General features: G+C 46.6%; 2 protein-coding genes across 2 annotated transcripts; one reads left to right on the top strand and one right to left on the bottom strand.

Annotated features, from left to right (window-relative positions):
* The first annotated feature begins 31774 nt into the window (after nucleotides 1-31774).
* LOC144109818 (acetylgalactosaminyl-O-glycosyl-glycoprotein beta-1,3-N-acetylglucosaminyltransferase-like) lies at nucleotides 31775-32263 on the top strand. The gene has a single exon (XM_077642604.1). It carries the CDS (start codon nucleotides 31775-31777, stop codon nucleotides 32261-32263), a length of 489 nt encoding a protein of 162 aa, XP_077498730.1.
* A 23994-nt stretch (nucleotides 32264-56257) lies between these two features.
* LOC144109817 (uncharacterized) lies at nucleotides 56258-57250 on the bottom strand. Its single transcript, XM_077642603.1, has 2 exons — nucleotides 57116-57250; nucleotides 56258-56999 (listed from the first exon to the last, which is right to left on the bottom strand). The coding sequence occupies exons 1-2, from the start codon at nucleotides 57248-57250 to the stop codon at nucleotides 56388-56390; spliced, it is 747 nt and encodes a 248-aa protein (XP_077498729.1). The 3' UTR covers nucleotides 56258-56387.
* Nucleotides 57251-71055: the final 13805 nt, after the last annotated feature.

Raw genomic sequence — 71055 nt, 5'->3', positions numbered from 1 at the left:
TGGCGCTGGTGAAAACCCTGAAGGTTCGCTTACACCCAATAAACATAAATACCCACGAGTGCAGCAGATTTTACAGCCGTCACCGTAGATCAGCTGGTAGAGCACCCGACGCGATATTCGGCGGTCGTGAGTTCGGATCCCACTGGCGGCATGGTTGTTTTCTCCGCTGCTTTGTAATTTTCTTTAAGCGATAGATTAATCTAAGTATTATTATCCCGCTGATCAGCACTACACATAAAAATACGAATAAAAATAAACATTCCCCTATGCACCTTGGTTTCGGTGACTGTTAGCTCCCTTCAAAATTTTGTCAAACGAGCCCCTCATTTCCTTTATCTTGTGCGTGTGTGTGTGTGTGTGTGTGTGCGTATATATAAATATATATATATATATATATATATATATATATATATATATATATATATATATATATATATATATATATATATATATATATATATATATATAAATTCTTCTTGGCACGGTGAGTAGTAGTGACTAAATAGAGACCAATGTTTGAAACAATGTATTTGACGTTTCGGCCTTCATCACAATAACTGAGTGGTAATGGAGGGCGCAGAATATGACAGAGGATGCGCAAAGAACGTACACACATATAATGCACAGAATATTAAAAACATAACACACACGTGACAAAAACGCGATACGTAGGTACGCGAATGTGGGTCACAATGGCTAAACAGGAGGGGTACGTTGCGAAATTTAGGGCGTTAACAATCTTAGCTATAGAATGCGATGATAGATGATTAAACGTGTCATGCTTACAGTCCAAAGATGAAAAACCAGAATTACTGGGCAGCAAAACTTAAGAAGCGAGAAGTTGTACACTCTAAAAACACTAAAAAAAACACACGGTCACTACAAAACACGGTCGCGATAAAGCAGCATAAACGGTAACAGTAATGGCTTTTATTACATCCTGCAAAATATATATATATATATATATATATATATATATATATATATATATATATATATATATATATATATATTGATACGGGAATAAAAGAAGAGGCTTAGAGCGAGCGCGAGCGGCGAGCGCGAGCGGCGAGCGCGCGGCTCTAGCACGAGGGAGATAGAACGAGAAAACTTGGCCGCCGCCGGTCGTGCTTCGCCGGCTCTCCTCCGTACTGCTGCTATATTTCTCTGGGCGGGCCCGTGGCCACCCCGTGGCATCCCACACCGTAACATTTTGGTGGCAGCGGTAGGATCATGCCGCTCACCCGCTCCCAGAGTCAAGCACCCGACGTGCCAGACGACAGGAGTCCACCACCAGCCGATAGCGCCGACGACGCGGCGGCCGGCGCCGCTAGACCTAGGCGCTCGGAGGGGCTCGGCTCTTCGCAGCAGCCGGACGCCGGTGTTGAGCGCCTCCTGGATACAGTCACCCAACGGATGGACGCATGGGAGGCCCGTCTGACTGCCCAGGCTGGGGAGATGGAAGCTCTCCGGCGCGAACTCCGTCGCCTGGTGTCAGCCGAGCCGAGCACAGGTCAGGTGCCTTTGGGCGTCCCCGCCGCCGCTGTTTACGGCTCTGCCGTCGCTGGGCCTGCGGTCGTGGCTGCCAATGGCGTGCTCGGCGCGGGTGCGTCCTCGCCGCAGTGTTCGTTGGACGTTGTGGAATTGCCCACATTTGACGGCACCATCTCGTGGTATGCTTACCGCATCCAGCTGGACGGTATTGCGGCGGCGAGAGGCTGGGACGAGCAAATGAAGGCATGGATGCTCGTTGCAAAACTGAGGGGCCGCGCCACCGAGCTGCTGCAGAACGTGCCGCCCGACCAGCTGGGCTCTTACACTGTTCTGGCGGGCCTCCTCGCCGACCACTATGGTGCCTCAGGTCAACCCCGTGTGCAGTACCACCGCCTGCGAGCCCGCCGTCAAGAGCCCGGGGAGACGTACCAGGACCTCGCCGCCGCCATTGAGCGCCTGGCTCTGCAGTCGCTGCCGGGAGCGCCTCAGAACGCCGTGGCCCTGGTCGGCACCGAGGCGTTTGTCGACGCCATCCGACTCCCCGAGGTGCAGCGCTTGGTCCGCTCTGGCCGTCCTGATTCCGTCCGCGCCGCCATGGCGCTCGCCATCGCGGCGGAATTGACTTTGCTGGCCACGCGGGGGTCGCCACCGTCTGCCGAGCGCAGCGTCCGGGTGCAGGCTCCTCGGTCCGCAGCCCCAACTGCGGCCTCTATCCGACGCCTGCGTAACGCCGTCCGCATGACCTGCTTCCGCTGCGGCCTGCGGGGACACTACGCGAGGGACTGTGCCGGCCCTCCAACGTCGGGAAACAATTTGCGGAACTCCGGGGGCACCGTTCCGCCGAATAAAGTCCGTCCCCACACTCCTTCGTTCTCCGCGTCCCCTCCTTTCGTCGGCTCCGATTACCACTGATGCTCCTTACGTGCTCGTCGACGTCGCCCTGCTTGACCGGCACGTAAAGGCCTTGGTTGACACTGGAGCGGCTGTCAATGTACTGCACAAATCGTTTGTTGCTAACGCGCCCCACCTGCTTCTGCCAGCCGCCAAAACCCGGCTCTTAGCTTTTAACGGCACCCCTGTGGAGCAGGTCGGACGTGTCGTCGTCAACCTGACAGCACTCGGAAATACCATCTCCACCGAGTTTGTTGTCGCAGACAGCCCTATTTGGCCAGTGGTCCTCGGGTGCGGGTGGTGCCAGCAAGCCGGAGTCGTCCTTAATTTTACTAGAACCAAACCACGGGCGAGCCGAACTCTCTGTGGGCCGGGCTGGCTTAGCCGGGTTTCCAGCCTCGGTGTCGCCCTGTGGCAGTCCCTGGTGTCGGCGACCAAGCGTGCCTCAGCATCTCGGCGTGACCTCGCGACGAAGTGGCCGTGTCGAGTCAAGCCGTTCGACGTCACTACCGTGACTGTGGCGTCCGCCGTGACCCTGCCACCGGGTACGGCAACGTGGGTGTATGCCAAGCTTGACAGTCCGGTCACAGCAGACGTGCTGTTCGAACCCATCCGGTGTTCAGCTCCAGCCCGTCAGATGACCTCCCCTCGAAGCCTTCTGCCTGTGCTCAAAGGAGAGGCCCACGTATTTATACTCAACATCAGCAGCGTACCTCTCGCGCTGACTCCCGGCACGCAATTGGGTACAGCCTCAGTTTTGGACCCCGGGTCACCAGTGGCGTCTCTGCAACCTGAAGACCCGCCTCGCCACCCTCCAGCGCCGGCGATCCTATCATGGGAAGAATTTAACTTTGGACCCAGCCTGACCTGCGCGGAGCTCGCCTCTCTGAAGACCTTGCTGCTCGAGCATCGCAGTTGCCTTGCTCTCAGCGCCGGTGAACTCGGATGCACTTCCTGGGCTCAACACCGGATCAACACCGAAAACCGCGGGCCCGTTCATCACCAACCTCGCCGTGTAGCGCCCGCCGAACGGAGAGTCATCCAGCAGCACGTGTGCGACATGCTTGACCAGGGAATCATTGCCCCTTCTTGTAGCCCTTGGTCCTCCCCTGTCGTCCTTGTGCGCAAGAAGGATGGAACACTCCGCTTCTGCGTTGACTATCGGAAGCTAAATGCTATTACTAATTGCGACGTGTACCCGCTGCCTCGCCTCGACGATGCGCTTGACCGCCTGAAGGGGGCCCGTTATTTTTCCACGCTAGATCTGCTCTCGGGCTACTGGCAGGTGCCTGTTCACCCCGATGATGCGGAAAAGACGGCTTTCGTGACTCCCGACGGCCTTTACCAGTTCAACCGTATGCCCTTCGGTCTCTCGAACGCTCCAGCCACCTTCCAGCGTCTCATGGACCGAGTCTTAGGCCATTTGAAGTGGACTATGGCGTTGGTCTACCTGGATGACGTAATTGTCTACGCGGCTACATTTGAAGAACACCAGAGACGCCTCAAACTCGTACTCGAAGCCCTTACCTCTGCTGGGCTTCGCTTAAAACCAAAAAAATGTTTCTTCGGTTTCGCGGAGGTGACATACATGGGTCACGTTGTGAGCCGGCATGGCATCCGTCCCGACCCTGAAAAGCTAAAAGCGCTTACAGCTTACGAAGCTCCCACCACCGCCAAGGAGCTCAAAAGTTTCCTTGGATTTGCTTCGTATTTCCGTCGTTTCATTCCGGACTTTGCCAAGCGCAGCGCTCCATTGACCGCCCTGCTGAAGAAGAATGCACCGTGGAGTTGGACGCAGGCCCAACAGCTCGCGTTTCTTGACGTCAAGCACGCCCTCCTCGAGCCTCCTACATTGGCCCATTACGACGAATCGGCCCCCATCGTCCTCCACACGGATGCCAGCCAAGATGGGCTCGGCGCTGTCCTCCTGCAAGAAGATGAGTCTGGTGACCACAAAGTCCTAGCTTATGCCAGCCGCCAGCTTTCCGACGTTGAGCGCCGCCGCCACTCTTCAGAACTCGAGTGCCTCGCCGTTGTCTGGGCCGTCGAGAAGTTCCGTCCATACCTGTACGGCCGTCACTTCACCATAGTCACGGACAATAGCGCTCTCACTTGGCTGCAGTCCGCCAAACATTTGAATGCCAAGATTGCACGCTGGTCCCTGCAACTTCAAGAGTACAATTTCACAATAGTGCATCGGCGCGGCTCTGCCCATCAAGATGCCGATTTCCTTTCTCGCCACCCTTGTTCCGTGACGGCTTTGACGGACCTGAGGACTGCACAAACGCAAGATCCCGCCATTGCTGCCATAATCCACTCCCTTGGCACCGCCGCCGGCGCAGGCCTCCGCCAACTACGCCGGGTCTATCGAATGAAGGACGACCTCTTGTGTCATGTGAAGCGGCTCCGTGGTCGACCACCCGTCTGGTTGCCAGTTGTGCCGGCAACACTGCGGTCGCAAATCTTGCGTGGCTTACACGACGCTCCCACGGCTGGTCACCTTGGTCGCGGCAAGACCTACGCACGAGTGTCGGAGCGGTTTTGGTGGCCTAATATGTCCAGAGATGTCAAGGAACACGTGGCGTCCTGCCAGACATGCCAGTACAGAAAACCGTCCACAGGTGTAACCAAGCCACCCCCGCAGGCTTTTTCGCCACCAAGTTCACCTTTCGAGCTGGTTGGACTGGATCATTTGGGCCCGTTTCCGAAGACGCGTGCCGGCAACCGGTTTGTTCTGGTTGCGATCGACTACTTCTCCAAGTGTGTCGAAGCACTGCCCGTTCCAGACACGTCGTCCGCTCATGCCGTCGCGTTTGTGGAACAGCATCTCGTTCTTCGGCACGGTGTTCCCCGGCGCCTCATCACGGACCGTGGGAGCTGCTTTATGTCCCATGAATTCGAGCGAGCCCTCCGCTCCTTCGGCATTGCGCATTCCACTACATCCGTCAATCATCCACAGTGCAATGGCCTCGTGGAGCGTGTTAACCGTACCCTCACGGATATACTCGCATCCTACGTCGCTCCGTCCCACACAAACTGGGATCGTTTTGTTTCTGCTGCAGCTTTTGCAGTCAACACTGCAGCGCAAGAAACAACGCATGTGACGCCGTTCTCAGTCGTCTATGGCAGAACGCCCTCCATCCCTCTCGACGCGCAGTTGGGCCTTCCCCATCCCACTGCGTCACCAACTGAATCTGCTCAACGACTTCATTCCGCCCGCCTCGACGCCCAGCGCAACCTCCTCACGGCTCACGCGCGTGTGCAAGCGGCCAACGCGGCAGCACCACCACATTCCCCCTTCCGGCCCGGTGACTTGGTCCTCGTTCGCCGCACCATCCGTGCGACTGGCCGTGCCGCAAAGCTCTTGCCCCGATACCGCGGCCCTTACCGTGTCGTTGCCCGACTCGGCCCCGTGACATACCGCCTCGAAGACCTGCCAGAGCATCGACCATGCGGTGTGCACCACATTTTCCCAGAGCACGTTTCCAACATGAAGCGATATGTCTACGGCGCCTGCGGTGACTCCGACTTAGCTACCGGGTCCTCATCAGTGCCATCGTCGCCTGCTGGCTCCATGCCTTCCCCACGCAATGCAGTCCCATAAACGGATCGCCGCTCAATATGCATAAAACTCCCTGAAGTTAGCCTAACCGGTGTGGGACCTTCTTCGGCGACTGCAGACACCTTCGCCCAGCTCACACACTTCGAATTCAACGAAGAGTGTGACCGTTTCCTATCTGCGAGCCCACATTGCATCGCCCCAGGAAACCCTGCATCAAAGCACGGCCTGACTTCTCCGCCCCCCCCCCCCCCCCCCCGGTGGAAAGGTGATACGGGAATAAAAGAAGAGGCGGAGAGCGAGCGCGAGCGGCGAGCGCGCGGCTCTAGCACGAGGGAGATAGAACGAGAAAACTTGGCCGCCGCCGGTCGTGCTTCGCCGGCTCTGCTCCGTACTGCTGCTATATTTCTCTGGGCGGGCCCGTGGCCACCCCGTGGCATCCCACACCGTAACAATTTATATATATATATATATATATATATATATATATATATATATATATATATATATATATATATATATATATATATATATATATATATATATATATATATATATATATATATATATATATATATATATATATATATATATATATATATATATATATATATATATATATATATATATATATATATATATATAGCTTATGACGCTATCTGCCTCTTCTGTCCGAGCACAAGACAAGAACAAATAAGAAGCATACCCGTGTTGTGATGTTAAAAGATGAACGTAGTGAATTTTTAGCTATATGACGCAGCGACAAGTTAAACATACAGGTTGATTAAACGCAAACGTGTGGTGCGATACACATAAAGAAAAAGCAGGAACAGAATAGCACTAAAAAGAGTTATACAGCTGTACAAGAGTAAGGTACCTTCCCGCCGTAATCTTTCAGTACGCGAAACTAAAGCAATGGAGCAGTTAGCATCCCGTAATGAAATCATCATTAAGCCTGCTGACAAGGGTGTAGCTGAAGATTGTAATGAACAGGAGTGATTATGTCGCAGAGACACACAGGCAGCTAGCAGACAGTTCTTTTTATCGACTTCTTAACTATGTATGACTCCACAAATCAATTCAAAGAAATTCACAAGAATACATTGCTAGACCTTTATAATGATAACCAAATTACAGAAAACGTTTTTCGCACAATCATTCCGGTTAGCCCGGTTGCTGGTAGATTCTACTTGTTACCAAAAATTCATAAAGTAAACATTCCGGGTGAACCCATCGTTTCTGGGGTCGGCACTGTTACGGAAAATCTATCCCGTTACGTACGTCGATAGGCTTATTAATATAATTCCGCCCCCATTTCCGTCCTACACAAAGGACACTATTAACTTCCTGTCAGATATCCTTGATCTTGTCATTCCTCAGTGTTCTTTGCTTGTCACCCTCGACGTCACTTCACTCTATACGAACATTCCGCATGCAGATGGTATCCGGGCAGTTGTGGCCGTCTACAATGAAGCTCGCATTGAAAAGATAGTGGACGGTGGTGCACTGGCCCCTTAATTAAACTGATATTAGAACTTAAGAACTTTGAGTTTAAGACAAAGCATTATGTTCAAATTAGTGGCACTAATATAGGCAGGCGCATTGGCCCTAATTATGCAAACATATTTATGGGTTTATTGGAAACCGAATTTTTGAAAAGCCAGTCATGAGTACCATTTTACTACAGGCGTTACTTTGATGACATATTTCTTATTTGGCCCCATGGTGAAGCCGAGCTGCTTTCATTTATAGCCGATTACAGCAACCTGCATCATTCGATATCGTTTTCCCATACGCACTCTAGATGTAAAGTGAATTTTCTTGACGTCACCGTTTCGCTTCACGAAGACAGCTTGACTACAACGGCGTACCGAAAACCTACTGACCGCCAGCAATATTTGCACTTTGATAGTAGCCATGTCAAACATGTTGAAACGAGCGTCCCCTACAGTCAAACACTGCGGTTCAAACGTATCTGCTCGAAACAATCTGACTTTAAAAGCTACTGCGCCACACTTCGTAGCGCGCTCATTAAACAAAATTACCCCCCTCAGCTGATCGATGACGCCATAGAGCGCGCAGATACACAACACAGTTTGCGTTTATTGGCACCTGTGTGTTTAATTTGCCGCTGCATCATATAGCTAAAATTTCGCTACGTTCATCTTTTTACATCAGAGAACGGGTATGCTTCTTATTTCTTCTTTTCTTGTGCTCGGACAGAACAGGCGGATAGCGTCATAAGCTTTTTTTTTTTTTGTCAGGGTGTAATAAAAGCCAATACTGTTACCGTTTATGCTGCTTTATCGTGACTGTGTGTTTTAGTGACCGTGTGTTTTTTGTGTTTTTAGAGTGTACAACTCCTGGCTGCTTATCTTTTGCTGTCCAGTAATTCTGGTTTCTCATCTTTGCGCTGTAAGCATGAGACGTTTATTCATCTGTCGGCGCATTCTATAACTAAGATGGTTAACGCGCGAAATTTCGCAATGTGCCCCTCCTGTTCACCCATTGTGACCCACATTCGTGTACCTACATATCGCGTTTTAGCCACGTGTGTGTTACGTTTTTATTCTTTTGTGCATTATATGTTGTACGTTCTGATGAAGGACGTTCCACGGCCAGAACATTAAAAACATTGTTTAAAATATTGGTCTCTGTTTAGTCACTATATATATATATATATATATATATATATATATATATATATATATATATATATATATATATATATATATATATATATATATATATATAATATATAAAATTTAAAGTTGAAAACGCTTCATTTAGCCATAGATTTATTTTGAGTCGACGTTTCGGACAGAGCCTGTCCTTTCTCAAGACTGAGGTCACAGGGGTCTTCTTCCTCTTCTTAAGGAGTTGGCACTGGCACACATGTACGACACATGAACAGAAGAAACAAACGGAGGCAAAGAATACTAGAAAAGATACAGATAGAAAGAGAAAAAAGGGGAACAAATAAAAAAGAAAAACGTGTTGTCCCCCGCCGCCCACCCCGAAGCCGCGGGGAGCCGACCCCGGACGAGGAAAAAAAAGGAAAACACGGAGCGGGAGGGGATAATGGCTACCCATCAAGGCAACAGAGCGGCGGCGTGTAAGGTGCACAGGAGCAGACGGTGCACCCCGCGGCTTCGGGGTGGGCGGCGGGGGACAACACGTTTTTCTTTTTTATTTGTTCCCCTTTTTTCCCTTTCTATCTGTATCTTTTCTAGTATTCTTTGCCTCCGTTTGTTTCTTTTTTCATGTGTCGTACATGTGTGCCAGTGCCAACTCCTTAAGAAGAGGAAGAAGACCCCTGTGACCTCAGTCTTGAGAAAGGACAGGCTCTGTCCGAAACGTCGACTCAAAATAAATCTATGGCTAAATGAAGCGTTTTCAACTTTGAATATTTGCCTCTAGCAACCAAATACGTTTATCTTTCTATACTATATATATATATATATATATATATATATATATATATATATATATATATATATATATATATATATATATATATATATATATATATATAAACATACATACATACATACATACATACATACATACATACATACATACATACATACATACATACATACATACATACATACATACATACATACATACATACATAAATACATACATACATACATACATACATACGCGGTGGTCGGCATGCGGTGGTTTTCTGAACCTCGTTGAGTATATTAATGCACGCCGCCGGCTTTTCCTGTAACGGCACTAGTAATGCTTACACATTAACGTTTTTTAGATACCGTTTACATGCATCAATGTTTTGCATGAGTGTTTTGTGTATTCGGAAAGGGGACTGACCGTTATTCAGGCATTCGTTGCTTTTTGTCACCATCCTCGACAGAGTTCCTTTGTATTTCTGTCAAATAAACATTCATATATTAGTTCATTCATTCATGTTATGGTATGCTATGATTACATGTATTGCAATGGTACCGAGTGGCAGCAGTTCAAGGAGCGCAGCGAAGAGGTAGACGAAGCGGAGCGAAGATACTCAGGGACGCCTGTTAGTGTGTCCACCGTGCAGTTCTTCGTCCAGCGCCCACGGAACTGCGCTTCGAGAAAGAGATCACTGCGGCGACACGCATTGGGAGAATGCGAGAGCATTGACGCCTTTTCCATACTCATCGCCTCTCTTCGCTTCAGTTTTGTGACGTCTAAGCGCTTTTCGTCGTTCGCTTCTGTTTTTCAGCATGTTTTCCGTAACTTACAAATTTATTTTTACTGTTATATAAATTAACACTTGTTAAACCTGGCATACTTTTATGAACCTCTTCTTTTTTCGTTTTATACTCTTTCTATGTCCTAGGCTTTTTTGACATCCTCCCACAACATCGACATCCATGATTTTTATTCGCCTCTAATTACTACACATCAACCAATGTTTTTGTTTGATTAATTATCGTTCATTAGTCACATTTCAATCCATCTCAAAGCTTCATCCGGCTTTGTGCGTATTTCTCTACAATTTCGACGTCCACGACTGTTTTGTTGTCCACCGACTATATCGATATGCGCGAATATTTCGACGTCAAATCATCTTTTTCGCCTCTAACTAATTAACTAATTACTGCACATCATCCACACTTGACGCGCATAGACATTTTATCATATTTTCATTCCTTTACTGCTAACTGTTCCTCGAACAATGCAAGCGCTGCCGATATGTGCTTTGCGTCCACTTTCTGTAAGACTCGAAACCGCGAACCCCGTCGCTGTGGCTCAGTGGTTAGCGCGCTCGACTACTGATCCGGAGTTCCCGGGTTCGAACCCGACCGCGGCGGCTGCGTTTTTATGGAGGAAAAACGCTAAGGCGCCCGTGTGCTGTGCGATGTCAGTGCACGTTAAAAATCCCCAGGTGGTCGAAATTATTCCGGAGCCCTCCACTACGGTACCTATTCTTCCTATCTTCTTTCACTCCCTCCTTTATCCCTTCCCTTACGGCGCGGTTCAGGTGTCCAACGATATATGAGACAGATACTGCGCCATTTCCTTTCCCCAAAAACCAATTATTATTATTATTATTAAAGCCAGGTAATGATTTCGCATAAATAAACACCTTTACATTTTGTGTGATACTCGTATATGTATTCGCAATGTATCTTAGTGACTCTCTGTATGGATGTTTTGTGCCGTGTGTTAAAACATTCATTCTATATCTCTGTACAAATTTATGGTTTATGAAAACTGTTTTTGCTATCCGCCCTTTTTACGGACCACGTGAGGTCTGTTCTGCATTATTTTTTGGGTGAAGTGAGAGCGCGTCTTCGACGAACAGAATCGTTTACTCCTGTATGTGTTTTTCGTCGACCGTGTGCCCTTCTTTTCAATTTGTGGGTGTGTTCCCTACGCTCATGTGCGCGACGGTGTGCCAAAAGGGACCAGAGCAGTGCGGGGACAATCCCAATTTATTGAGCGCTGATGGCTGGCCCGGGATCGGGTTTCGACGGCGGCTCACGTGAGGCGACTTGGGCAGCGAAAGGGCCGGGTGCAACTGAAAGCGGGCGGGCCCCCTCTGGCTCTGGGCAAGACGGGGGACCTTCTCGATGGCAAGGAAGAGAGACGTTTGTGTCGTGTCCCGCGTCTGACCACTGTTTGTGTATCCGTACCGTAAAGGTAATAAAGTTTTCATTTTTTGTCTGTTGAAGAATGCGTCTCCGTGTCGTCACTGTTTCCTCAATATTCACCGTCGCACGATTCCGGTCTGTCACCTTTCACAACATGGTGCCAAAACCTGGGAACTGCAATCTCCACGACTTGGAGAACTTCTCAAAGCTGGAACCAGGTTGCGACGCTAACGGCCAAGTGAGTGACGCCACGGTCATCGTTCTACGCAATCTTGGAGAGAGCGAAAGAAAAGAGAACAACGTGTCGACTACAAAATACCAAGCTGGTCAACGAGGCCAAGGCAGCTTTGGGCAGAACATACATCGGAACACTGTGCTTCCTAATTGAAAGACTTGAAGCCAATAATGACGAATTGCTTAAGCTGAACGCCGAATTGGAATATTGCGTTTTTTATTAAGACTTCGCTTCTGAGTTTGAGACGGTTATGCGGTACAAGGACGCAGCCAGGGGCATGCTTGGACAGTTCAAGACGAAAGAAGCTGAACTCCTGAGAGCTCCTCGCATTTTGGCTAGAGAGCCAGAAGAACCACGACGAGGAAGCCAACATGGAGGTGGCGAAGCTGTTCATTGCAACGCAGTCAAGCTGCCCACCGTTCAGCTGCAGACTTGCAACGGGAAGCTTCGACAGTGGCGCGGCTTTTGGTAGCAGTTTAATGAAGCCTTTGATGAGGATGGAAACCTCTCCGAGGGAGAAGAGTTTCATCACTTGAGAAGCTTTCTTAGCGGAGCAGCAGCGTCATGGATAGCCGGATGACAGGCGACAGGGGAGTGGTACGACGATGCTGTAATCATTCGGCCCACGCGCTTTGGCAACACCCGACAGATTATGCAGGAGCGCCTTGCCCATCTGAGATTACTAGCGTCCGTGACATCATTGGACGACGTGCGAGGCCTGCTGAAGCTTGTGGATCACGTTCAACACCCTGTGCGCGGAGTGAATGGATTGTAAGTGAGCTCGACCACTTATTCTACCATGATGATAGACATTCTTTTGAAAACCCTACCAACCGACACCGCCGTTGGCTCTTATAAACGGCTGGCCAACAATCAGGAGTGGTTGCGTTCAGCTACCGACACTCAGAACGGTGAGGGTACATCTGTCACGTGTCCTACAGACGGTCAGCTGCAACAACTTCTGACTTTAGTGACAGTCGAAGTTGAGAGCCGGGAAAAGAGCGGTATTGGCAACAATAGAGACAACAAACGAGTCAGACAAAAAAGCTAAAGGAAATCGGTATCCCTGCTGCCGATGTCGGCTCTACTGCACGCAACCTCACAGTGAAGAGAACAGTGCTTTATTCTGCAGCTCACTTAATAACAACGCTACGGATTGCGACAGTGAATAAAACGGGAAGAAAGACTGCAAAGACTTAAAAGTGACAACCACTGCTTCCGATGCACCTTGAGAAACATCGTACGGAAGACAGCCGCTGCCGACTGAAAAACGCAATGTGTAGCGACAGACATGTACTATGAATGTGCATCCCAAACTGGATGCCGAAGAAACAAGAGGCGACTCTAAGATTGGATATTAACAGCTTGCATGCAAGCAGCCGGAATTTCATCAACAATAAAAGTAATCTGCGCATCCTGCCGGCTTTAGGCTCTTGGAGGATGTAGGCGCAGTTACAGATCGTGGATGGGGGCAGTCACGGCCCTTTCATCCGTGATTGCATCTATAAATTTCTACGCGTGAAAGACAGTGGAAAGACCTCTTTCCGACCAGATACATTTGTGACAGCCACATCAGCAACACAAAAGCGTCGCCTTGTAGGGGTGCCTGTTCGCAGTCAATACGATGACAAGAAACATATTATACAGGCCATTGAGGTACCATTCATCTGCAAAGACATAGTCGAAAACGACTTTGTCAGAGCAATAGAAGAGATAGGACGGCCCATCGCGGACAAGCTTCTTTTCCATAAATGCCAGCGGTTCCCGGAATCGGTCTCGTTACAGCCGCTGAACGCCTGTGGAAATTAATGACGGGCGAAATTCAACGCTCCCAGAAGAACGCTGACTTGGTTGCGCTGGGGTCGGTCTTCGGTTGGATGTTTCAGGATCGGATATCAGTTCATACCTCAGTTGACAATTCAGCCAACTTCTGTGTCCTGGGAGTAAGCACAGTCCTTAAAAGCACTCAAAAGACTTGTGAAATGCTTCTGGGACTTGTAAAGCATTGGTATTATAGATCACACCAGAGGGCCGAATGATGAGCGCAAGCGATTGTTTGTCAGTTTGAAAGAAACACCAATCTGAAGAACAGCCGCTTCGATCTATCCCTTCCTTGGAAAGAAAGAAATGGACATCTTTGTGACAGCCGCTCCAAGGCACTAAAGCGACTGAAGAGCCTAGCGAAAAGGATTCAGCGCACTCCAGAAGTTGGCGCGGTTTATGAAAGTAAAGTGCGCAGTTACATAGATATGAGCTAAGCCGAACGTGTAACACCTGACGACCAAGCCGCCCTTTATGGTCCATTAAATGCCACACTGCGCTGTTTTGCGCAGAGACTCAAGAACGACAAAGCTACGCATAGTCTTTGACGCCTCCTCACATGAGCAAGGATCTTCCTCCCAGAACGAACATTTGGAGAAGAAGCTTTGTCTTTTAGAGATCTGTTCAAGCTGCTGATTCATTTTCCACTTCATCACATGGCTTTGACAGCTGACATTGAAAGGGCATTCTTGCAAATCAGAGGCCGAAAAGAAATTCGAGACTCCCTCCGCTTTCTCTGGTTAAACGGCTTGCCATCAACCGAATAACCTGATCTTGAAACACATGAGTGGCGAATGAAGCATGTGCCGTCTAGCACAAACGCTAACTGTTTCCTGCTAAATGCCGTTATCTAATATCACCTTAAGGCAGCTGAGGAGCAAATGCAGAGAAAAGCTCCGCTTCTGCGGAGACATTCAATGTCGACGACCTTTTTGTTCTGGCAGACACGGAAAAGAATGCGAAGGAGATTTTCGCGCAGGCAAACGATAATATTGGAGCTTGCGGAATGAGTCTCTGAAATTGTTCGTCTAACTCAAATCGCTTGCAAAGCCTATTTGCGTCGGAAAAGGAACTGAATGACTCAATTGGAACAGCAAAAATTTTGAAATCCTGCAAAGGACACGATCACCATGACCATCAAGTCCCTCTCAAGTGTTTCGGAGAGAGAAAACAACTGCAAAACACTTGTTCTACAACCCATCCCCCATATATTTGATCCTCTTGGACTGCTAGTGCCATTTACCAAAGAAGCCAAGGCACTGTTTCAGGAATTTTTGCAACGACACATTGGTAGGGATGATAAATTGCCCAATGACATCGACAGGAAGTGGGAAGGGTGGAAGTGGGGGAAATAGAGCTTTGTTCACTGACCGTACCCCGCGCTGCTCCGGTAGTTCAACCCCAGAGTGTACAGTTGCACATCTGCGACGCCAGTCAGCGAGCGTAGCAGACATGCGCCTACCTACGACTTCAGAACTCCAACGGCAGCGTTTATATGGAACTAACTTTTGAGAAGGCGAGAGTTTCACCCCTGGCCACCTATGAATGACAGTTACGTCCCAACGACGGAGGAAGGTTCGAAAGAAATGAAAGAAGTAAAGGTGTTGCAATTAAGGGCATTTATGCCGATCTTCGACTTTGCTAAAACCGTAGTTTTTTTCACGTTTTACGGATAACTGCATGGGTGCTCGATTCATAAGTGCTTCCAGGAGTCGTTAGGCAAGGTTTCTTCTTGTCAAGCGACGGGAGATAGAGAAGGCCGAAGCATACTGGTTGAAAGCCGTTCAGGTAGACGGATGATACATCCCGTCTTTGCCAAGGGCTCTCATTGAAATCTCAATCAAGCTTACAGAAGTTACAGCTCATTTTGGACCTGAAGGACTGCTACGACTGGGAGGACGGCTGCAATTCTATGACGAGAATGAACAGGTTAAGCATCCACTGCTCCTCCCTCCCAGCCATCCGTTCACAGAGCTCGTTATTTAAGACACTCATTAACGAACATTACACGTCGGCTTTGGAGACACCCTCACAGAAGTGAGATAAAGGTTTTGGGTCTCGCGCGAACTTCAACAAATAAAAAAGGGTGTAAACATCTGTCTCAAAGCCAAAGGTCGCGCGAAGCCGGGAGAAGCTCCCACAGCGCCCTTACCGAAAGAAATAGTTTGCAGTCCTAAACCGCTTTAAGTGGTCGGCATAGACTTCTCGCCCAGCTACTCTTCACTAAGGAGAAGGACACGGTCTCCAAATATTACACTGCTCTCTTCTCTTGCGCAGTTACCAGAGCAGTCGGTCTAGAGCTTGTCTGGAACCTATCATGGGAAGTGTTCCTACTGGGAACTTTCTACGACAACTGCGCAAAGACACGCATCGAATGTAAATTCATCATATAGAGAGATAAGCATGGTGGGGTAGATTCTGGGAAAGGATGGCGAGGAGTGGGAAAGTTTGCCTCCGTAAAATCCTCAGCCAGGCTAGACTCACCTTCCAACAGCTTACCACAGTACTGCAGGAGATGGAAAGGATTGACTCGCGCCCCTAACCTACATTTCTTCATCGCCAGAACACCCCAATATTCTAACTCTGGCGCATTTTCTGACAGGAAAGACACTAACGGCGCTACCTTCTCGATGTCAAGATCGCAGTTTGTCCTCGGAAGCTGTGGCACGAATGTGGATGCTCCGTAAACGAGTAGCTGGAGCAATTTTGGAGGCGACGGCGGAAGGAGTATCTTATGACGCTAAGGTCGGCGCACTCTTCCGACAAACAACAGGCTCGACAGACCTCGGTCGGAGACAGGTCTCATAAGGGAGGAAAGGCTTCGCGACACATATGGAAGATGGGGAAGGCCGTCGAAGTGATCCACGGAAGAGATAACCAAGTCCGAGCGTGTGTTATGAAACAGCACAAGGAATCCACATTGCGAAGGCCGGTACAGCTTCTCTACCTCCTCGAGTTTTGTGTGCAGTGTTGCGACTGCTGGGGCCAGGAGGTTGTTGCGTATTCTTTGTTTTCGGGGGGAGGGGGGGGGTTAAGGAAGAGTGCGTCTTCCACGAAAGGCATCCTTTATTCGTGCCTGTTATACTTTTTGTCTCCCGTGTGCCCTCCTTTGAGCTTGCCCGTGTGTTTCTATGCGCGTGAGCGTGACGGGGCGCCAAAGGAGACGGGTAAATTGCGGAGAAATTCCGTTTTTCGAGCGTAGATCGTTTGCTCAGGATCGAGTTTCGTCGTCGGCGCCCGAGGGGCGAGTTGGGCAGCGAAACGGCCCGGTGCAGAAAAAAAAACAGCAGCCGAGCTCCCTCGGAATATCAGCAAGACAGTGGCCGCTGTTACGTTTGTGTCGTGTGCTCCGTCAGGCCACTCCTTGTTTACCTCAGAAAGAGAAGTCCTGCAGCTTGTGATACCCAAAAAATTGCGTCCAGCTGTCATGTATGTAGCGATGGCGTAGGTAGCAGCGATGGCGTAGAGGTAGAACATCCGCCTCGCGTGCAAGAGGACCGGGGTTCAAATCCTGGTGCCGCGCAATTCTCCACCGGGTTTAAAAAAAAAATGCCGCGTGTCGATGGAATTGCATAACCAGGCCTGGAGTGCGGCCTGATCTCGGTGACCAAAACCGACAACGCACTCCCTCACCAGAGCAGGATTTGGCCACCCTGGTGTAGTACTTGGCCACAACCTTCTATGATCAAACCAATTAACCCTCGGCCCTCAGTCCCCAGCGGCTGCAGAGCAACTGACCACGGCGGCGGTCAGACCTGTGACGCAGCGGAGGGTGCTAAGAATCTCTGGCTCCGGACAGGCCGCCATTGGAATCTGAACCTGGCAACGTTTAACGCTAGAACTTTAGCTAGTGAGGCTAGCCTAGCAGTGCTGTTTGAGGAACTAGCGGGAATTAAATGGGATGTGATAGGGCTTAGCGAAGTTAGGAGGACAGGTGAGGCGTATACAGTACTAAAGGACGGACACATACTGTGCTATCGCGGGTTAGAGGATAGACGAGAACTAGGTGTGGGTTTCCTCATTAATAAGGATATAGCTGGCAACGTAGAGGAGTTCTACAGTATTAACGAGAGGGTAGCAGCCATAGTAATTAGGCTGAATAGGAGGTACAAGCTGAAAGTGGTGCAGGCCTACGCACCCACATCCAGCCATGATGACCAGACCGTTGAAAGCTTCTATGAGGACGTAGAATCAGCAATGAATAGAGTAAAATCGCAGTACACTGTACTGATGGGCGACTTCAATGCGAAGGTGGGCAAGAAGCAGGCTGACGACCACGCGGTAGGTGACTATGGGATAGGCTCTAGAAATAGCAGGGGAGAGTTATTTGTCGAATTCGCGGATAGAAATAATTTACGGATCATGAATACCTTCTTCCGCAAACGAGAAAACAGGAAATGGACCTGGAAGAGCCCCAGTGGTGAGATTAAAAATGAAATCGACTTCATACTATGCGCTAAACCTGACATCATTCAGGATGTGGCCGTCCTCGGAAGGGTGCGTTGCAGCGACCATAGAATGGTAAGGTCTAGAATTAGGTTAGACATGAAGAGGGAACGGAAGAAGCTAGCGAAGAAGAACACCATTAACGAGTTAGCCGTAAGAGGGAAAGCACAGGAGTTTAGGATAGCGCTGCAAAACAGATATTCGGCTTTAACTGAGGAAGATGATCTTGATGTTAATTCAATGCACGATAATCTGACATCAATAATTACGGAGTGCGCAGTAGAAGTAGGTGGCAGTACAGTTCGAAAAGATACCGGGAAGCTATCTCAGGTGACGAAAGATCTGATTAAGAAGCGCCAAAACATGAAGGCATCTAGCACTACCGATAGAATAGAACTAACGGAGCTATCAAAGTTAATAAATAAGCGCAAGGTAGCCGACATAAGGAAGTTTAATATGGAGAGAATCGAGCATGCTATAAAGACCGGAGGTAGCCTAAAAACATTGAAGAGGAAACTAGGCATAGGTAAAAACCAGATGTATGCATTAAGAGACAAGCAGGGCAATGTCATTAGCAATATGGATAAGATAGTTAACGTAGCCGAGGAATTCTATACAGACCTGTAAAGTAGCCAATGTAATCAGAGCGCTAAAGAGAAAGACAGCAGTGCACAGCAATGCGTCATCCCGCCAGTAACGAAAGATGAAGTAAAGAAAGCCTTAGAAGCAATGAAAAGGGGAAAAGCAGCTGGGGAGGATCAGGTAACAGCAGATCTGTTGAAGGATGGAGGGTACATCGTGCTAGAAAAACTAGCCACCCTGTATACGCAATGCCTTATGACCTCGACTGTACCAGAAGCTTGGAAGAATGCAAACATTATCTTAATTCATAAGAAGGGAGACGCCAAGGACTTGAAAAATTACAGGCCGATCAGCTTACTATCCGTTGCCTACAAAGTACTTACTAAGGTAATCGCTAATAGAGTCAGGGCAACGTTAGACTTTAATCAACCAAATGATCAGGCAGGCTTTCGTAAAGGATATTCCACAATAGATCATATTCACGCTATCAATCAGGTGATAGAGAAATGCGCAGAATATAACCAACCTTTATATATAGCTTTCATTGATTACGAGAAAGCATTCGACTCAGTGGAAACCTCAGCAGTCATACAGGCATTGCGTAATCAGGGGGTAGAAGAGCCTTATGTCAAAATACTGGAAGATATATATAGCAACTGCACAGCTACTATAGTCCTCCATAAAGTCAGCAATAAAATTCCAATAAGAAAGGGCGTCAGGCAAGGAGACACGATCTCGCCAATGCTGTTCACCGCATGTTTGCAGGAGGTATTTCGAGGCCTGAATTGGGAACAGTTGGGAATAAGAATAAATGGAGAATACCTAAATAATCTGCGATTTGCTGATGACATTGCCTTGCTGAGTCACTCAGGAGGTGAACTGCAAATCATGATCAACGAGTTAGACAGGCAGAGCAGATCGATGGGTCTAAAAATTAACATGCAGAAAACCAAGATAATGTTCAACAGCCTAGCAAGGGAACAACAGTTCACAATTGGCAGCGAGAGCATAGAAATTGTGCCGGAATACGTCTACTTAGGGCAGGTAGTGACAGCTAATCCTGATCATGAGAGGGAGATAACTAGAAGGATAAGAATGGGGTGGAGCGCATATGGCAAATTCTCGCAGATCATGAGTGGCAGTTTACCAATTTCCCTCAAGAGGAAAGTGTACAACAGCATGATCTTACCGGTACTCACCTACGGGGCAGAAACGTGGAGGCTAACGAAAAGAGTTCAGCTTAAGTTAAGGAAAACGCAGCGAGCCATGGAAAGAAAAATGATAGGTGTAACGTTAAGAGATCGGAAGCGGGCAGAGTGGGTGAGGGAACAAACACGGGTTAATGAAATCCTAGTCGAAATCAAGAGAAAGAAATGGGCTTGGGCAGGGCATGTAATTCGAAGGCAGGATAACCGCTGGTCTTTAAGGGTAACGGAGTGGGTTCCAAGAGAAAGTAAGCGTAGCAGGGGGCGGCAGAACGTTAGGTGGGCGGATGAGATTAAGAAGTTTGCAGGCAAAGGGTGGATGCAGCTGGCAAAGGATAGGGTTAATTGGAGAGACATGGGAGAGGCCTTTGCCCTGCAGTGGGTGTAGTAAGGCTGATGATGATGATGATGATGATGATGATGATGATGATGATGTCATGTATGTAGGCCACGATTTGATTACGGCTGGCCACCAAGGTGCCAAGAACAAAGTCAACACAAGAACTGAGAATTCTGTTCGCCAGGCCTCCAAACCGACGTGAAGCGATATGCCAAATCAGCTAATATAAGCAAAAGCACGATACAGAAAGGAAAAGTAGGGAAAGCGCCGTTTGGAACTATGCCTACCATTGAAATGCATTTCCACAGAGTGGCAGTCGATATAATTGGACCTATAACCGCCTCTTCCAAGAAAGGAAATCGCTATGCCATCACCCTGGTGAAGATGGCGGCAAAATACCTGGGTGCCATTGCGCTGAAAACTATCGATACAGTCGAAGCTGCAGAAGCGCTCCTTGAGATGTTCTCGCTATGCGATATACAGAAGAAGATTCTCACAGACCGGGATGATATTTCACTTCAGACCTGACGAAGGAAATGAGTAGTCTCATGCCAATGAAGCAAATAATCAATGGGATAATGAAGCACATGCTGAGAAAAATGGGCCAAGACCTGCTGGTTGGGATGGGTACCTCCCAGCACTGCTATTTGCATGTCGGGAGGTCCCGCAGTCAAATTTAGGCCTCTCTACATTTGAAATGCTCTACACTAGATCCGCCAGAGGACCATTAACTATCCTTCGAGAGCTTTGTTCAAATAAAGAATTTTAAACCGAACAGAAGACCAGGCACCCTTAAGGGCTGGGAATGAGAGAGGTTGCATGAAAACTACGGTATTGCATGTAGCCTACCTTGATGCCGCGAACGAGAAGTACAAAAAATTTTATAACTGAAAATTGTATCTAAAGCTGAACCCAGGAGAAAAAGGTCTTGATAATGCTTCCTAGTGACAACATAAAGGCAGAGGAAGAATTCATTTTCAGTAGCAGGAGAGATGGAACTAGACAACGAGCTGCTATCGAACGGAAACAAAAGTATCTTCCACATAAATGAGCTGAACAGATATGACGAGAGGAGCAATAATGCCGACCATATGATCGCCTGTATGGTCATCAGTGAAGAGCAAGATCGAGGGGAAGGTGCCAACTTTCAATACAAGAAAGGTATCCTTACGAGAAGCCGCGGTGCTTAGCCCCTCCCTAGATGCAGAAAAGAAGGATAAACTTAGGCGTCGTCTCGAACGCTACGACACTGTTCATGAGAGCGAGCTTCGCCTGACCACCGAGCAGCCCATACACGTCAGGGAGTACCCCTTGCCACTGGTTGCACATAAGTCAGTCGAGAAAGAAGGATACGAGTTGCTTAGACTGGGCATAAATCAGCGCACGGAGTCCGTCTACCTTTTTTTTTTGTACAATAGGCTGTCTCGAATGAGAAATTAAAGAGTTGTTCGGCATTTTTTCTTTTTAGAATTTTCACAACCTTCTTGAAACAATCCGCCAGTGACCCGTCGTTTCTTTGCTCTTGCGCTGCACTCTCGCGAGTCACCGTCAGGAGCTCCGCCGCAGGTACTTTCAGTTTGGATATCTTTCCCTGCGCTGCCTTTCTTGCTCTGATCCGTACAGCGGAGGAAATCATTGGCGTTTCAACGCTTTTTGTTGCGAAAGCAACACTACGCCAGCCAGCGAGCCATTTCGACTCGTCGCGCACTTCAGCCGTATGCCGTGGCCGACGAACGACCTTTAGACTCCGTTGCCTAGAACACCGCAGATGCGCTCCAACAGATGGCGCTGCCGCCGACGCTCGCTCCACCAGATGTGCTCCGCTGTTGTAGAGGGAGAGGAGGTGCCGCCTCGCGGGGGGTATACATATATGCGCTTCACCTCAGTGCATTGTAGTCGTTATGGTGAGCGCGAAAGAGAGGCGACAACGACAGAACTAAGCGAGGAAGAGACAACACGCCCAAGAGATGACAGAAGAACGCGCCGGACGACTCCAGAAGCGTCGTAACGAAGATGCGGCTAGAAGTCGTGCCACGTCCCGTATTGACTCTTCAACTGCGGAAGAGACCGGTTTGAGTTCTCGATAGCGTCGGAATGAGACGCTGCGTAGACTACGTGCCGAAGAAACGACGCTTTCGCAATTGAACTAGGGTTAACCAGAGCTAAACCAAAGCCAATTTTTATTTCGTGTGAAACTACATCCACGCTTGTCTTTTCATGTGTTTCCTCCTCACATCTCTAGAGGTACAGCCGGCTTCGGTATCATCAACCTTTCTTACGCCCGTGATGTTTCCCAGCACCAGGTAATACAGATGTTCATCTGAGCATTGTGACACCACCGGTCCCGACTAGTACGAGGGAGAATTGCTAATCATTGCCTCGGGAAGTTAGCGAACCGTGCTGTCAACCAGTAAGACTGACGCCACTTGACCTCTAAGCGCCTTGTCTTTAACTATGCCTCTTCTCATCGGGACAGTGTTTCTTCCACTGTCTCTCAAAACGGTGATCGGTGTCCCCTTTGAGCTCGTGTAAGCTTATCATGGGATGTAAGATACACGCGGCCTTTTCTTTCGTTAGAAATCTGCGTTATTCTGCTCGGTGGCCTTTTTACTGCAGTTTTGGTAGATTAACCAGGTCTCCATGCTGATTCCAGAAACCTATAGCCCGTGGCACGGTGTCCAATGCGATTCTCAAGAAACCCCTCGGGGTGTGCTTGAATGTGTAACTTTGCACTCCTCGCTTTCCAGAGTTGAACATCTGCCGATGTCTTCTATATTCTTTCCTAGGTTTCTATTGCCTTGAGCCTGCATGAACTGATCTGCATACTCTGTGAATACTTTACTGTCTTCAACCTCCTCTCTTTTACGAATACGGTCAACCTTGGTGACAGCAGGACGAAAACTGCTCTGCGCCATGACGACTTCCAACTATTCGTATGATTTCTCTACCTCGGACTTTTCCAGCTGTCTTTCAAAGTAGTTCGACAATCTCGATGCGAACTTCTTAGTTGTTTCCGCATCGTTTGGTTTGCTACCTCGAAAGCTCACACTGAAACCTACGGCTAAGCGGAACCTGTGTAGAAGTGTTTTCTTCGCGTTATCATAGTATGTCGACTCTGGTACGGGCATTCTGTCGAAAACTACTAAGACCTCGCCCGCCAGACAAAGGCTCTGTTGCCCACTCGCTCTTGCCCCATCCTTGTCTTACAGTTATTCTCTCAAAGCGACGCAAGTAGGCACTAGAAGCCATCAGAAGTCAGAAGAATCCAGCAGCTTTCGTGGGCAAACAATTGTTGGGCGTGGAACTGTAACACCCAAATAAAAACCTGTCGCCTCTGGCACCGACTCAACGCTAGTATAAGTAAGACGCAACTTGATCTCGAGAACTTCTTCCTCCTGTGCCATTCTCTGATCTTCTGATTCTCCCATCCGCGTCGCTTTCTCTTCAGCTTCAAGTGCCTTCTTTTGCGCCGACTCCCTTTCCTCATTGTATCTCGTTTTTTTTTTTCCTCGTGAAAAGCCATCGTTTACTCTTTCGCGAACGCGAGCATTTCAGCTCTCAGCATAAGCTTGTGGAAGTCCATGTCTCTGGATTTTCAAATTCCAATAAACCTTATTTCCATCGAAAGCACAAACACAAGCGTGTTGACATTAGCGTGAAGATATAATGACTCCTTCCTTTTTATTTTATATGGCTAGGCTTCAAGGCTATCGCCGGACGCTGCCTTCTGGGTTTTTCTTTTCCCTCCATGGTCTAAGGTTTGCAAACACAAAGCTTTGCAAGAAACCGCGTTTAGCTGGGGCACTGGGTATATTGCGAAATTAAAAGAAACCGGAATCAGCTCTCCGTCCCTATGCAGCGGGCGTTTATCGAGGTAGGGCAGAAAAAAAGCCATCTCATTTCCCTCCGTGCTTGCGCATCCGGTCCACCACCGCTCGCTCGCTCGCATCACGAAAGCAGCGATGTCGAGTAACGTGCGAAGGGGAGAAGCGAGCTTGCGCTGTGACGGCCGTGTTCTCACTGGAGCGGGGCTTCGTCGCCGCGACTCATTGCAAGTGTAGAGTAAGAGCCTACTGCTCCCGCCACCCGATTTCGGGGAGTGACCGGTCCAAACACTCTGCCTCCATCAAACGCTGGCTCGGCGCAAGAGACGAAGCAAGGGAAAAACCGGCTGTGAGAATGAGGTCTTACTGCTGGTGGAGACGTGGATCGTACTGTGAAGAAAGGATTTAGTCTAATTTAACTTGTTAGTCCCTCAAGGTTTCCAAGGCAATAAATAAAACGGGGCGTCCGTACAGGTTGGGTGGTTGCAAAACAAAATAAAAAATGGCGAAAAAAACAAAAATTGAACACAATTACATTCTATGTAAAAGTAAGGAAAAGGTGATATTGGTGGACGTAAAAAGGTATAAATTTGCTCTCTCTGAATTACGCGGTTTGACACCGCAAGGCGTAAATGGTGTCAATTTTATTCCGCCATTCGCCACGAAGCGGTACGTAAAATTTTGGAAGCAGTTTTTATTGCAAAACGAGAAAATAAGGGGTTAGCCTTCGATTCCATTGTGCAATACTGAAATTTATTTCTTGATATAATTTTTTATCTTCGCATGCCTTCTTCGTCTCTTGGTTGTCTGAGCGAGGCGCACAAGAGATAATTTTGTTATTTTTGTGTATAAATTCTCTGCGAGATGAAAAAGCTTTACCAGCTAGTGAGCACCGGTTTGTCGCTCATTCTGCTTCTCTGTGCTCCGTGCGCATTCTTTAAAGCTTTATTCATCACCATCGAACCACAGCAATACCCGCAAGTAGGAAGACGACGACCGTTAGGCATAGCAGATTAAATTCTTTTGAAATTCTTCGAGCTCTTCTTTTTTCACCAAAATGCTGTCTTTTATTTTACTTTCAATATTCCTCTGTCGTTTTTATTGATGAATTTTTCAAAATTCACGCTTGGTGCTACAATTTTGTCGTAATCTCCTATGGAAATTTCCGTGTTTATGCCACTACACCTTGGCCAATCCTCCCGTGTGGGTATGTGCCATGTCTTAAGAGGACGAAGAAGAAGAGGAATAAGATTCAGCAACAACAACAACACCAACAACAGCCATTAAGCGTTCGACTGGCGACACCATATTAAGAATAATGTTATTAAAGGGGAACGTGCTCTGGGCCGGCTGACACGATTTGGCAATAAAAAGTTTGGCATGCGTCGTGACACGTTACTTTTGCTCTATAATGCTTATATAAGACCGATTCTGGAATTTGGTTGCGTCTTGTTCTCTGGTAGCGCAAACTACAAGCTGCAGTCATTAGCTTTACTGGAAAGGCATGCTCTACGGCTATGCCTCGGGCTCCCAAAATCAGCTTCAAACGCGGTCCTTTATCTGGAAGCCCGTATCCCGGATCTCTTTTCCCGCTTCCAACTACTAACAGTGGGTACTTTCCTCAGGTCCTTTGACCCGCCCCCCGGCGGTAGTATACCCATTTTTCTATCCCAACCACACCTGTTTCTCGCTAATCATTGGCCACGCTATCAGCTTCCGCAAGTTAGGTTCACGCAGAATCTGTTAGCCCCGCTTCAGGTTGATCTGATCTCCTTACAACAAGTTGCGGAATTCGCAGGGTCCCCCCGTCTTCTATTAAGACCATATTTTTCCGTCCCATGCGAAACATATGCCCGCAATTATCCTAAATGGTCTCCTTTCTGAACACCTACAGAATTTTCCTCTTCATACTGTTATTTCCACTGATGCCTCCGGCAGCTGTTAGAAGGCGGCGAATGGGATATATTCGCAGGAGCTGGCTTGGAGCTATTCCGTTCGTATCCCAGATTATACTCCTATATTCTTCGCAGAGTTTCTGGCCATTGTTTTGGCTCTTCTCAAACTACCCAGGAATGTAGCATGGGTTCTTATTCTTGCAGACTGCCTTTCAGTTCTAGTCTCTCTCCAAAATTCAGGAAAAGTTTTATTGAATCGTTCGCTTAGGTTTCTTGTTCCGCGCACAGTGCGTGATATCCGCTTGGTCTGGGTACTTCGGCATTCGGGCGTCTATTTTAAAGAGGTGGCTGATTTATTGGCAAGATCATCTCTCAGCGCTCTAGTAATCTATCCCGTCCCTCACCTCATTCTGCTGGAAACCACGTTTCCAGCGCTTCCAACAAATTTCAGCAAACTTGAGTGATCCAGTGACCAATACCGTGGATTTTCACCACTTACAATACCCATCGAATATCCGGTGGTGTAAATCAAGGCATTCTGAGGTGTCAATGACGCTTCTGCGATGCAGAATCCCTCATTTAAATTTGTATTTATGCAGATGTGAGTTCGCTGCGACAAACCTTTGTGTCTCATGTGGGCAAGTTTAAACATTAGATCATTTTCTCCTGTCTTGCCGGCGGTTCGCAGTTCAAGGAAAGCAGTATTTGGAGGTCCCACTTTCGAGGTTAGGACTCCCTCTACGTCTTCCAGTTCTTCTTTCGTTCGGTGCGAGCGCAAAGGGATTCCCGTTAAGCAGTGTTAGCGACTACCTTCATGATTACATAAGTGCAACTGATCGATTACCTTTTTAGCTGTATACAATACTTTGTCGCATGTCCAACAATGCTCGATTCTATTCCTGGTAATCATATTTCTTTAATTCAGTTGACTTGTTCAATTTTATTTTGATTCAGTCTTCGCGCGCCCATTTTTCCCCGCGCAAATACCTCATTGGGATTATCTAGTGAACCTTGGCCAATCCCCCTTCGTAGGTATATGTCATGCTTAGGACATCGTTCGACCCAGTGGCGTTCGTCCTGTTCATCGCTGCCCCGACGGCTCTGCTCTGCTGGGAACGATCGGCTAAGTTTCGGGTGGCTGATTGTGGCATTTTCTCTCTGCGTCTTTGCGCGGTAAGGCAGTAAGCCCGGACTATGTCCACCCAGTCTCCCGGCCAGGGGAGTTCCCTCTGGTCGGCTTCTCTGTCAACTGATCTCCTACCGTTGGAAGCTTTTTTGCGCAGTGGTGTCGGCAGTATCCCTGTCGCGCTGGTGCCTAAGGATGGTGGTGCTATCAGGATGAACAACCCTGGTGCTGTTCGGGCTGCTCTCCAGTCGGCGACTTCTCATTATGAGTCAATCTCAGAGGTTCGCCAGTTTGGACGCGGTGGGATTCTGTGCAGATCGCCAGACCTCGCCTGTGTAAGAGATTTACTAAACTCTTCATCCTTTGCCTCCCTTCGGGTAAGTTCTTTCATCCCTTCTCATCTGTACCTACCTCGGGTACTTCGAGGGATGTTGATATAATGTATGATTCCGAGATGGTGGAGCCTGATGCGCGGCTTCTTAAGCGCAGTGGGTCCCCCATGTCTCATTCGTTGTCTTCTCAGGGCACTCAGCCCAAATCAAAGAAGAAGCAGCTTGGCACTAAACCCAAGGATACCATTTTGGAGCAGGCAGTTGCTGCTGCTAGACTTTCGCAACCATAGCGTCGTTGCGAGTTCTGCAGTGGAACTGTCGCTCTTCTTTCCGCTTCCACAGATTTACACTGCCTTTCTACTCAGCTTAATCCGGATGTCATAATTCTGCAAGAAACGTGGCTTTCAACCGACAAACATTTTCATATCAAAAATTACCGGTCATTTCGCCTAGACCGCCAGTCAAGAGGCGGGGGTTTACTAACATTAGTCTCTTCAAAATTTTGCCACAGGGCTGTGGTATCTTTTCAACAAATGTCTCCTGACTGTGAGATTTTGGCAATAGACTTTGTACTTCCTGGGTGCTCTCCATTTTCAATAGCAAATTGTTATTTCCCCAATGGAGTCCAGGATGTTAGACCTCTGGATTTTTTACTCGTAAACTGTAAAAACCCAGTTCTCGTGGCTGGGGACTTCAATTCTCACCGTGTGTCTTGGGGTTTTAGGACTAATTCATGCTGCAAGCGCCTTTGGGACTGGGTTTCTGATCACAACCTGATGTGCTTAAATTCAGGATCGGCCACTTATCTTCGCTCACACACTCAATCTGTTTTAGATCTCACGTTCATTAGTCCTGGAATTGGCGTAACGAATTGGTCGACAGTTGATAGCGGCACTTCAAGTGATCATATACCTATTCATTTTGATATCATATGTCGTGTTACTCCGGCGTCTTCTCAGTTGCGGTCACATGTAAATTATGACAGATTTCAGACGGCGTTGCGCTCTGCTCTTGCTCCAGTGTCTAACATCGCCGAGGTCCACCAGTCAGCAAGCATATGTCTGGCTATTGAGGAAAGCCGTAAAAAGTCGGAGTTCCTGGCGAGGCCAACAAAAGGGAATTCTTCTAACTGATGGAATGCGGACTGTACAAGAGATTACAGGCGGAGGAAGGCAGCATGGAAAAAGCTTCTTCATAACCAATGTCCGAATAACTGGAGTGATTATAGATTTATTGCAGCCACCTTTAAACGCACAGTTTCTCGCGCAAAGGAAAAATATGACTCAGAACACTTCGATTATCTTTCAAAGGCGGGCAACCGACGTGCACTATTCGGTTTTTTACGGTCTAGGAAACAGCTCATGTCCTCTCATAATTTTCAGTCATTAGTTATGTCACCTGTAGAAGCTATCCAGGCGGTTGAATTAATAGCCACAGGCCTGCAAAAGCGGTTCTCGTCTTTACTACCTATGCGACCATTGTTGTTTGCACCAGTAGTACCAAATGATAATGCCTCACAAGTAAATCTATCAGAGCTTTCACAAGTTGTCCAGAGATTGCCAGCTGCTGCTCCTGGCCCTGACGGTGTTACCACAAAGATGCTCAAGATTCTATTTGAAGAGTCTCCCAACTCCTTATTGCACTTAATAAACTACTCTCTCAAACACGCTTGGATACCTTCTGAGTGGAAGCTGTCCAAGGTGATCCCTTTACTTAAAAATCAGGGTGGAGGCTATGAATTGGATAATATTAGGCCAATTTCTTTAACATCAAACGTGGTAAAGTTGATAGAAAGGTTGTTACTAATTCGGGTGTCAGCCATTGTAGGCCGTAAAAGTATACTCAGCCCGTGCCAACTCGGTTTCCAGCCACGGTGTTCGATATGGAATGTACATGTTGATCTTGAGAGCAGAATTCTCCTTGCTCGTCGTCAACGCCTGGTCGCGGCGTTGGTTACGTTAGATGTCGCCAAAGCTTACGACAGTGTAGAACACTCCATCCTGATACATAGGCTACAGTCTCTTCAATTTCCAGATTATATAGTTGCATGTATATCTGCATTTCTTCATAACAGGGAATTCTTTTGCGTCCATAATGGTGTTCATTCAGAGAGGTATAGACAAACGCGCGGTGCACCGCAAGGAGCTGTTCTTTCTCCTGTGCTCTTTAATATTCTGTTAAGCTCAATTGCTCTCCACCGCCATGTACGCACTTACGTCTATGCGGACGACATTGCGTTTTTTGCTGCTGCGCCGGATAAACATTCTCTGTATGGTCTGTTGCAGTCATATTTGAATACACTTGAGCACTGGTTGAGCGCATTACACCTGAAGTTAAATGTTGGCAAGTGCGCCACTCTTGTTTTCCCTCTATTCACTCCTGTAGTGGTCTCTCTCACTTGTCAGTTAAAAATAATACCGCAGGTTCAATCCCTAAAATACCTAGGGGTCATTTATGACAACAAACTCACCTGGCGACCTCACATTGACCATTTCGCGGCGAAAGGGGATCGTGCCGTGGGCATGTTACGGAGATTATGTCATCACCGGTATGGCATGCGCAGAGATGCGCTATTAATGATCTACATAATGTATGTCAGGCCAATTTTAGAATTTGGGTCAGTGTTGTTTTCAGGCTCGGCTACTAATAAACTTCGCCCTCTCGTCCTTTTAGAGAGGGAAGCACTTCGCATGTGCCTCGGCCTTCCAAAATTTGTGGCTATCAATGTGCTGTACCTTGAAGCCCGCATTCCGTCTCTCTTATCACGACTTCAATTTTTAACTGTGCAAACTTACCTCAGGATCTATGAATCCCATTTCCACCGTTCCCAAAGCATTTTCTGTTCTCAGCCGACCTCCTTTCTTGGTGTCCCCTGGTCTCGTTTCAATTCCCCTCAGGTAGTGTTTGTGCAAAGATTACTTCAGCCTTTAGATGTAAACATTTATGATATCCTTCCTGCGCTTCGGAATGGGCCCACTATCCACATTGTTTTCGACGACATATTCCCAAAAAATGCAAAACTTTTGCCACCGAGTATTCTAAATGGTCTTCTAGAAGATCATCTGAGGACCCTACCTACAGATATAGCAATAGCCACTGATGCATCGCAATGCAATAAAAAAGCAGGTGTGGGAATATTTTGCTCGAATTTAGACTGGTCCTTTTCTCTGCGCCTTCCAGATTTCACCCCTATTTTTCAAGCAGAGTTTCTAGCAGTTGTACTTGCTCTACGCAAGCTAGGCCCCTCTATTACAGCAGTTGCAGTAATTACTGATTCTTTATCTTTGTGTTCGTCCCTCGCTGCACAGGTTGACGGTCCCATTTTATCAACTTTCTTATCCCTACTTCCTCCGCATTTGAGCCTTGTTCATTTATTATGGGTTCCCGGCCACATCAGTGTGACAGTAAATGAGATAGCTGATAATCTCGCAAAGGCTTCCCTCAGCGGCCCCGTGTTGCCAATCATCCCGGCTACAGCCTACATTACAGCATCTAGATTTCGGCGAAGTGCGTTTTTAAGCACGCAAGACACATCACTTTTAACATCGGCGGATTATGAGCACCTTAAATATTATTTGAACAGGAAAATTTGTTGCTCTCGGCAGCTTGAAGTATCACTGACGAGGCTGCGCTGCCGCATCCCCCCTATAAATTTCTATTTACACAAGTTGGGTTTGGCGATCTCTCCCCTTTGTGCATTTTGCCGTGAGCCAGAATCTATTGAACATTTTTGGCTGTAGTGTCGCCGATTCAACCCACTGAGAAAAAGGTTGCTGGAGGAGTTCTTGCAGCATCTTGGCCTTAGTTTGAGCAGCCCGCTCTTGCTATCATTTGGCGCCACGACATTTGGGTTCAGCCACAGATCTGTTTGCACCGCTGTTCAAAATTTCCTGATATAATCTCACCGACTGCCTTGCTAAGTGTTCCAACCTTTTCTTTTCTATCAATTATTACATTTTGACTAAATCATTAATATTTAATCCCTCTCTTTATTATTATTCTTAAAATTTTAAAATCAAAACACTCATCCCTTTCCTGTTCATGACGAAAAATTCACCGGTGTTGCGCTCCCACGTGCTTTTCCTTTTTGTTAACTGCGTTCAGGCGAATAGCCACCCGATTCTTGGCCGATCCCCCAGTGTGGGTATGTGCCATCTTTTGATAGGCTAACAACAACAACAACAACAAGCAGCAGAGACATCGCATTCTGTGGACACGTCCCTCGTCATATTCACGTTGCCGTCAAGCGCAAGCTATCTTCATTCAACCCTCTGACTGTGCAAACGCCTGGTGTCACAATGGATTGTCTAAAGGTGTTACTTGCGACGCTCGTCGCAGTCAATCTGTGCGCTTATGTATTTCTGGCTTGGTACAAGTGGGATCCCCAGATAGTGGCGGCACCAGCAGGTCCCCGTGAGACCATGCGGCATGCGGACTGGGCCCACGAGAAAGTCGACGGTCGAATGGTGGAGCGCTCCTCCGAGCCTCGTCTCACGTCGCGAGGGGGCTGGGCGGTGATCGAACGCTGTCGCCACCCCTTAAGTGTGCTGTTGCTCGTGTACACCACACCGGCAGGCAGCAGCCGTCGAGCTGTGTTCAGGGACACGCTGATGGAGGAGGTGGCTGCGCAGCGATTCAACTGGACCGCGGTGTTCTTCACTGGACGACGCCCAGCGGAGTCTAATGTGGACGTCTGGCTGGACCTAGAGGTAGACACGACGGGAGACCTGGTGCTGTTCCCGTTTGAGGACACCTTCGCCGTCATGTCAATCAAGTTCGTGGCCGCAATGCGTTGGGCAGCAGAAAACTGCCCTGTTGTCCAGCACGTGGTCAAGATGGACGACGACGTCCTCATCCAGCCGTTTCAGGTGCAGTTCACGCTAAGTCGATTTTGTGCGTGTCCGTGGTGATTTCACGGCGAGAGCTGTTAAGCGTACCATTCCATGTTCCGAGGTGGCGCCGACTAAGTTCTGGTATCAGTACCGCAGCGGTGGCCAAGTGGTTGAGCATCCGCCTCGTATGCGGGAGGTGCGGGGTTCGATCCCCAGTGCCGCCGGGTACCCACCGGTGATACAATGGGTACAAGCTTTCCCCTGGTCTGGTGCTCGGCATATTTAGGGTGAAATGCTTGGGAAATGGGTCTTTGACCCCACCTTGAGAAAAAGAAAAATACCTTGTGACATGGCGCTCTTTGGCCATAGCTGCCCTTGCGCCATAAAAATCCATAATCATCATCATAAGTTCTGGTATCAACGCACCACGCTGAGAGGGCAAGTGCAGTATGATCATGCATGATGTCGCTCCAGCGCGCCCTTCTGAGTGGTATAAAAGCAGCGGCGTTACTTGACACCAAATTGATATCAGGGGCTTTCTACGAGCCCGCCGCGGTGGCTCAGTGGTTAGGGCGCTCGACTACTGATCCGGAGTTCCCGGGTTCGAACCCGACCGCGGCGGCTGCGTTTTTATGGAGGAAAAACGCTAAGGCGCCCGTGTGCTGTGCGATGTCAGTGCACGTTAAAGATCCCCAGGTGGTCGAAATTATTCCGGAGCCCTCCACTACGGTACCTCCCTCTTTCTTCTTTCACTCCCTCCTTTATCCCTTCCCTTACGGCGCGGTTCAGGTGTCCAACGATATATGAGACAGATACTGCGCCATTTCCTTTCCCCAAAAAACCAATTATTATTATTATTATTTCTACGATAGAAGAAAAATTAAAAAGGAAAAGAAAAAACCACCTGAATGGTTACCGCGTGATTCAGGGGCAGCTGTTGGCATGGCTTCTTCAGGATATGTCGAGGTAGAGAATACGAGAACGGCTTCGTATCTCTATAGGCCTAGAGACCTCTTTCTAGTTTTTCACGCAGAGTCGTTTTCGACTGGCTCTCCTCTCCTGTCCAACGCTCTCATGTATAACTCTCTCCTCGCTCTCCGCGTTTCGCAGCAGGTGCATTGAGCTATGGAAAGGAAAATTATTGCCGTAACATTAAGGGACCGGAAGAGATGAGATTGGGTCAGGGGTCAAACTCGAGTTAATGGCATCATAGCCGAAATAAAGCACAAGAAATAGATGTCAGCGGTGTATGTGCAGTTATGGCAAGATTTTGTTTTTGAAAAAGTAATTCAGCACATTGAAAATGTTGCGAGGATTTGCGGTGTACTCCAATTTTTATTCAAGCAGACGCATGTTACATATGTATGGCATGAAGGTGCTGAGCGCATGCACATTCATGACGCCAGCAAAACAAAAATCTAGTAGATCATATTCACACTATCCACCAGATGATTGAAAAATGCGCAGAATATAACCAAGCCTTACAAATAGCGTTCATTGGCTACGAGAAAGCATTTGACTCAGTGGAAACCTCTGATACCGGAATCAGGATGTAGAAGACCATTATGTAAAAATACTCAAAGGTATATATAGCAACAGCACAGCTACCATAGCCATCCATAAAGTAAGGAATAAAATTCCAATAATGAAGGGCGCCAGGCAGGGAGACACGATCTCGCCAATGCTATCCACCGCCTGTTTAGAGGAGGTGTTCCGAGGCCTGGATTGGGAACAGTTGGGTATAAGTGTTGATTGAGAGTAATTTTAGTGCGACGCAGAGTAATTATTTAAGTAATCTGCGATTCGCTGATGACTTTGCCTTGCAGGAGATCAGCTGCAAAGCATAATCGCAGAGCAGAACGATAGGTCTTAAAAGTAACATGTAGAAAACCGAAGAAATGTTTAACAGTCTCGCAAGGAAACAGCAGTTCACAGTTTGTGGCCGAGTGCTGGAAGAGGGCAAGGAAATACGTCTACACACGGCAGGTTGTGCCCGCTTCTCAGGGTGGTGAGAGGGAAATAACTAGATGAATAAGAATGGGGTGGAGCGCATATGGCAGGTTCTCTGAGATCTTGAATGGCAGTTTACCAATGTCCCTCAAAAGAAAAGTATACAGCATTAATCTTATCGGTACTCACCTATGGGACAGAAGCGTGGAGCCTAACGAAAAGTGTTGAACTTAAGGACAACGCAGTCAGCTATGAAAAAAAAATGATAGGTGCAACGTTAAGAGTCCGGACGCGGGCACAGTGGGTGAGGAAACAAACGCGGGTTAATCGCATCCTTGTCGAAATCCAGAGGAAGAAATGGGCTTGGGCAGGGCATGTGATGCGAAGGCAAGATAACAACCGCTAGTCTTTGATCATAACGGAGTGGATTCGAAGAGAAGGCAAGCGTAGCGGGGGCTCTCGGAAAGACAGGTGCGCGGATGAAGGTACGAAGTTTTAGTGAATACAGTGTCCGCAGCTGACAAAAGACAGGGATGACATGACATGGGAGAGGCTTTTGCCCTGCAGTGGGCGTCATTAGGTTGATGATGATGATGATGAAATAAATAGAGAAGACTGCATATTATCGCCTAATTATCTCAATTCACTGGCTCGCAGAGACACTAATGTCGCGCTGACGCACGTGTCGCCTGTTTCCTTGAAAAAAAAAACGGATCTGACAATTCGCTAGTTAATCTGTCCTCAATCCACTGTAAAACGGCGCGGAAAAACACGAGGACGCAACAAACACGACGACACGAGCGCTGACTTTCAACTGGTGATTTATTACGCATGTGTGTACATATACTATTCCCGCCAAACACTAAACAGAACAAAAAATATTCAAGAAACACTGCGTCACCACTGAACATCTTAAATCTATCTTGCTGCAAAAACATGCTCCAAACAGGTGATTTCGTCGTTAGCCAGTGATAATGTGGGCTTGCTAATGCATACTGCACTCCCCTTGTCAATGTGATATGCCTCTACTAGTTCCCTTACTATCTAGTAGTAGTAGTATGTTTATTTGGCCATATTATATACAATATGCCCTCGAGGTGAGGCTAAAGGATGTAGACCAAGCATACCTCCTGACAAGGCCTACACCCCGATCACACATCATGGAAAACGGGGGCCGAATGGACAAAAGATAAAAAACAATGAGCAAACATGATCACAATAGAAAATAGTTAATGATAGACAATAATAAATATCAATTAACAATAAACGAAACATTTCATAATATGCACATTCAAAAAAAATAATAAAGGAAACAGAACACAAACACACACTAAAAAAAAAACCAAGTATACAGAATTAGCTGAAATTTAACCGGGGGGGAAAAGAATCGTCAGTTTTTTCTTGAATGCAGACACACTATAACTTTCTAAAGCAATCTGAGTAAGATACTGGTAGGCATTACACAATGCTATAATTTGATAATCAGTTGTTTGTTTACCATAATTTGTTCTGGGTCTTGCAGTAGATAGGGCAACGGAAAGTAGACCATACGCAACGTTTCTTGAATTATAAGTATTAGAAAAAGAGCTAAAGTCATGCTTGACTTTATAAAAAATGGGAAGAGCCAAACTAAAATTGTATGAATTAAAGAAATTGCGAACATGAAATGTTTCAAAAAGATTTGCTTCAACAGATGAACTTGAACTTAATAAACGTAGAGCTCTTTTCTGGAGAGAAAGCAATTTGTATGAATCAGTTTTGTTGCATGTACCCCAGACTAGGTTGCAATACACCAGGTGAGAATGAACAAGGGCAAAATATAACTGTTTTTTAACTTGTAATGGGAGGAGATGTCTAACACGATAAATAACATAAATAGATCTGGCCATTTTTAGTCTAATGTAGTTTATATGATCACTCCAACCCAAATCGCTACGAAAAAACACACCAAGGAACCGGCAACTATGAACTTGCTCGATGTTAAAGTCATTAAAAAATAGTTTGATGTGATGATCTAATGGTTTGTTTTTTGGATGGAAGAGCATAAACTTTGTTTTGTTTACGCTTAATTGAAGTTTATTTACATAGAGCCAAACCGCTAACTCCTCAAGCCAGGCATTACATTGGTGTTCAATTACTTGGAGACTGGAGCCGGAAAAAAAGACATTAGTATCGTCGGCATACATCATGATATTAGGAGTTAATGGAATGTTTACAATGTCATTAATATAGAGAATAAATAAAAGTGGTCCCAAAATTGAACCCTGAGGAACACCGAATTTTATCATACCAAAACTGGATTTTACATCATGAATCTTAGTGTACTGTATCCGTGCAGTTAGATAACTTTCCAAAAGTTAATTTGCCACTCCACGGATCCCGTAAGTCTTTAATTTATGGAGCAGTATTGTATGTTGCACAGAATCGAAAGCTTTGTGTAGGTCAAGAAAAATTCCAACAGAAAAAAGCTTAGTTTCAAAATTGTTAATTATAGAGTTTTTAATATCTAACAGAGCAGATTCTGTTGATTTACCGGCCTGAAAGCCATACTGTTGGGGGCAGATAAGATGTTTAGCTTGTAAGAAATTGTTTAGTCGCCTATAGAGTACACGCTCAGCTAACTTCGAAAACAGTGGCAATACCGAAATAGGACGGTAATTATTTGGGTCATTTTTGTTGCCTCCTTTGAATAAAACGGTAACGCGCGCGACTTTTAATTTGCTAGGGAATACACCAGAAAGTAGCATTCTGTTACAAATATGCGTAAGAGGGCCAGCAATAATATTTACAGCACATTTGATAGGAAAAGCAGCAACTTCGTCATCTCCAGGTGAGCAGGTGTTCCTAAATGAATTAATGATAGAAATAACTTCATCCACTGAAATAGGGGACAAAAATATAGATTCAGTACTGCAAGAGGGTAAGTATGAGTCGACAGTCCGGGTTGAATGACAGCTAGCAGAAGGTCGGTATGCTCCGGCAGCTAAAAAGTGTTCATTCAGCATATTGGCAAGTGAAACTCCAGCATAATTCACCCCATTGACTTTCAGCTCAGAGGGAAGACAATTCTTCCTGTTCCCTATAATAACGTTAATACCTTGCCAAAGTAATTTAGGATTGTGTAAGATTGACGAAAACTTATTAATATAAAAAAAAGATTTAGCTTTCTTTAGATCTGAGTTTAATTTATTTCGAAACTTCTTAAACTTAACTAAATCATCCGGGCATCGCGTTTCCAAAAAACGAGAGAACATTTTGTTCTTTTCTTTAATTTGTTTCAAAAGTGCTCCTGTCATCCATTCTTTTCTAGCCTTTCTATGTTTTTTTATAGTTTGATTTGGGAACGCGGCGTAATAACATTTAAGCAGCTTCTGAATAAATATATCATAAGCATCTGATCCTTATATTTGAAGATTACGGATGTCTGATGAAGCAATGGGACGCACGTCTGCTTATGTTGCCAAGTAGTAACCAACTTGCTCAGCTTTCCGTATTTCTATCTGTCCTCACTTCTGCTTCGAATTTTGATTCCCTCAATTCGCGGTTCACAGTTACGATCGTGTCCAGCTTTTCAAGAGCGGAATTTGGCGGCTGTATTCGGGTGCGCGAGTTAAATCTTATAAAGTGGTAGTTCATCTTCCGTGGCAAGTTCATTGACACAGCGGCCACTTTGGCGGACATATGTTTTGCCTTATGACAACGGGATCTTATAGACCGCGCCCTTGTCACAACTTTGAGTACGGCATTGCGTGTTTCTTTCCAGAGCTCTGGGCACACCTTGGTCAGTTTGCCTGGCGCAGAAAGTGCTACCGCCGCGCCGTACTTGTTGCCAACTCTTTTCAGGTTGTGGGATACTCTATGGATGTACGACGTTACCATCGGTCTGGCGCTGCTACGTTCCTGTCTCCGTGTTTTCGTTGCTCTCCCCAGGATATTTTTAAGAGTGCCGAAGTCACGACTGCCGATATGTGGTCAGCGAAACCTGCTTGGCGCAGTCCAGCTAGCTCTCCCTGCAAGCTCGCGTGCGTCATATAAGGGCATGACTTGAGGATACTTGAGCTCCAAGCCCGCAATTAGAGGAGACATTTGTACTCGAAATATATCGTATATATATGTGTCATATGTGTGTCGTTCAAGCGAATTTGTGGAATATCTCATATGTGTGTCCATATACGTCATACGTATCTTCGTATGTCATACACGCCATATATATCTCGTACACTAATCATAGGAAAGGCAAACGCCGGGCTGGAAGTAAAAAGGAGTGAACCATAGAATAGCTGCCATTCAAGATAAATGACTAAAAAAATAAAAAAGTGGAAGGGCCAAAAAGAAAGCATGCACCGCAACCAGATTCGAACCATATTCCTGGAGATCTACAGATCACTACACTAACCAGAACACCACGACTAATAACATGCTATTAACTGCCATCCTCTCCGTCCAACTAATCAGTGTGCGTTCCTTGGCTTAGTTCTGAATTCTGGTTTAAAATCTGGCCGGCACATAGAGGCATTACAGAAAAATACTTCATTTGTAATTAGAGTTTTGCTAAAAGCTCGTAGTTTCTTTAACTTGCGTACTTTAATCACTATCTACTATGTATTCATTGATAGTCATCTGAATTATTGCATTACTTCATGGGGGCTGACATACCGTTCCCATTTATCGCCTCTTCAACTTATTCAGAACCCAGTATTTAGAATTCTGACATCGAATAACCGATATTTTCCTACATCACCTTTGTAAAACGAGCTTAACATACTAAATATTAATAATCTTCTTAAGTTCAATGTTGGTGTATTTGATTTTAGAGTAGTTAATTATCATAATATTCTGATATTCGTACTCTTAAAGAACATCAAGAATTCAAATGTTACACGCTTCTCAAATCGGCATAATTTTTTGTTTCCGAAAGTTCGCACTGACTGCGGAATTCATACTGTTGAATTTTCATTCATCAAACCTCAAAATGCGTTCCCTGTTATATTAAGACAGCTCTATCTTTGTCGTTATTTAAACGCGAACTTAATATGTTTCTTTCCAACAGCTAGACTAATTGTTTTTTTTTTGTTTTCAACTGTTTTGTGTTTACTACATTGTGTTTCCTCCCTGGTTTCATGTTTCAGTAAGTAATTTTATCTAATGTGTTATAGTGCTTACCTGGTATTTAACTCATTACTGTTCGCGATTGCTACTGCTAAAAATGTCATTAGTTTATCCATTTCATTATAAGAGGTCCCATTACAGCATATTGCTCTGGGACCTCTTTCTGTTTGATCATTCAGTCTATGCAAGCATTTCTCTTGTATTTTAAGGGATAAACTGCACTTCTAACTTTAAAAACTATATATATCAGAGGGCAAAGAATCGTTATTGCCTCTAGGGCGGCAAAACTAGGACACACCTCAACAACAAGCTCGAAGAAAGATGTGTTTGCTTGTGTTACCGCCCTAGAGCCATGTAAGATTTCTTGCCCTCTGCTTCGGCCGGGTCAAAAACTCTTAAGAGAGCTGCAGTGACCATTTCGCTGGAATCCACACTCATCAAGTCATGCCCTTGTATGATGCACGCGAGCTTTCAGGGTAAGGTACCTAGAATGCGCCAAGCAGGGTTCTATGATTATGAATTGGCAGCCGTCGCCAAGGCACTCTTGCAAAACATTGAGGAGAAACCGAAGAAAACACGGAGGCAGGAACGTAGGAGCGCCAGACAAGTGGTATTCTCGCACATCCATAGGTTGTCTCGCTACCTGAAAAGGGTTGGCATGAAGTACGGCGTACCGATGACTCTTTCAGCGCCAGGAAAATTGAGCAAGATGTGTCCCAAGGCAGCGTGGTCTAGAGGTCCCCCTTTCATGTGGGAAATTATATGTCGGGAAAACTAACCGCTATGTCAACGAACGTGCCACGAAGCATGAACGATTACTAGATAACATGTCGTACTCGTACTCGAATCTACCCGCCCATACCCGCCCTTGCAAAGATGAAAATGATCATAACTGTGAGCCACGACTTGAGAGAATCGAAATTCTAGTCGAAGTAAGATCTGGATTCTGAGAAGCGTTTTTTAGCGATAGCTACATTACGGTAGCAATTCAAGCCTTCAGCGTAGATGCGCCGCCACGCTGTCACGTGGATAGTCACGTGGTGCGGAGCAGTTGCCGACGGCAAGGCACCTTGGCTGATCACATGGTTCGTCACCTGGTTGCTCATATGACCAGCTACGTAGTGCGAAGCAGCTGCTGCTGCTGCCTGCGGCGCGGCGTGCCGGCGAAACCGAGCTGCCACAGCTTTGCGCATGCGCCGCGTCAAGTGGGACGAAGATGAACAAGGAACGCCCAGCGAAACAGAGCGGCGAAAGACTGACTTTGGAATTCAACTGAGCAAGTTCCACTCGACCAGCTGTAGCTATCGCGTCACTCCAGGTTTAACCAGGGCTAAACCACCGCCAATTCTTTATTAAGGAGACAGGCGACACGTGCGTTAGCATCACATCAATCTCCCTGTGAGCCAGTGAGTTCAGATGATGAAACAGGCAATAATATGCAGTAGGCTCTCCTTAATCGATGCACTCAGTATCTTCATTCCGCATGAATGTCATGTGTGTCTGCTTCCATCAAAATAGTTGGAGTACAGCGCCTGTGCTGCCGCGTTCTTTCTTTCTCGTCTTGAAATTATAGCGCTGCATTGCTTTTTCAAAAACACTGCATAACCAACTACACCCGCAACGAGTTTTGTTATCGTAAGATATTTCATAATCGATGGAGAGAAATGAAGCGTAGCCGTGGGCGCAAGAAACGCAGATGGTCGGACGAGATCAGGAAGTTCGCAGTGATTCTTTCGTCCCAGCTGGCACATCGCAAGGTCAATTAGAGACATATGGGAGAGGCCTTGTCCTGCAGTGTGTGTTGTTATGCTGGTGAAGATGTTCATCGGTCCTCCCAGCCTAAGCGCTGTGACATGGCAATTTATATCCGCTAGTTCGCCGAACAGCACGGCTTGGCTAGTCCAACTGGATAAGACTCTGATTAATATAGGTTTTCAGGTTTGGTTGCAGACTTGGTTCTAAATTCCTTTTTTTTCTGGTGAAGAATTGCGCAGCGCCAGTGTTCGAAACGCGGTCCTCTTGAACGCAATGCGAATGCTGGGTCTCTACGCCAAGACTGCAACGAGAAATATAATGCTCTCAATTTTCGACAACCTCGCGTACGCCTATGAAGCGCTCATTTGTTGAGGTGCCTAGAGGGCGCTGCACACAAAACAGTTGGCATTAAGTTTCGATGGTATTGAAACAGCCATATTTCTCGTCTGGGTGGCTGATCGCAGCTAATAGTGCGCAGTGCAAACATAATCATCATCAGCCTGATTACACGCAATGTAGCACAAAGAAGTCTCATACATCACTCCAGTTAGCCGCCAGGCTGACTAAGTTGTTATGGTGCTCGGCTGCTGACCCGAAAGACGTGATGCCGGCCGCAGCGGCCGCGTTTTGCTAGAAGCCCGTTTGCTTTGCGATGCCAGTACACGTTAAAAAGCCTCAGATGGTCGTAACTACCCGCAATCTTCCACTTCGGCGTCATTCGTAGCCAAAGTTGCTTTCCGACATTAATCCCTCTAAACGAAGCCATACCTAACCAATCCATATCCTTCAAATTAACTGCGACACCTACTAACCACCGCAAACTTATCAATCTCATCCACCACCTACCTTTCTGCCGCCCCTGCTAAGCTTGCCTTCTCTTGGAATCCAGTCTGTTACCCTTAACGACCATCAGTTGTCTTGAATTCGCATTACATGCACTGCCCAAGCTTATTTCTGCTTCTTGATTTTACTAGGAAGTCATTTACCGTCCTTAACATACGGAAGGAAAAAACACGAGGGGTAAAAATTCACCACCGCTTAACCTTGCTAGGTAATTCGTACAACTCAGCGGGAGCTTCCCCGTTCACCAATCACCAGTCTTTTGTGTCACCTCCCAACAAATAGCTGCGTCATGGTTTAACAGCGCCAAGTAGCGGCTAAGTAAAGTCTAAGGCTTCATCGCACGTTAAAATTATAGAGTCCGTATTTTTGCTAGCATGTTTATTTACAAATGATGCGTTAGGAACTATCATGCGCTGATCACTTCGTCGTCTACTCCATGCGATGACTAAATAATTTAAAATTGAACTTCTTCTCGGCGGTCCTTCAGCGATTGCATAAACTACAGCGCATAAGTCAGAATGAACTAATATGAAGCGACACACACAGCGCTGAAATGACGGCTGAATTTTGAAGGAAATTAAGAGAAATATTGCGCAACAACCCTAGATGGCACTAGATAACGCTAAGATCACTAAATATACGACCTGCTTACTCTAGGCAACGAAGGCAAATTCCCACTGCAAAACATAGTAACCTGATGCAGTTGGCAATGGGAGGAGGCTTCTAAACTCGGCGCCGGAGTGCTTGAGGTTTGACAGCTTTTTTTGCAGTTTTTGCTTTTGCACCGCATGTATATATAATTTCCCTTGGGGAGGTCCATACGCAACAAACGCTACAAAACCTAAATACAATGAACTATTTACATATGTCTACGAACACGCTGAGATGACAATTTACGTATGAGAATAGGTTCTGCCAGGTGCCGCAAATTTTTTGTCCGCAAAACAAGCACAATTAGTATGTACACATACGTAGTGTACGCACATATATTGGAAAATTTGAGTATTCCTTTCATATTACCAGTTTTTGCAGCGATGCATACACATCTATAGGCTCGGAGGTACACCCATCCTGCCCTAACGTGGAGATTTAAAACCTTCGCAACTGCTAGAACTTCGCATTTTTTGAACAGAAAATTTCCTTCTGTGCAAAAAATCTGCTCCATGGTTTGATCAGCATACAGTGCCTCTAAAATGCAGCGCGCTAGAGGAAAGCGTACTTACATTTCGCTGCTATGTCAGCTACATCGCATTTAGAGCGTAATCTCTTTCATGTGAATTACTAGTGAAGCTTTACTGAGGCAAGACAGACTGACCTTTGGGATATGGTATGCTCGCGCTCGCGTTGGGTGCTATGTTTGTAGTACAGTATGCTTACTACTCGTTTTAGGTAATACTACAGCTGAAAACCTACGCAAACTCACTCTAAGGCAAAAACGACTGTCCGCGCGGTGTGTAATTCTTTCTATTTAAAACACACGGCGCCTCTTTTTGAAAAGCACAGATTCAGTCGATTCCAGGACTTGTACACTTACACACTATTATATTTTTATAAGATAGCCGTTCATAGCAGATTACATGTTTTTCTCGACATCGCACAACCTGAACACATCCCCTACAACATAACATTTTCTCTATCAACCACGTTGGCACGTTCGTTTTTCGCGCACACAGTACGGGCGGAGGAGAATTTAGCGTACATTGCCAACAATATTAAACCACTATGGCACACTAAAGATTGACATCCCAACGTTAACAAGTAAGATATAATAAGTTTATTTAGACAATAAAAGTGAAAATAACAAGCCTTTCTTTGTGTATACGTGTGCGGGTGAAGATTTCGTAATTTTCTCGTGTGCGGTATTTTTATTATATTACCATTTTTTTCAGCTATGCAGCGATGGCGTAGAGGTAGAGCATCCGCCTCGCGTGCCAGAGGACCGGGGCTCGAATCCCGGGGCCGTGCTTTTCTCCAACGAGTTAGAAAAAAATAATATAAAACGTCCGCGTGTTGATGGAATTACATAACCAGACATGGGGTGCGGCTTATCTCGGTGACCATGAACCGACAAAGCACTCCCTCACCAAAACGGGACTTGGCCACCCTGGTGTACCCGCCGCGGTGGCTCAGTGGTTAGGGCGCTCGACTACTGATCCGGAGCTCCCGGGTTCGAACCCGACCGCGGCAGCTGCGTTTTTATGGAGGAAAAACGCTAAGGCGAACGTGTGCTGTGCGATGTCAGTGCACGTTAAAGATCCCCAGGTGGTCGAAATTATTCCGGAGCCCTCCACTACGGCACCTCTTCTTCCTTTCTTCTTTCACTCCCTCCTTTACCCCTTCCCTTACGGCGCGGTTCAGGTGTCCAACGATATTTGAGACAGATACTGCGTCATTTCCTTTACCCCAAAACCAATTATTATTATTATCACCCTGGTGTAGTACTTGGCCACAACCTTCTATGAACGAACCAATTAACCCTCGGCCCTCAGACCCCAGAGACCGCGAAGCATCTGAACAGGGCGGCGGTCAGACCTGTGACGCAGCGGAGGGTGCTAAGAATCTCTGGCTCCAGACAGGCCGGCATTGGAATCTGAACCTGACAGTATTTAACACTAGAGCCTTATCTAGTGAGCTAGGGCTAGCAGTGTTGTTCGAGGAACTAGCGGGAATTAAATGGGATGTGGTAGGGCTTAGTGAAGTTAGGACAGGAGAGGCTTAACCATTGTACACTAGTATGGGAGACGACTGCTGAAAAGAACGTTACTACACTTCTGCATCTAGAAAAAAAGCCATATGTTGTATGAGCAATGTGCCATATTTACGTCCTCCAGCCGAGCTATTTCGCCAGCATCATACAAGTAACGCCTAGTCTCTTTATAGTTACCGCCTCCTCTACCGCATTAATTTTTGTAATGAAAAGTATACAGAATTTCTAATGACGCTCTCAGGTGCAGCGTTACGCTGCAATGATTCTCAAACACGTGCACCTGAAAAATGTGCGATTCCACACCCCTGAACCGATTACCTTCTGCAGTCATTAAGCTACTCAGTATCAATGTTACTAAATAAGTGCAATATATTCAGTCTTTGTAATGTTGTAATAACACGCCAAGCTTTGCGTTCAATGTTTATAGACAGAAATCAAATCAAATCAGATCAAAATTTATTCATCTTCGTTTAGCACATGAGTTTATCCTGTCCAACCTAAGCACAGCGTGCTTGTTGGTTGTTCGGGAGAACTGCGAATCCCCGAATGTGTACAAAAAATTACACACAAAACAAGACATTAGGCAGACTAGTACATGCGTATTATGCAACAAATTATGTATACATATTGAGCAACTAGGAATACAACTAAAGAAACAAACAAATATGATCAGAGGACATCATAACAGCTTGAAGTTAGCCATATCTCGTGGCCTGTTATTAGTTTATCTTTCTTAAGGTGCGTTTTTCTTGACGGGCATTTTTAAAACATTTTAAAAACTTACAACAGACACGAAGGAATGTTAATCGCCCCCTGGGGACACTACCTTCGTCTTACATCCATGGTTTGCGGCCATTGACCCGGAGGTATTAAACACGAGGGCTTAAAAAGCCAAGCTGCGCCTCGCCCGTAGTCACACCTTGAAGAAGGGACCAAGCCGGTCCTGAAACGTCGTGGTTTTCAAAAATTAACCTGGTTGGCGTCAGTCATCTTTCTACTAAATTAATTTCCCAACCGGACAGACTTCGGTCAAATGTTTTCTTTTGAGTCTATATCCAAACAAATCTAAAATCTGAAGCAAAACAGGGAAAGTAGAATACAGCATGCGAGAGGCTATCAGTGATTTATCTGAAAGGATGAGCACCATTTCCTTTTTGCTTTAGTCCTTTTACGTTTAGTTTTTAAATTTGCAAAAACTCTTCACCAAGTTCATTGAATATTTGTGGCGCATAATATCGCCTTTTCTTTTTCCCATAATGCATGTGCAATGCATCGTGGCTTAATATTAGTTTCTATCTTTCTTAAGGTAGCGCTTTTCTTGACGGGCATTTTTAAAACATTTGTAAAGTAATGACGTGTCATCACTGTGTAATAAAATAGTTCCCGCATTTGTAGTACGCCTAGCCTATTGTATTTTATCTCCTTATTAACCTTCTCCAGCATATTACCACAAGTTATACTGTTTACAATTTCTTTAAATATACGATTTATGGCTCCCATTTTGGGATCAGAGCAAGTTCCATACAATGTTATGCCGCAGTTTATAATATATTCAGCCAGCGCCTTGAATATCATGCGCCTTAGGTGGATCGAAGTCTTACCTCTGATGTTGTACATCATCGCGGACACGGCTCTAATACCTGTGCTACACGGGTACGTTGAAATGACATTCTAGTCGAACGGCATTCGAAACTTCGAATGGCATTCGGACAGGACGGACCCGCACGGTGCTACACGACTATTCCAAAAGCATTCGAAAGCTTAAGTATTCTGCCGCCAAGCTATAGGGGCCCTGCTGCCGTCAAGTTTTGTTTTAAACAAATATGGCAGCAACAATTAATTTGTATAGTTATAGTCCGCTATATAATTGCTACTTTTAAAAGTAATATGTCATTTCTAATAAATTTTACTATTTATTCATTACTAAACGCCTCTGTTCTAACAGGCCCAAGACATAGCCCTGCCATTTTTTTGTGCGCGGTCTGTTGGCCACATTGGGCTCTATCTCCTGCGTGTGTCGCAAAAAACGAAAAAGTGCAATAAACTTCACTGAATAAAAAAAAGCTCACTTAAAATGTACACACAGACGCACAGACGCACACGCACACGAAATAAAAAGACAAAACACAGCAAAAGCAACAGCACAAAGTGAAAAAACTGGCACCGCGCCAAAATGGTTGCCTTTCTTTCCTACGATGGGTTCCAGAGTATGCGGTAAATATTTGCTTGCTAACAAAACTTCTGGAAAAGATCCGTGTAGTGTATATAAATAGTATTTAGAATTTTATCATTTAACGAACGTATTTGCTCTTCAAAACTTATGCTTCCACCTATGGCGCGAAGACGCTGCGGTAGGGAGTAGTCGCGCTTGCGCCTCGAAGGCATTCCAAAATCTCGAATGTCTCCGCGGAGCTCCGTCGACTCGAATGTCATGTGAATGGAATTCCGTTCAAAAGCGTCGTGTAGCAGCGCAGGTTTGGCAGTCGAGTCGAATGACATTGGTTTGGAAGGCATTCGAAACGCCCGTGTAGCACAGGTATAAGCCTGCTACATATATACTGCACATGATAATTCCGTGTTACATGCTCATCAAATATTATTCCGACATATTTAGCCGAAGGTGCAAATGGTATGACATTACATGTGCACGGATCGCAATGTGACTCATTCAGGAGCATTAACTTGTGCGGGTTTGTAAAACAGAGGAGCTTCATTTTTTGTCGATTTAAGTATATTGAATTTTGGAAAAGCCAGTATATCACCTTGCGCATATCCTATTGAAACCTTTTGCTCCCAGAACGAAGATCAGTGGGTTCTAGTGCTAGTGCTGTGTCATATGCATACCGAAAAATTCTTGAGGTTAATTTCAGAAAACTGACTTCAGAGAGGTACGTATAGAATAGTAATGGGCCCAGCGTACATCCTTAAGGAACACCAAATTTCATCGCCTTAAATTGAATGTATTTGTCATCAATTCTAACACACTGTGATATGCCTGTGAAATAACCCTGGAAGAATTGATGAAATCATCCCCTGAAACCCATGTTTTGCGGCTTTTACAACATTAATGCGTGATCAATAGTATCAAAGGGTTTTGGTATTATAAAGAATAGTGCTAATGTAATTTGATTGATTTCTTAGAAGATCGAGGTTCCAGGGTACTGCCTTTATACTCACAACTGAATTTTATCACTGATCGAAAGACGCTTCAATAGAAGACATGAAAGGGTGGGTAACAGGGATGCTGCAGCGATAACCTGCAAACACTGTAGTCGCTTCACAAGATGAAAAAAACTGGAACAAAAGAAAAGTAAGCGGTAAGAAGACGGTGTAAACAGCCGCGAAAAGGTGATCAGGTAACATTAAAAAACAAAACGAGAAAAATTACCCCAAAGGGCGGGGAATGCATTAAAACAACAAAGGACAGAGAGGGAAATATACAAGTGAATACATAAAAATGAAGGACGTAACAGCTTTAAAAACGTGCCCGGAAAGGGGAGAATGAAAAGCGTCAAAATATTGTAAGACGCTTCGGAGGATAAAACAAGATAAAGACAGTGCCAACAAGGGCTCAAAAATCATGCAGCTGTATGTGGCACAAAAGAAATCTCAGGTGTTCGTCAAGTCACCCAGAAAATTCAGCTCTTTTTTTTTACAAGGAGAGGGACGGAGTGCTCACGCATTGTTCACCGACATAATGGATTTTGGGGGCTTCGACGATTTCCCTCGTCAACCTATTTCGTCCTCGGCCGACAGTGGTGCAGATTTTTTCAGGGCTGTTATTTGTGATTTTGCACTTCTTACAGTGCTTAGCCAGGTGCCCAGAAATGGCTATACTTTTAAAATTGTTTTGATGTTCTTGGAGACAGACATGGATACAACATCCGGTTTGACCGATATACCTCTTCCCGAATGACACTGGGACGGAGTAAATTATTCCTGAATCCCAGGGGACATATTGGTCAGAGTGTGTCACCCTCGTGTTTGTCGTTTCTTCGTATGCCCGTGGTTCATCGCGCTGTTTCCTCATTCAGATTGTTTTCTACTGCGGTCTTAACGTAATACGAGAATTCTTCTAAGAGAGTGGTTGTATTCCGGTCTTTTGTGAAGCTATATTGTGTTGGGCTCTTAAAAAATATATCTCGCAAGAACACTGCATAGCAGTTGCCACGTGTTTTTCCAGAATGTGTGCAAAAGCAGATATAATAGAAATCGGCCTGTAGTCTGTGCACTCATTTTTCTTTCCGCTTTTATACATACAAAATACCGCCTACATAAACGCCGAAAATGCCGCACCTGATGAGCAGTCCCGGCGACGAAACTGAAAGCGCCGACATTACCGCACTTCCGCCGCAAATGCCGAAAGAGACGAGCAACCCAGACACCGTTGTTAGCACTGACCTCGCCCTTTGCATTGATGGGCTGGAGGTACACGCTCTGGTGGATACCGGGGCGCATTTTGCAATTATTATCCAAAAAATGGCTGATACGCTGCACAAAGTAAAAACCGAATGGACTGGGCCAGTAATAAGAAGTGCTGGGGGCCAGCTACTGGCACCGACTGGGAACTGCACTGCCTGGATAGGAATAGGAAACTCAGTTTTCGTTGGTGGCTTCGTTATTCTCTCTGACTGTTGCAATGACCTCATCTTGGGAATGGACGTTCTGAGCCTTCATGGCGCTGTTATTAGCTTTCGGGACAACGACGTTGCCTTCACCAAAAAATCATGGAGACCTTGGTTTATGCGGAAGTGCCCTTATGACTTTACGCGTCGCCAATGAGACGGTGACATTACCCCCGCGATAATGAACTCTTGTTTAAGTGAAGTGCGGCATACCGGCGATGGCGCCGCCGAACGAGCAGCCACAGTGATTCTCAGCCGGGGTGCTCATATAGCTCGAGGGCCAGGCAGTTTGGCCAATGGGCACACCGAGCGTCAACAAATTCCGAAAGGTACAACTGTGGCCTTTTTCGGCAGCCTCCTAAGTGCGCAGGACTGTTTTGTGCTGCAACACGAAGGATCAGTTAGCAAGGCACACGGCACCATCGTCGATGATGAGCCCAAATTTGTCGTCTTCAAAACGGGAACGCCTTTTGGATCTCATAGATCACTTTGGAGACTGTTTTTCTTCAGAATCGCGGATCGGCCATACACCTTTGGTCAAACATCGAATTATCACGGATGACGCGATTCGGCCGATTTGACAAAATCCTTGCCGTGTGGCCCCGAAACGGCACAAAGCCATTCAACGTCACGCGGCCGAAATGCATAGAGCCGACGTTATTCAGCCGTAACAGAGTCCCTGGGCTTCCATCGTGGTACTTGTTAAAAAAACGGACCGAAGCTTACGATTTTGCGTTGACTACTGCAAGCTCAACCACGTGACCAAAAAAGACGTGTACCCCCTCCCTCGCATCGATTATTCCCTTGATCGGCTATGAAAAGCACGTTACTTCTCATCAATGGATTCGAAAAGTGGATATTGGCTCGAGGGGATGCTTGTAGCGCGACAAAAAAACACAAGAGACAGAGACGAACGGGACAACGGGACAACGGGTCGCGCTACAAGCATCCCCTCGAGCAATATGAACCAACTCGCCCAGCAAAATGTTTTATTGGATATTGGCAGATGAAGTAGATGAGAGGGATCGTTGGAAGAGAGCATTCGTCACTCCCGACGGATTGTATGAGTTTAAGGTTATTCCATTCGGTATATGCTCGGCACCAGCAACATTTCAGGTTCTGATGGACACTGTGCTTTCGGGACTCAAGTGGAAAACATGCCTGGTATATCTTGACGACGTGATCGTGATTCCAGCCACCTTCTAGGAGCATCTACGCCCTTTGAGCCGCCGCGGTGGCTGAGTGGTAATGGCGCTCGGCTGCTAGCACGAAAAACGCGGGTTCGATCCCAGCCGCAGCGGTAGAATTTCGACGGAGGCGAAATTCTAGAGGCCCGTGTGCTGTGCGATGTCAGTGCACGTTAAAGAACCCTAGGTGGTTGAGATTTCCGGAGCCCTTCACTACGGCGTCTCTCATAGCCTGAGTCGCTTTGGGACGTTAGACCCCCATAAACCAAAACCATGTACGCCGTTTGCTAGGAAGAAAAGGAAGAAAACAAAAGCAAAATAAAGGTCAGTCATTAAAAATACTCCTATCTCGCACGTGGAGACTATTCGTGAACCGGTATTCTTTAGGAGAAAATTTTTTTGACGTGTCGCTGTCAGAATCAGTGCCTTACTTTTTTTTATTTTAAAAGCTTCCAAGATTTCACGTTCTATCTGCGTTTTGCCTCGGTCGATCATTTTTACACTGCTAAACAGGGGTGTACAGTTTTGACATTTGTTACAATTTTTGGGTAGATTGATCGTATTATCCAGTTGCAATGATGTGTGATGCTGTCTTTTCCGGTCATTAATGCATTGGCCAGTCTGGCCGATGTAGGCCTGCCCACATGACAAAACTTCAAGCCGGTGACCGCTAAGCCATCAAAGGTAAAAAGCCGTGCTCAACTCTTGCAGAACATGAATCTCGAAGGTATGCTGAAAGAAGTTAGCCGAAAAGAAAACACTGATGTCCTGAAAGTGTTGTTCGCCACAAAAATGCACAAGACCGGCGGCTGTCCCCTCAAGGCCATTGTCACCTAGGGCGGTACATGGCAAAAACTGTCGGCCAGTTCTTGAAAGACTCACTGGACCCTTGGCACATGACGACCCCTTTTCAGTCCTGTCCTCAATGGGCGTAGTTAAGTTCATCCAATACCCCCCCCCCCCTCCAGTGGATGCCACTTATGCAATATCCATTGACGTCGAGGACTTGTTCTATTCGGTACCGCACAAGAAGTTACTTGAGACTGTGCGTGACCTCATCAAAGCAGAGGTACGATTCCCTTTCAGAACAGTATGTGCCTAAGTGTCTACACAAGAAGTTACTTGAGACTGTGCGTGGCCTCATCAAAAGCAGAGGTACGATTCGCTTTCAGAACAGTATGTGCCTAAGTGTCTACTCGTTTGTGGAACTTTTAACATGTTATTTGTCATCTACTATTGTACAGCATGAGAATCTCAGATACATACAGAAAGGCTCGAGGGTAGCTCCTGTGTTGTGCCCAATATTTTTATCTAGTTTTGACAATGTGTTACTTCACAAGTGTATTACTGACACTCAGGTTGTTAAGGTTTCTAGACATGTTGACGATTTTTTAAGCCTTCTAAAACTAACTCCCCTTCACAACGTCGATTCGGCAGCCGATGACGTTTTATCTATCTTTCTTCACACTTTCACTGACCTGAGCTTCACTCACGAGGTGCAACTTCATGACAACATCCGGATTTTAGAATTGCTTCTCACCTCTTCTGACGATGGCTACATTTGCTGGAAATACGCTCTTTGAACTAAGAAAGGCCTTTTAACGTACACCTCATCACACTCAAAACTAGTGAATAGAGGTATAACCAACCTCTGTCTAGGAAATGCCCTGCAAAAAAGCTGCCTCCACGTTATACGGAACAGTATCTCTGAACGAGTTGGTTGGCTCGGGTCAGCCGGTTACCTCCAACAGATCCTTGTGTCAGTTGCTGAATCTTTGTCACGTAAGCTTAGGCACGAACCTCAAAACGAAGAAGAGTCTCATCAGTATTTGAGGCCTGCTGTTCAAAAAGGTGCCAACGAAATAGGGTGTGAACGTTGTGTTTTCAGCTCCCACAAGAGCTTCGCCATTATGTGCCCGTATCTTTGTCATTATCCGTGTCATATCTTTATCATTATATGCCCGTATATTGTAACAAATTTCGAAACTGTACTCCCCTGTCCAGCAGTGTAAAAATAATCGGCTGAGGTAAAACGCAGATAGAACGTGGAAACTTGGAAGCTTTTGAAATAAAAAACTCAGGCACTGTTTGCGTCAGTGAGGCGTCAATCAAATTTTCTTCCAAAGAATACCGATTCATGAATGGGACATAGTCTCTACGTGCATGATAGCAGTATTTTTAATGACGGACCTTTATTTTCCTTGTGTTTCCTTCCTTTTGTCGGTGTGCCCTGCTCATGCGCATGTGCGCCCTGCACTGCTCGATTCCTTGATCAAGTAAAAATTTTCAATTGTGTCTCCAGCGTCATCCGTGTGAATTCCTTCTATTGTGTACGTGTCCTCTTCTGCTGGTATTTCTACTTGGTACCTACTTATTGCGAATCCCTTGGTGCTCGCACTGAAAAAGAGAAGAACTGGAAGGATGAGCTCGCAAGGATGAGCTCCAGATACGACTCTCTTTTAAGTGTTAACCGCAGGCAAGAGATCAGAAAATACTCCATTGTTTCACTTTCCCCACATCAGTCACAAAGGTGTGCCGTAGCAAATCCGCATCTGCATATGTACTATCGGGGACGAAACTGGTATACTCAACGCAGCAGGAACCGGAGCAATGGAAATCTGCATCGTAATACCATCTAAAGCACGAAACATTGAAACTAGTCGAGAGACGTGCCAGCAGATAAAAAAAAAGCTCCAATTGGCTACCTCGATCCCAGGTGTCGCCTGTATATGGTGTTACGATGCAGTTTTGCGTAGGTTCATATATATATATATATATATATATATATATATATATATATATATATATATATATATATATATATATATATATATATATATATATATATATATATATATATGTTGAAATGGTCACAACTGGAACGATTATCCTGGTTTATTCACCAACGGTTTCAGACGGTGGACAGTCCTTCATCAGGGTTTTAAGTCGAGCAAACCCTGATGGACGGTCCACCGTTTGAAACCGTTGGTGAATAAACGAAGATAATCAATCGTTCCGGTTGTGACCTTTTCACTGTGCAAGTTTTCAGTTGAGTAAGCCCGAATGCTACCACTATATACCACTATATTAATATACCACTATATTAAGGAAGCCAACAGTCACCGAAACCAAGGGGCATAGGGGAATGTTTTTAATCTTTTTTTTATTATTTTTAGTGCCAATCAATCGGTTTAAAGAAAATTATTTATAAAGCAGCAGAAAAAACAACCATGCCGCCGGTGGGATCCGAACCCACGACCTCCGAATATCGCGTCCGGTGCTCTTACCAACTGAGCTACGGCGACGGCTGTCCAATCTGCTGCTTTCGTGGGTATTTATGTTTACTGCATGTAAGCGAACCTTGAGAGTGTTCACCAGCGCCACCCTCGACCATAGCGGTGGACGTAGCACGTCCTGTAATACCGCGAGTGTGACGTAGAACGTCATCTAACGGCGAGGGCGGAAACTGTGCGAGAGCCCTCTTATGCTACCTATGGCAACAAGACTGCCAGGACCGAGACCCCCGTTAAGCTATTAGCAGACAAGGTAAAGGAAATGAGGGGCTCGTTAGACAAACATATTAAGGAAGCCAACAGTCACCGAAACCAAGGGGCATAGGGGAATGTTTTTAATCTTTTTTTTATTTTTAGTGCCAATCAATCGGTTTAAAGAAAATGCCGTTAGATGACGTTCTACGTCACACTCGCGGTATTACAGGACGTGCTACGTCCACCGCTATGGTCGAGGGTGGCGCTGGTGAACACTCTCAAGGTTCGCTTACATGCAGTAAACATAAATACCCACGAAAGCAGCAGATTGGACAGCCGTCGCCGTAGCTCAGTTGGTAAGAGCACCGGACGCGATATTCGGAGGTCGTGGGTTCGGATCCCACCGGCGGCATGGTTGTTTTTTCTGCTGCTTTATAAATAATTTTCTTTAAACCGATTGATTGGCACTAAAAATAAAAAAAAGATTAAAAACATTCCCCTATGCCCCTTGGTTTCGGTGACTGTTGGCTTCCTTAATATGTTTGTCTAACGAGCCCCTCATTTCCTTTACCTTGTCTGCTAATATATATATATATATATATATATATATATATATATATATATATATATATATATATATATATATATATATATATATATACCAAAAGTGATTTCTTGCAGCTGATTTTGTCAATATAATATAGAATCACCAAAAATTTAAGAAACATAACAGGATTTAATTCACGACGTTTCGGCTGGAGGACCAGCCTGGTCCGTCCTCCAGCCTAAACGTCGTGAATTAAATCCTGTTGCTTCTTTAATTTTTGGTGATTTTATATATATATATATATATATATATATATATATATATATATATATATATATATATATATATATATATATATATATATATATATATATATGCTCCCTGCGGGAGCATGTATCGAAACACTATGGAATAACCGGCTTGGTCCGGCTCCCGCTGCATGGAGTGTAACACTTTTGTACCAATAGTACAAATTTAGGTCGGGGATTGTGCGTCGCAGAAGCGTCATTGACACCTCACACAGCCTTGACTTATATGACCAGACATTCCAATTAAGGGTATACTTTAAATGCTCAAAACCCGCGGTATTGAGCAAAGTCATCACTGAAGCTGGCTGAGATATGTTGGAAATGCAGGAAACGAAATCTCCACCAGAATAAGTCGAGGGACGGGATTGATTACAAGGGCAATGAGAGCTGAGCTTGCAATAAATCGACCACCTCGCTAAAATAGACACCCGAATGAACAGATGACATGACAAAATGTAACTCTATCACGGGGAGTGGAACAAAGAACCTAGAGGAACGATTCAATAGAGATTTTCATGAAGTTTGGAGAGAGGTAGAACTAAAAAGCAGTTTACAAGAATAAGAACCCGTGCTACATGTCTCGAAATTCTGAGAACAGCCAAACAAATAGCCATAAACTCTGCAAAGAATACAGGAGAGTATTCACAGTAACCGTGTGGCCTAGTTGGTGTATTTCAGACATAACTCCGCCAGCGAAAGCACGAGACACCAGGAGAAGAAGAACACAGGACAACGCTGGCGTTGTCCTGTGTTCTTCTCCTGGTGTCTCGTGCTTTCGCTGGAGAAGTTATGTATTCACGGATACGAAATGAAATAGCTCCAATCCATTCCCGCGAATGTACCCCAATTGCCGCCTTCTCGCAGCTCTCGGAGGATTCAGTGGAGAAAACAGTACGTTGAGGAGAGTTCCCTTGGTGACCAGCAAGACCATTTAGGATATTTCCGGGCATATGTTTGGGATGGGATGGTCAAAATATAGTCGGAACAGAAGACAGGGTCAGCCTGCGTATCACCAAAAATAAAGTAAACGCACTGCCAACCAATGAGTACGACAGGACCGCGCGACAACTATCGAGACGGAGTTTCGGCATAGCTCACCTACGGTTTTATTTTTCTTTTTTTTCTACGTATGTTTCCCTATGCTGCCCCGTCGGCCGACGTGAAGATAGCGCAACGAAAGCCGGCGATGTGAAGAGTGGATTGCTGTGAGGAAGTTTTAACGCAGCAGACCATTTTATTAACAATGCATTTCAGTTTCGTATGCTCGAAACATTGGTATTCTAGAAAAACGTAAGCTACGTAATCGTTTTGTTTTGCTTGTGTTTTTGCGTTTAGTGACGTAATCGGAACTTCCGCTGCTGCAGCTTCGAGTCTTTGGAAACACGCCTGAGGGCGTCGGGAGGGGCGGGGCTGTCAAAAGGACCGAGTGCGTTGAGATGGCCGAGGGCGTCGTGAGGACCGAGGGCGTCGAAAGGGCCGAGGGCGTAGGGAAGGCCGAGGTCGTCGAGAGGTCCGGCGCTGTCGAGAGGGCCGGGGCTGTCGGGAGGGCCAAGGGCGTTGGGAGGGCCGAGGGCGTCGAGAGGGCCGGGGCTATTGAGAGGGCCGAGTGTGTTGGGAGGGCCGAGGGCGTCGAGAGGGCCGAGGGCATCAAGAGGGCCGGGGCTGTCGAGAGGGCCGAGGGCATCAAGAGGGCCGGGGCTGCCGAGAGGGCCGAGGGCGTCGAGAGGGCTTAGGGCGTCGAAAGGGCCGGGCCTGTCGAGAGGGCCGAGGGCGTTGGGAGGGCCGATGGCGTCGAGAGGGCCGGGTCTGTCGAGAGGGTCGAGGGCGTCGAGAGGCCCGGGACTGTCTAGAGGGCCGAGGGCGTCGGAAGGGCCGACGGGGTCTAGAAGGCCGAGGGCGTCGAGAGGCCCGGGGCTTTCGAGTGGGCCGGGGCTGTTGGAGGGCCGAGGGCGTTGGGAGGGCCGAGGGCGTTGGGGGGACCGAGGGTGTCGAGAGGGCCGGGGCTGTCGAGAGGGCCGAGGGCGTCGGAAGAGACGAGGGCGTCGAGAGGGCCGAGGGCGTCGAGAGGGCCGGGGCTGCCGAGATGGCTGAGGGCGTCGAGAGGGCCGAGGGCGTCGGGAGGGCCGGGGCTGTCGAGAGGGCAATGGCCGCCGAGAAAGCCGGGGCTGTCGGTAGGGCCGAGGGAGTCGAGAGCTCCAGGCCTGTCGAGAAGGCAGGGGCCGCCGAGAGGGCCGAGGCTGTCGAGAGGGCCGGGGCTGTCGAGAGGGCCGAGGGCGTCGGAAGGGCCGAGGGCGTCTAGAGGCCCGGGGCTGTCGAGAGGGCCGAGGGCGTTGGAATGCCCAAGGGTGTTGAGAGGGCCGAGGGCATCGGGAGTGCCGAGGGCGTTGAGAGGGCCGGGCTGTCGAGAGGGCCGAGGGCATTGGGAGGGCCGAGGGTGTCAAGAGGGCCCGGGCTGTCGAGAGGGCCGAGGGCGTTGGGAGGGCCGAGAGCGTCGAGAGGGTCGGGGCTCTCGAGACGGCCGGGACTGTCGAGAGGGCCGAGGGCATCGGAAGGGCCGAGGGTGTTGAGAGGACCGAGGGCGCCGAGAGGGCCGAGGTTGTTGGAGGGCCGAGGGTGTTGGGAGGGCCGAGGGCGTCGACAGGGCAGGGGCTGTCGAGAGGGCCAAGGGCGTTCGGAGCGTCCAGGGCGTCGAGATGGCCGAGGGCGTCGAGAGGGCCGAGGTCGTCGGGAGGGCTGGTCCTGTCGAGAGGGCAGGGGCCGCCGAGAAAGCCGGGGCTGTCGGTAGGGCCGAGGGCGTCGAGAGCGCCAGGCCTGTCGAGAAGGCAGGGGCCGCCGAGAGGGCCGGGGCTGTCGTGAGGTCCGAGGGCGTCAGGAGGCCCGGGGCTGCCGAGAGGGCCGGGGCTGCCGAGAGGGCCGGGGCTGTCGAGAAGGCCGGGGCTGCCGAGAGGGCTGAGGCTCGTAGATACACCTCGTAGATACGCAATGGAATGAACGCATTAAGGATTATCCGTTAATTATAGATTTGGAGTTGGCTCGGATGCAGTTTGAATGAGGTTAAAATTTACTCAAACGTCTAGAAATTTATTAGCATCCTTATTGCCTGTAGAGGTTAGATTATTCCAGTCGATACTCTGAAAATCTAAATGTCTGAATAGAAGAGTGCATGTGTTAGGGTGTTTACCTTTAATTTCATTCAATCCGTTATTGAGTTTTCGAGGGAAATCTGGGCTGTTAGGAGCCCTTTAGCAAACGCCGATCACAACTGATTTAGGGGAAGCGTGGCACAAACTATATATTTCTATATCTGATGAAGGATGAATAGCTGAGCATGATACATCTCGAGCGGTGGCAATCAGTACCCCTCCTCTACGTTGATTTGGCTGATCTTTGCGAAAAGCACAGAAATTGGGCAAGTGGGCAAGCACTTTACTATCGGAAATATCGCTGTTAAGCCACGTTTCTGTCAAGGCTGTAGTCGGGTCCAACTTTAAAAGGCAGCGGCATTTGCCCCTCAAAGGCGGATGCACACGAGCCTCCGCCAATAGGCGCGCACTCCAGGCGACGTCACGAGCCGGATGGCCGGTGACCCCGCCGACGGAGAACATGCCTAACATGGCCGCCCTCGCTTCGAACTGGCCGAGTAGCGCCAGCGGTGTGCGTCTCCTTTCGTCAGAGTGAATTGGAATTGTTTGTGGGCGTCTGTCATGCCGGAAATACTATTGCGAGCTTACGATGCACAGCACTTAGAAACAGCGCGAAGAAACGCGGACAACACGAAGAAGCGACACACAAGTCTTGTCCGCGTTTCTTCGCGCTGTTTCTAAGTGCAATGCATTACCAACTAGCCCGGAACCTTGCTCTTCTGTACGATGCGCAATTTGTGCCGCGTGCGTCTGTTCTGAGCCGTGAGCCGATGAAAAAAGATTACAGCGTACAACGGTGACTGCGCTGCGCTTCGTCTGGAAACAGGATCCCGCGGCGACACACCGCTGCAAACAAACATCGTAGGTGTTTGTTCTATGGTGTTTTGTTTTGCTCCTAAGTTACGACGAGGAGAGATTGCCAAAGTCTGGTACCTACGGTGAGCGGCGGTTGTGTTTGCGCGCTGTGCCCCAGCGTTTCTCGTCGGACGTGGCGAAGTGATGGAGCAAAACCATTATCAGGATAAATGAGAAAATCGTGTGCGGATGAAGCCAACCTACGAGTTCTTCAACCGAAAATATTTCCGAAAGCAACCTCCAGCGCTAAGATTCGTTGCGGCCAGCTCAGCGTGCAAACGATCGATCGTTGGCAGCAGTATGATAAGATAGCCGAGAGTCTAGCTGGGCGTCGTTCGAGTGTCGTTCTGCGCCGACGGTTTTGCTCCGTAGCAGACGACGCACAGTGTTGTAGAAGGCACGGAGTTATTTTGCTCTCGAGATTCGGCATGTGCCGTAGTATTTCCATCATGACGGTTTTACCAAATCACTCAGGACACACAAATATTATTTATACCGAGAAATACGCGTTTTAGAAACAGTCAACTTATTGAGCGGGACTATTTCTTTAGTCGCGGAGGCAACTCGCTGCTGCGTTTCGGTCATCTGGGTGGGGCCTCTCCTGCCTTCTAAAGTTGTACCCGACTATAGTATGTTACTGGCAGTTGAAGTGACGATACAGGAAACAATGTCGCGCTTTGAAATGAAACTGCGCACTTCAGTAAAGATTGCTGACAATCAAAGGGCTCCATGGTGTACATACCTAGAACGATCTGTCGACAGGAACTTAGATGGTTGCTATTTTACCTCTTTTACTGTTTGTGATGATTCATCGAATAAATAGCGTTTAGGACCAATATGCAATGTTTTGAATCGCAAAGAGAACTTATCGAATACCGATTCGGCAAAGGCTACAAGATGTTAGCGGACGTTACGAACGGGAAGGGAGAAATCTTCGTCAATACTGTAGTTGGTGCCTTTCAGCTTATTGCCTAAGGAAAGTATGCTTTGTTTAGTTTTCGATGAGGTGAATTTAACGGTGATTGGCCTGGTGTGATCAGTAGAGTGGTGCCCGAGGTGGTGAGCGCACTCGATTAGATTGGGTTCGATGGCAAAACCTAGTTGAGAGGAGCAATGGCGAATGACTGTTTCTTCCGTGTCTGCATACGTTTCAGTGGGGTTAATGTCAGGAATATTGTAAAATATGAGATTGTTACGGCGAGCCCGATTTTCTGCATCGTCCATACGTGCTTCCAGTTTGTCGATATTGCAGGTAAGTTCAGTGTTTGAAGTTTTCAGGGCGTCGATTTCACCATGGAGAGTAGAAAGTGTGGCGTAGTGTGATTCTGGAGTGTCCATGCGCTTGTTTAAGTCGGTCAAGGTTGTTTCGGTAGTTTTCAGTTGGTGTCCGGGCAATGGGTCACACCGAAGAACGATGGCGTTCCGTGGATCCCATGGCAATGCTGCCACACGCTCTCGCGTCCTGCTCTTAAAGGCGAAGCGTAACCGTCCTCCAAATTTTTGTAGTCGTCTTGGAGGGTGCGAAAGAGACGCAACAACGACAGAACGAAGCGAGGAAGCGACAACGCGCTCAAGAGACGCCAGAAGAACGCGCCGTACAACTCGAGAAGCGTTGTAACGAAGATGCGGCTGGAAGAAGTCGTGCCACGTCCCGGAGTGACTCTTCAACTGCGAAAGAGACCGGTTTGAGCTCTCGAGAGCGTCGGAATTAGACTATGCGTAGACGACGTGGCGAGGAAACGAAGCTTTCGCAATTCAACTAGAGCTAACCAGAGCTAAACCACAGCCAAATTTTTTGTAGCAATTTCTGCCTTTGATTCGGTCGCATGGGATCGAAGATGCAAAAAATTACCCAAATAACTGCCCCGGCCCACGTTGCACTTCTTTTTCAGAACTTTTCGTACTGCGATCGATTTGATTGCGGTGAACACGGTGGAAGTGGAGTGAGCGAGCGAGTTCACGGCACTATAGTGAATCTCTCGAAGTCGCGTTTTTCAACCGGCGTATTTCTCCCAATCTTATTAAAAATATATCCCCGCGAAGAGGAAATGGACCGACATGTGTCTAGATATGCGGCCTAGGCTTTGTTTTAAGGTTAATTCTCCTATAATATTTTCTCTCAAAGGCGCGTTCGCTCGCGCAACTGGCTGAGCCAGCTGTTCAGTGTGTAGGTGATTATTTGTCTCAATTTTAATTTTTCATTGCAAAAAAGCTTGGAGATTATTTCGGAGTTTATACACCTCGCAGGCTACCGTTAAAAATATCCGACTGACGGTAGCCACGTAATGTTTGTAAATGGGCAAAGGCTGTGCCCTATAGTTGCGCACTGTAACACGGTTGTGATCACAATTTTGATGTAGGGTTAATAGGTTGGGTTGATTAACAGCAACCAAAAAATTCATTTAGACGCTGTTTCGTGAGCAGCTACAGCGCCGCATGAGTCATTCGAATGCTGCTTGTTTAGGTGATTGTCATCTTGGGTCAGCATATGCAATCATGGCTTGTAAGAGAACATTGCCTTCCCTCTTGTAATCTCCATGCCTTACGTGCAGTAGCCTGGACTGCGGCTGTTAATTAATCGATTTCGGTTGAAGTAGCTTGCAAAAGACAAACAACTCAAATGCTGAAAAAGCAATACTCAAATTTACTCAGTTCTCTCTATAGCAAACACGTCGGTTCGTTTAATAATTTGCTTGAAGGGAAAATAAAAAAACAAGGAGAAAATAGAATGGGGTAAGTCTCCCATATTTCTGCTGAAACATTGTCAACGCCTCGACACGAAAAATTTATAAGCTCACCTGCTTTAAGCAACTATACCTTTCGGACAGTCATGATAAATATGTTTTTGCAATGTTTGTTATGGTAACAAGAAAACTTGAATACAAAGTAGCATGTCGCGTGTTGTTAGGTTCCAAGCCTTCCGATTCATGAATGTGGGCCGCTTCCGATGCACAAAAAGGCCTGGTACTGCATCTGGCCTTAGTTTCTTCATACCGAAATTCCGAAGGACATGACTCTCAAACAGGTTTTCGATGAAGTGACCGTAAGACAAAAAAGTAACATTTTGTATTACACAACCTTACGAGAAAAATACAAAGCACAAAAAATATATAGACAGCGTGATCTTCCATGACTTTAAAAACATGCACAAGTGTTAATACGTCAGCAGGCCCCACAAAAGGCCGTAAGAGCTTTGCCAAAGTCAGACGTTGCAAATCGTCAGTATCAGTGCGCTCATCCCCCCGTTGCTGTTTCATCTGACACTACCTATCCCCGTTACAAAGTTTCACGCAGCGTGATTTTTGCACGAGTTCGCGGCAGCAACGACGGCCTTGAAGCCAAAATGTCTGCAACTATGCTTAACGGAGGTCCTCGTTTGCATTCTCTATTATTATCCACGCAGATATCGAGTATTCAAGCGATAGCTGCGTTACTGCGCCTACGCAAATTAACGCCTACGCCCAAATTTTGTATAAACCCTGCCTGACAAATACGTTCAGCAATGCGCGCAACATGAAAGCAGACCTGAATCGCGAGCTGCATGAACAGCGGGGGCTTCAAAAGCGACGACCACCCCTTTGGCATCCAGTTCGTGAGCGACGGAGTCCAACTGAAACAAAACAAATGCTTCCAGCGATGCGCCCAACATGAAAGCTATGCCTGCACCGCGCGCAGCATGAACAGCGTAGGCTCCATCAGCAAGAACCGCCCTTTTACTATGGAACTCTTCAGCGAAGGAATCCATCTGCAACGACACAAATACGGTAAGCAGTGCGCGCAGCACAAAGGCTGGACCTATATTGCGAGCAGCATGTGCAGCGGGTATCAAAAAGCGAGAACCGCCTCTTTAGTATGGGGTTCGTAAGCGAAGGAGTCCAACTGCAACAAAAATTCCTGCAGCAGTGCGCAAGATGAAGCTAGGCCTCCAGCGCGAGCAACGTAAACATGGGCCTATAACAATACGAAGTGTGCCTTTCGAGTCGAGCCTGCGAACGAGTCTGACTGCAACCACTTCGACACGCCATGAAATGCGCGCAACATCAAATCTGCACCTGCAGAATCTAGCAGAGCTGGCACGGTGGGCATAAGACAACAAGAATCACAGCTTTCGTAGACTACAAGCGAACGAGTCCATCTATAACTATGACAAACAGCATTTATTGAGAAGAAGTCTGCAGTCGCTCGCGCTTCGCACCAAATCACCCGAAAAAAAAAACACGACTTACAACATAAGAACGGCCATTCACCTCACAAAGTCGCGGATCCAGGACATTAGCGAAGTTTGCCCGGCCGATCCAGTGCAGGCAAACCTTTCGGCGAGCGCGTTGTTTTTTCGGGCAGATTTACAAAAAAAAAAAAACATTTTCCCACTGCCTCCTCGGTTGTTGCATCTATACGCGCAACAGAATCTCGGCACCATCGCAACACGTAGACGCCGTCAAAGATAGAAAAACAGTTCTCGTCAAAACTGTTCCACAGAAAGAAAACGAAGCGCGATTCCTACCTCGACAATGGCGCCGGCGTCTGCTGCGGAGCAAAAGAGCGCGCGCTTGCACGTGACCACGGCGCCTAGGCCAATGGGAGGCTCGATTATCCGGTGGTGCGCTAGGAGAGGAGGAAAGCTGGAATGTTCAAGGCTTTGCATTACTTTTGCTTCATTTAGGATCTTGAATCTCTAAAAGACGCGAGCGCCATCTCTAGGGTTCTGACAGTACCACGTTAGTTTTCTTGGTTTTCTCTTCGCCACCGCCCCGCCGATTGGCTGCGCTTGGTCACGTGGAGAATTTGCTGCAGCTGTTCTACGCTGGCTTGCGCCCCGCGTCGTCTGCGCCCGGCGTGGCTGCTTCACTCCGCGCACGTACACGTATTGCAAAGCTGGCGTGTGCTCCATCCCTGCGGTACGATGGCCAGGATGCTCGGGCTTCAGTTTCTGGCTATAGATCTCGGAGGAAACTTAAAGCCCTTTTCCCGCGGTTCCATGCGACAAAATCAGAGAAACATGACGTACCGCTTCCCCCTCGTAGTTTGGGTTCCTCGCGTGTGCAATATGCGGTTGTGCAAAGGAGACTAACCTTTCCTCTATTGATTAGATCCCTAAAATTTTAGTGTCAATAAATAAAACCTGGGAAAAACTCGAAAAAGCACTAAATGCTTTTGTTTCGTTGCGGCATATGCACTTTTAATTTTTTTTCTTCAGCCACTTTCCGTATTTTAATGAGTCGAGATGAAATCGTCCTTGTTGTTGAGGCATTTTTTTCTATAAGTTAAGGGATCGATACTGGTAACCAGCACGGTAGCTTTACTTCTTGAATGCGTATCAAATACGCATGTGATAAGCTGTTTGCCAGCGCGTCTTGAACGTGCCCGGCATGGTTATGGTTATAAATGCTACTAAGCCGTCATGTTTCATTAATACAAAATAGATGAAGGCACAATTTACGTTTGTATTCATTATCAATACGTTTATGTAGGCAGAAGGATGACGCTGGAGTGTGGAGCGTCGTCCTTGTGAGGTCCCTGTCTTGTGTACACGTCCTGTTCAGTTGGTTGCTCCAACTGATACCAAGCGGCAACTGGCCCAACAAGGTACGCTTCTAAAACATATACCATGCGTTTAAAAACGAGCCACTGAGCTACGTGATGTGGATCTTGCGTTGTAGAGTAGAGTGTGCTGCAAAGATGTTGACATCAACGAAAAAGGGCATGTTTGTTGACTATGCAGGGGACAGTGGCTACCCGCTGGAGCCCTGGCTATTGACACCGGTGCCGGGACACCCAAGTGCTGTGTCTCCAGGGGGGCTGTACAACGCGGCACACAACTCTTTTGGAGCAATCCAGGCAGCCGCGAGACTGGGCAGCGGTTAACCCCCCGTTCCTTCTGTGCAGAGCTTCGACGGCGATCATGTGTTTTTGCGGCTGGACCATCGTCACCTCATCCCTGCCACATCACTGTGCTGTCGCGGCGGTACACACGTGTCGGCGCAAGATGTTCCTGCGGAAACTCCCCCTTGACGCATCTGGCCTGGTCTGACGTCACCGCTCAGCTATAAAAGACTGCGTTGGTCGACGGGGGTCGTCATTTTGGAGCAATCCAGGCAGCCGCGAGACTGGGCAGCGGTTAACCCCCCGTTCCTTCTGTGCAGGTACGTGCTGGAAGTCTTTTCCTGTTAGGTTAAAGAGCGTATCTCTGGCTGCTGGATTGCTCCACTTTTGGCGAGAATCATGTCTGATAAAGCGCCGTCAACGATCAAGGAACTAGCAAAGGCCCTGAATGAGTTATCCGCTCTTTTTGATGCCAAGCATGTAGAACTGAAAGATACGGTGAAAACGGTGATTGAAACAGAGTTACAATCGCTGAAAGAATCTATGAGCTTGATCAATGAAAAGTTCGAGGGTTTCAGATCGGAAATGGTGGAGATGAGGAAAGAACTTGCTGTCACTAAAGCAGAAAATGAGGCAATAAGGAGTACTAACGCCCATTTGACATCAGAATTAAAGAAAGTCAGGAGAGAGTTGACTGATATGCAACAATACAGTCGCCGAAATAACCTGGAGATAAAGGGTGTTCCTGTGGTTGGGGACGAGAACCTCATCTCCACCATGAAAACGATTTCTGGATGCCTGAACACTGAAGTGGTCGAGTCTGACATTGAAGTTATTCATCGTGTACCTACAAAGAAAAAAGATGAACAGAACATAATTGTCAAATTTTTTTCCCGTACAGTGCGGGATAAAATTCTGAAAGTTGCAAAGAAGCAAAGGCTTAATGTTTCTCAGTTGTGTTTTGAAGGCAATACGCCCGTTTTTGTGAATGAGCACTTATGTCCTGCTAATAAAGTATTGCTGGGAATGGCGGTGAAAGCAAAGAAAGAGAAAAAATGGAAGTTCACGTGGGTGTCAGACGGAAAAATTTTGATGCGCAAAGTTGAAAACTCACATGTTCTTCACGTGACAAGTGCAGAAGACTTGCGACAAGTTCTCTAACACAATGGCTGTTTGTGTAAAGCAAATCGAGCAAACCTGGATAGAAAGGGAAAACATATCTATTTTGCATTGTAATATCCGCAGCATACATAAAAACTTAGACCTTCTTCTTTCCTATTTATCACAATTCTCCTTTCATTATGACATTATTGCAATTACAGAAACATGGTTAAAGGAAAATGAAACCGCTGAAATACCCGGATATGCCATGATATCTTTACCAAGGTGCCGCCAATCACGCGGTGGGGGTGTATCGCTTTTCATAAAGAATAGTGTTGATTACCAGGTTGTAAAAGATAGCTCATGTAGTAAGCAGTCTGTCGAATCTCTTTTTGTACACCTCGGCTGTGGTCTTAACATTGGTGTGGTATACCGGCCTCCCAACGCAAGCGTAAAGGACTTTCTTTCGGATATGGAAACTATCTTCAACCCACTAATGACAACCAATACTCCACTTGTTATATGCGGTGATTTCAACATCGATCTTTTAAAAGATGGATGTTCCGAGTGCGACTACCTGCTTCTCATGCAGTCATTTAACCTTAAAAACGTTATTTCCTCACCTACTCGTATAACACAGACATCTGCATCCCTTATTGATCATATGTTCTGCAACAATGAAATGACTGTACGCGCTGGCGTTTGTGATATAGCTATTGCTGATAACTCTCCGACTTTCATGTGTTTACCACGCACTTACTTATATCCGCATTGCAAAACGTATTCCAGAGACAAAAGAACTCGAGTAAATTACGCCTGCGTTCGAAACTTCTTGCAGAGCATTGATTTTGTGAAATTGTACGACAGTGATGTGAATATAGAGTGTGAAAATTTTATCCGCTGCGTATCAAATGCCGTAATGAAATCCAAGCGCGAATGCACACGTCGTAACTACGAAGAAGCTGTGTGCCCGTGGATAACTAATCATATACTTGCGGTTCTAAAGAAAAAAGACTCCTTCTATCACAAATGGAAGCAAAACAAAACAAACAATTATTATCACGGTCAATTCAAGCTTTATAGGAATAAGTCTGTTACGATGATGAGGAGAGCGAAAAAAATGTATTACAGTAATTTAGTCACGAAACTTGGCCTTGACTCGAAACAAGTTTGGAAAATTGTTAAGGACGTCACAGGACTTGGACCGAAGAAACGCGTTACCCCTAATGACCCCTCCGTACAGGTAGTCAATGACTTTAATAGCTACTTCTCCAATGTTGGTGAATCTCTTGCAAACCAGTTCTCTTTTCAGTCCGCCTCCACTACCCTACCCAGAGTTGTCCACACCGATTTTAATCTAAATGCAGTCACTGTCGAGGAAATTACATCTGTAATAAGCGCACTGCCAGTTAATAAAGCGGCTGGGCACGACAGTATTCAGACTGCAGTTTTAAAGCATAATATCGACATTCTGTCCAACCCACTATGCCATATATTTAACCATGCTATAGAGACTAGTTGCTACCCAAACATTCTAAAAATCGCGAAAGTTGTGCCTATTTATAAATCTGGAGACGAAAACAACCCAAGTAGTTATCGTCCAATATCTGTACTAAGCATTCTAAATACTCTTTTTGAGAAACTAATTGCCATTCAACTAAAAATATTCCTAAGTCAGTATAACATCATCTGTCACCAGCAGCACGGTTTCGTCCCAAACAGGTCGACCTCTACAGCCGTTCTAACGCTTTCCCAGTTGATAAATTCAGCTCTTAATAAAAACGAAATCGCAATTGGTATATTTTTAGACCTGAAGAAGGCGTTCGACACTGTATCACATCCAATATTACTGAGGAAACTAGCCGCCTATGGGATTGTTGATGAAACACTGCAATTTTTCACCAGTTACTTATCAGGTCGACAACAGAAAGTGGTAATTAACAACCTTGAATCTACATATAGCTATATAAAATGCGGAGTACCCCAAGGATCTGTCCTGGGGCCTCTACTGTTTTCCATTTATATAAATGATCTTCCAGGTTCAGTCTCGCTTTCGCAGGTTCTCATGTATGCAGACGACACGGCCCTCATATTCACAGGTAAATCGGTTTCTGCGATGCAAGACGACATGAAGCAGGATTTAATGACTGTTTCCAACTGGTTCAGTAACAATAGATTAACATTGAACGTTGCGAAAACTAAATATGTCGTCTTCCATACAAGAAGAAAAAACGTTGATTTTAACCATATTAGGATTTCCTTGAACAATTGTATAATCGAGTCAGTTCCTTCATTTAAATATCTTGGTGTTATCTTTGACAATAACCTTAACTGGAAGAATCAAGTGAACAGCGTTTGTAATAGAGCTGCGTTTGGTTGCTACGTCCTTATTAAGGCTAGACAATACTTTCCTCGCAACATATTACGAAGCTTGTACTTCTCATTCGTTCATTGTCATATGAGTTATTGCTGCGAATCATGGGGCCACACATACTCAACTTATCTCACACCTCTGCAACGGTTACAGAAGCGAGCACTAAGGATTATAACATATTCTCCATTGCATCATCCAAGTAACAACCTGTTTGAAGAAGTTCGAGTACTAAAATTTTCCGCCCTACGTGACTACAAAATCTCCCTTCTAGTAAACTGCATGTTAACAACTAACTCTCCACTCCCGATGAGCTTATTCACTTTGCCTGTTGCAACACAAGACATGCTGCCAATGGTAATTTTAATCTTCCGATCCATCACAACACATACGGTGAGAGATTAATTGAGTTCATTGGGACGAAAGTCTGGAATACATTGCCATTGGAAATAAAGCTTGCCAGAAATTTTAAACTATCCTCTAAATTATATTTCTTGCATAATCAAGTAATCATGTGATTTCCTTTTTGTGTTTCTGTGTTTCTTAACATGCCGGTGTATACCTTCCTTGTACGTTTGCCAAAATGCCTTGTTTTTGCATGCGATCGGACACTGGATGCTTTTGCTGTGTTAATTCGCTGTTTTCATTTTTTTCTCACTTTACATATTTATGTGGTTGCCTAAATGCCTAAATGACTTGATTTGTATTGGACCGGACACTAGCCATGTAGGCTATCGGTCCAAATATTTTGTACATTTTTTTTAATTATGAAATAAAGCTTCCTTTGATTGATTGATTAAGCGATCGGTGGTTGAGCGCGCCATTGGCGGGCTCAAGAGCCGCTGGTGCCTGCAAGGTACAGGACGCTCCACTACGAACCGGAGCGAGCGGCTTTCATCGTTGCAGCGTGTGCTGCGCTGCTCAATTTCTGTTTGGATCACCCCATTCCAGCAGATGAGGAAGATGCAGCTGATCTGGATGACAACGGGCCGCCTCTGCCAGACGGCTACTTGCGAGGCACGGGAGCTCGCCTGACGTACCTGCGGGGTGCATGCAGCCACGAGGAACAGTTATTGTTCCGACGAACACGTCGCCAGAGGCTGGACGTTGCGTCCTCGTTGCGTCACGTGGTGACGTCGCATCATGTCTTCATTTTGACGTCACTGTCAATAACTTGCGACAGAATTTGACGCACTTGCGTAATCTGGGCCCAGCCATCAATGTGTATAAAAAAGAGGTAAACGGAAGCACATAATATACCTGGCCGAAACAATCAGTAACAAACCAACCGGTGGCGGACATCAACACGAGCTTTTACGCCGCGTTTAACAATAGCCGAAACACGCAGCTACGACACGTACACCGCTAATGAAGCCGGTGCTTACTTGATTGGGTGTCTCTAGCCAATGCATTCAGCGCACAAAATATTGGTGGTTCAGTAAGAGGCTTCTGCTCAACAAGTTCAACGTATAACTGGAACCATTGCTTCCTTTCAAGGCTGATTGTGTACTGGCGGCGTTGCATCGAAGTTTTAATCAATGTCATATTAGAACCTGAGATTTAGGCGAAGCGGAGATCTTATTTTTACTCTTCATTGTGCATTGCCCTGTTGACGACGAAAAGCAAGAAACAGCCGCCGCGTGCTGTACAATGAAAATTGGCCTTTGCTGCGTTTTTATCCCGGGTTCGAACACGACCGCGGCGGCTGCGTTTTTATGGAGGAAAAACGCTAAGGCGCCCGTGTGCTGTGCGATGTCAGTGCACGTTAAAGATCCCCAGGTGGTCGAAATTATTCCGAAGCCCTCCACTACTTCACCTCTTCTTCCTTTCTCCTTTCACTCCCTCCTTTAACCCTTCCCTTACGGCGTGGTTCAGGTGTCCAACGATATATGAGACAGATGCTGCGCCGTTTTCTTTACCAAAAAAAAACAATTCTTATTAATATTAGCCCCTCTGGCGACAATGGCGACAATGTACTGGGGGTGGTGGTAATGTCATGCGGCTGAGGTTGTAGAATGTGATTATTTTATGATATGTATAAAGGACCGATGTGGCCCTTTGGCAGGGTTGGGTGCCTGATCATACGGGGTCAGGGAGGAGAGTTCTCGGGCCAGCGCATGAACGCGCTCATTTTCGGGGATCGAGGCATGCCCAGGGATCCACGAGAGAGTAACCATTCGGTCGAGAGACGTAAACGGCGTCGCCACGCCCTTTAGGTAGTGGCGATACGCGGCCTGGGAATCTGTGCTAAATTCGGTTTCGTTTTTGTCAATGCAGGAGTGGGCCAGCGCAAGTGCGATGGCGGCTCCTTCCGCCTGTGCAGATGAATTAGTTCGGGTAGTGACGGCGGCTCCCACAGTGCAGTCTTCATTGGCTTCGACTGCCGTGAAGAATCCTACTTCATAATTTTCTGCCGCGTCGACATAAAGGATATGGGAGCGGTTGCTGTATGTTTTGGTGTAATAGCTCGCACGGCACCTACCGCCTATCCTGATGGAGGCTAGAACTCAAGTTGCACGGTAAGGGCTTCTGATATACGTGATCCTGCGTGCGAATAGAAATCATGTAAGGTGTCGGACTTGTTGGAATGGGAATGATTGGATTGAGACGGAGCTGTCGCAGTAGGCATTGTTTTGTTTCTGTGCGAATCAGGCGGACTAATTGATTGGTGAGTTGAGCCTCTAATAATTCTGTCACGGTATTGTGGGTACTAGTGGCCAGGAGACGCTTCGTGCTAACCGTCGGTCTCGCGTTCAAGAGCCAATGATTGCGTGCTGCCAGCCGCTTGATTAGTGCAGCCACCTGTTTGGTCTGTCTTTGCACGAGCTGAAGGGAAGCGGTTGCATCGAGTGTGTTGTTAATGAGAAGACCAAGAATCTTCCCCTGAGACACTTGGTTCCCGTACATGTGCAGTTTAATGGGAGGGCGGGAGGGTCACGGGGCAGGGGTTTACGCTTCAAGAGTTCCTATTTATGAGGAGAGCAACGGAGGCCTGTGTTTGCTAATTGGGTGGTGGTGATGTCTAAGGCAAATTGCAGGATATCCTGCGCTGTTCCAA

The sequence above is a fragment of the Amblyomma americanum genome, chromosome 11, assembly GCF_052857255.1.
Source record: "Amblyomma americanum isolate KBUSLIRL-KWMA chromosome 11, ASM5285725v1, whole genome shotgun sequence".
Taxonomy (NCBI): domain Eukaryota; kingdom Metazoa; phylum Arthropoda; class Arachnida; order Ixodida; family Ixodidae; genus Amblyomma; species Amblyomma americanum.
The sequence above is the reverse complement of the archived record's forward strand: the minus strand, read 5'-3'. Positions and strand labels throughout refer to the sequence as shown.

What these genes read in the sequence shown, in the direction of transcription:
- LOC144109817 (XM_077642603.1), bottom strand. Translation starts at nt 57,250, where the DNA reads ATGCCCTCGGCCCTCTCGACAGTCCCGGCCGTCTCGAGAGCCCCGACC. An exon ending in CGGCCCTCCCAATGCCCTCG is followed by an intron (nt 57,000 to 57,115) that starts GCCCTCTCGACA and finishes CCGGGCCTCTAG; the next exon opens with ACGCCCTCGGCCCTTCCGAC.
- LOC144109818 (XM_077642604.1), top strand. Translation starts at nt 31,775, where the DNA reads ATGCGGCATGCGGACTGGGCCCACGAGAAAGTCGACGGTCGAATGGTG.